General features: G+C 29.3%; 3 protein-coding genes and 1 pseudogene across 3 annotated transcripts; all 4 read right to left on the reverse strand.

Moving 5' to 3' along the window:
* Positions 1-2,463: 2,463 nt before the first annotated feature.
* LOC112639942 (probable G-protein coupled receptor Mth-like 1) lies at positions 2,464-6,004 on the reverse strand. Its single transcript, XM_025415451.1, has 5 exons — positions 5,946-6,004; positions 5,062-5,140; positions 3,236-3,420; positions 2,928-3,093; positions 2,464-2,809 (listed from the first exon to the last, which is right to left on the reverse strand). Exons 2-5 carry the CDS (start codon positions 5,088-5,090, stop codon positions 2,515-2,517), a joined length of 675 nt encoding a protein of 224 aa, XP_025271236.1. The 5' UTR covers positions 5,091-5,140; positions 5,946-6,004; the 3' UTR covers positions 2,464-2,514.
* A 4,670-nt stretch (positions 6,005-10,674) lies between these two features.
* LOC105254674 (probable G-protein coupled receptor Mth-like 10) lies at positions 10,675-14,391 on the reverse strand. Its single transcript, XM_025415435.1, has 5 exons — positions 13,466-14,391; positions 12,837-12,915; positions 11,773-11,957; positions 11,466-11,631; positions 10,675-11,044 (listed from the first exon to the last, which is right to left on the reverse strand). Exons 1-5 carry the CDS (start codon positions 14,286-14,288, stop codon positions 10,699-10,701), a joined length of 1,599 nt encoding a protein of 532 aa, XP_025271220.1. The 5' UTR covers positions 14,289-14,391; the 3' UTR covers positions 10,675-10,698.
* A 6,072-nt stretch (positions 14,392-20,463) lies between these two features.
* On the reverse strand, positions 20,464-23,814 carry LOC105254673 (annotated as a pseudogene).
* Positions 23,815-24,194: 380 nt separating this feature from the next.
* On the reverse strand, positions 24,195-24,866 carry LOC112639951 (fatty acid synthase-like). Its single transcript, XM_025415483.1, has 2 exons — positions 24,769-24,866; positions 24,195-24,423 (listed from the first exon to the last, which is right to left on the reverse strand). Exons 1-2 carry the CDS (start codon positions 24,864-24,866, stop codon positions 24,195-24,197), a joined length of 327 nt encoding a protein of 108 aa, XP_025271268.1.
* Between the last annotated feature and the right edge of the window lie 33,334 nt (positions 24,867-58,200).

Raw genomic sequence — 58,200 nt, forward strand, 5'->3', positions numbered from 1 at the left:
TATTATAAAATAAAAGATACATTTGCGCGAATAATAAGATGCAATTATCGACAATAAACTTGTTAATGAAACAACTTATCTATTGTAAAATATACTGTATATACAGGATACTTCGCAGAAAAGAACTTTATTGCTAACCTACAGTTTCAAAAATACTATGATATTTAAGAATTTTATGAAGCCACGGATAAATAATGAAAATTTTTTTATTTATATTAAATATATATCATATGATTGAAAAATTTATCTCGAAAAACAATGAAAAAATCATAGTTACGGATGTAAAAAAAAATTTTCTTCAATTGTTTATCTCACATTATAGATGATATATATCTATTTAAATGGAAAATATGGAATTTTATGCAAAATCCGGTTTGCAGTTATTTATATTTCATGTACAATTGGAGGATTTACATCCGGAACAATTAATTAAAGACATATTGGATTTTTAACATATTGGAAATAGAATGATAGCACAAATAATGCCGAATATTTTTGATTAATATTTTTTATTTTTTTTACGCCCTTAGTTAAGATTTTAACAAATGCATATACATTTACATATGCATATACATTTTTTGCAAGAAAAAAAACGTCATGTATATAAAAAAAATACTTTTAAAAAATCTAACATATATTTTCCGTAGAAATAATGTAAATTTTTTTAAAAGAACGATATCCCCCTAAAAAAATCTTATGAAGGTAAAAAAGTACGCCAAATACATGAAAAAAATCTTTAATAAAATCAAAAATCTAAAAGAGTAATAAAAATAAAATATATAAAAACCGATATGAGATACTATTGTTTCTCTCTCTCTCTCTCTCTCTCTCTCTCTCTCTCTCTCTCTCTCCCCCTCTCTCTCTCCCCCCCCTCTCCCCCTCTCTCTCTCTTCTTTATAACACATCGCTCAATAAGTTCCGGGCCTGACATATAAATGGCGCCACTAATAACAAATCCATATTATTTTGGGGAAGCACCAATATTCAAACGCGGATCAAGGATCCATTCCTTTGCTTGAACAGTATTTTTCCCTATCAGGAAGCAATGTTTTATCAAAACACGAAATTCCAATTTTTCCATTCTTTTGAAAATTGCAAAAGTAGCGTCACTAAAACCACTGTAACTTGTAAACTAATGGTCCGATTGAGTTGAAATTTTAACACGGCGCGTTTGAATATTGGTGCTTCCCCAAAATAATATGGATTTGTTATTAGTGGCGCCATTTATATGTCAGGCTCGGAACTTATTGAGTGATGTGTTACAATAAGTTTACCAAAAATATTAATTTTTTCTATAAATCGATTAAAATATTTTCGAAATTTTTCAAAAAAAGTAAAGCATAAAATTTGTATAATAATGCATAAAATCTGTTGTACGGCGTATTCGATAGATCGTGCATGATCGCGGCTACGTAAGGTCGTAATTAAAGTCGGCATAAGCGACTACATTAAATCGTTGATGATCTCGTCCGTGGACTTTGTTATCTTCAATTCCTTACACTACCGATGAATGGAAAAGCGGCCCAACGGCTCTACGATTCTCAAATGATCAACGGTCAACGACGAAGTCAGTCGCAGCATGACAACCAAATGATTATAAGACAAAAAAAGCAAACATATTTATTTATCTGGATACGTTCCAAGGCATCGTCACGATGTGCTGGATTGAGACGTCCGAGTGCTGGATTGAGACGTCATCACGACTCAGAACGTAACACAAAGTGTTATCACGAAGAATTCGCTGCGTAACATTTCATAAAAATAAAGAAAGTTCGTATCTAACACATGTATAAATTATAATAAAAGAAGTGCATAGCAAACCAGAGAATGAGTGCGAAAGCACTGAACCTGATTTATTCCGTCTGATTTTTTATACAAAATAATCATTTTTAAATTGCTCAAGCTACAAAACAATTTACATCGCATTTAAATATGTACAAATTAAAATTAAAAGATGAAATATAGATATCTACACAGTAAAAAATTTTATGTTAAATTTAACATATTTCACATGTCCCATTTATACACTTTAATTTTCATGTTAATGTAACAGAAGGCAAGTATGTAAATAAATAACACAATATGTTTAGAAATTAATTGTAATATGTTTAAAAATTAACACAAAAGTGTAACACTTAAACTTTATCTGAAAATAAAGTTTATGTTAAAATAACATATTTATAATGTTAAATTTAATTAAAAGAAAATGTTATTTTTACATTTTTGATGATAAATAACAGAATAGATATGTCGATCTAACATATGGAAACTGTTATAGAGAGAAAAATAACACAATTTATCTGTTCATTTTAACATATAACATATCTCATAAAAAATTCGTGCATTTACATATTAATTGTGTTGTTTTAACTCTTAGGAACGGTGAATATTAACTCAACGCAGAAATGTCAAAATGACGCAACGATAATATGTTACATTAATATAAGAGTATGTTAAAAATTTTACACAAAAATTTTTACACCAGAACATTTTAACAGACATACAATATGTTTTTCACAAATGTGTTGACATGGTACAGTTAGTCAAACTTGTAACCGTTTCATTCGAAGTTTTGGAAAAACACTTGCAATTCTGACAGAACCGCTTTAATAGCAGTCGTATGATTGTCTTTTTACACACGAATATAATGAATATACCGATACATTGCATGTTTCTTAACAAAATAATATTAAATAAGACGTACCGCACTGGAATATTAAACAACGAAAATACGTACTCTATTGTCATAATCCAATCTATGGCTATTATAATAAACAGCATGATAAACAGTCTCAGATACAAACTGAACCTGCAAATGAATATATCTTTTATATTTTCTGAATTTGTTTCATAAAAATAAATATTTCTTTCGAAAAAATTATAATAATTTCACATTATTAAATATATAAAAATGTTTGTGTACAAACCATCGCATGTTATCATTATAAAATCTGCTTTCTGAATCTCTTAGACGACGGGCTGTATCCTTTTCATAACGCATAATTTTCAATGCTGTGTAAATAGATAAGCAAACGCTACTAATAACACAGACACTTTTCGGCCCGCCAAAATACAATAGATACGCCGCATTCTCTGCAAAAAATAATAATCTTCTTTACATCACATATTGCAAATGTAACAGAAGAACATATTTTTATTTTTAAAATGAATTCTCAAAGTGTTCATTAATTAGAAGTTTTGTAATAAAGTTATCTTAATAGTGACATACACTCACCATGAAACCAAAAAGTATCGACACAAAATTCCGGTTGGATTAAGTTTTTCGGCACATTGGGAACGAACTCCATAACAATACAAATGATAGTAAAAATAAAGGGACCTCCCAATGCAAAGATAGAATATATTAATTTTTTTCTCTTTTGTTTTCCTCTTTCGTTTCTTTGAAACGAGCGAAAATCTCTACAAATGCAAAGTTTACTTTATAATTAAATAGTAACAAATAAAACCAATTGTGATGCCTTCCTTCAAATATCTCAAATGTCTGCTTTATATAAATTATAAAAAAATGATTTATGCTATATAGTGCCACAAAATAATAAACGTTACTATATATTCAAATATATCGATATTTTACTATCATTAGATTAATTTTGATTTAGCAAAATGTTTAATAAAAAAATTCGGAATCAATTTCCGTTAAAAAGCTTGACTATTTTGTATTATTATAAAAAAAGAGAAAAAATTTTTTAACGATATTGGCTTATATATAAAATTAAAAAAACATAAAATTATGAAAAGGTTAGTAATATTACATTATAAATTTTGAAATTATATTATGAATTTTTTAATAATTTAATATAACTTTATTAATAATTTAAAACATTTTATTTTAATAATCATTAATAGCATTAATATCATTTTGCCTTTAACAATTGAATGCGTGCTTATAAAATCACATCAATTTTTTGTTTTAGAAAAAGCAGATTAGAAATTTCCAATAAAAAAATGTGCATGTTTCTGAAATGCACCTGTGTCATATCTGCATTAAAATGATCGTTTCTCAAACCAAATAATTATTTATATACTACCAAGACACGATATATTCTTTCCGATCAATGCAAATCATTATTCTTCTTTATCTTTATGGAATGTTATAGACATAAACTGAATGTATTATTTATAGATATCGTATACGTATGAATATTTTATGATATCATGCTTTCGTCATATAAGAAATATCACTATCTTATAAAAATAAATTTATATTATAGATAAAGTTTGGCATATATACATACATATATATATATATATATATATATATATATATATATATGTATACAGGATGTCCCACCTAGAAGTGGCCACCCCCTTTTTTCTTTTAAACTAAAAGAGATAGACCATAACAAATATATATGAAATTAAATGGCTTTAACTGAACTTTATTGTGAGTATAGTGATTGATTACAAAATTTATCTGTATTAAAGAACGGAGAGATATGTATAATTTTTTTATAATAATGTAGATATTTTGATATAATAAAAGTTGTAGCGCTGTTTGAAACGAATATAACGATGTATGATTTAATGTAAATATATTTTACATATTATACGAAATTTTCCGGCTTGAAATATCGCGGGCGACGTCCACCATTTCATTTTCGGCCCTGCGATATAGCCAACTTCTGACTGAGTATCATGATTAAATGACAACATGACATATGTCAACCTCTAATGCACGAGTCAGAAGTTGGCTATATCGCAGGGCCGAAAATGAAATGGTGGACGTCGCGATATTTCAAGCCGAAAAATCTCGTATAATATGTAAAATATTTACATTAAATCATACATCGTTATATTCGTTTCAAACAGCGCTACAACTTTTATTATATCAAAATATCTAATTATTATAAAAAAATTATACATATCTCTCCGTTCTTTAATACAGATAAATTTTGTAATCAACCACTATACTCACAATAAAGTTCAGTTAAAGCCATTTAATTTCATATTTGTTATGGTCTATCTCTTTTAGTTTAAAAGATAAAAGGGGGTGGCCATTTCTAGGTGGGATACCCTGTATATATATATTAAACAATTTACCTAAATGTCCACCAAAAGTCGAAACTCATTACACTTAACCAGAAAAAACTTGACAAAAAACAGAAACACTCGAGTAAAACTGCAACAATAAAATAAACAATTTTAAAATGTCACTAATTGACAAGCATTTTGTATATCATTAGGAACTATATTATATTATACAAAGTTTTTCTTCGACTTTAATAGTAAAAAATTATCACAGAAAACAATATAATTAATTAACACACGCTAATATTGAATAAAATAATGTTTGGATTTCAAAAATATATAACTTTATAAGATTTGAATAGTATTATCAAAAAATATTAGGCAAAATAATTTAAATTGTATTTTACGTTAAAGTAAAATAATATATTATTTTAATTCTTTTCACTATTAATTCTTGTTTATTATATTTTAGTATATCGTACATTCAAGTTTTATGGCAAAAAAATTAATAAAAATTAAGTGCCAATGTACTTTTTTTTACTAACGTGAAATAAAAAAAATCAAAATAATATTTTATTTTATTTTAACATACAATAAAATTTAAAGTGCTTCGCCTAAATATTTTTTTGTTACAAAAATTAATAAAAAGTAAACTAATGTACACACTGCATTGACTGCATTATTATATGATTTGGCTGTACTGTACCAATTATGACACAGATGAAATGTGAAATATCTGCTACGTTTATTGGATAGAGTGATTGGAAAAATATAATCTGAATTATGCTTCCAAAAAGTAAAAAACTGCAGTAATTGCGCAGCATGAAACTATGTATGTTACGAAACTGCGGTAGTATAGAATACACCATAAATGTTGTCAGCAAACACAACATAGACACTATATGGCAACTCAAAACTAAAAAGTTTAATTCTTCATTTAAGATGCTTTTGTATACTTTATCGTCTCCTTTATTGTATTCTTCATCGCCCAAGCAGAAAATTGCATCGAATTGATTATGATCCACTACGGCCAAACAATAAGATGTTGATTCGTAAAATTTGTCGTAAAAAGGACGATACAGGAAGCTGTTTACGAAGAACATATACTTAGAGTACTTGAAATAATTATCCATAATACTCGGAAGGAAACGTGTAATTTCCTGGCACGGATTTTGAACGGTTAGTGGAAAAAGCTCATCCACCTTCTTATTTCCGCTCTGTATCGAATTGTTTGAGCTATATATGTTTGGGAAAACATATTCATTTTTACTAGCAATGCAATTATTGCCAACCAAACGATCATCAAGCGGACAACAGAGCTGAATGCAAGTTATATTGGCACATTTTTCATATAGAACGGTGTAATTTTTATTATTATCATTATTCGTTTTGTTTTTAATAAAGTTTGAATGATTATATGTCTCCTTCCATATGTTGTCTTCTTTGTTGTCACTTGTGAAATTTTCCAAAGTCTTTGAAGATGAAGTGATAAATAAAACTACGAAAAACCAAAATGCAAATCTTTCACTGCACATCTTTAACAATTTGAGAACTCAATTTAATTTTTTTCTAATCTACAATTTCTTAATCTGCTATTACGACAGCAAATTTTTTAAAATACGCATGCTATTGTTCGTCTGCGGTGGTTAAGTCACGACAACGTTATTCTCCTTCTAAAGACAAAACTTGTAAAACTAGTTATTATAAAATAATAGACACATTCGCGCGAATAATAAGACGCAATCATCATTGACTTGCTAATGAAACAACTTATCTATTGTAAAATATACTGTATGTACATACAGGATACTTCGCAGATAAAACTTTATTGCTAAGCCATAGTTTCAAAAATACTATGATATTTAAGAATTTTATAAAGCAACGGATAAATAATGAAAATTTTTTATTTATATTAAATATATCATATAATTGAAAAGTTTATCTCGATAAACAATTTTATTCATTTTTTATTCACATTATAGATATAATATCTATTTAAATGGAATTGTGATATAAATCTATCTAATAAAATTGTGTAATTTTATGCAAATCGGTTTGCATTATTTTCATTCACGTACAATCGAATTTACATGGAAACTAATTAAGTATATTTTTGATATTGAATAGAATGTCAATGTAGCTATTTTGATAATATTTTTTATTTTTCTTTAAAAAAAAACTTATCATTTATAGATAATTAATTATACATGTATGTACATACAGATAAAATGATTACTTGCAGATAAATAATGGAAATTGTGAATGATAACATCTATTAAATGAAAATTGTGTAATTTTATTGCTAAGCCATAGTTCAAAAAATACTATGATATTTAAGAATTTATAAAGCAACGGATAAATAATGAAAATTTTTTATTTATATTAAATATATCATATAATTGAAAAGTTTATCTCGATAAACAATTTTATTCACTGTTTTATCTCACATTATAGATGATAATATCTATTTAAATGGAAATTGTGAATGATAACATCTATCTAAATGAAAATTGTGTAATTTTATGCAAAATCCGGTTTGCAATTATTTTCATCTCACGTACAATCGGAGGATTTACATTGGAAACTAATTAAGTATATTTTTAGGATATTGGAGATAGAATGATGGCTCAAATGATACCGACTATTTTGGATTAATATTTTTTAATTTTTCTTTAAAAAAAAAACTTTTTCATTTTCATAGAAATAATCTAATTATACAAGAAATGTAATGTACAAATTGTGTATCGTTCTAGATATAAAAATCCAGAAAAATATAAGTCAATTGCAAGTATCATTTAATATCATTTATTTATATTCGATATTATGCTAGATTAAGTGATTTATGTTTTTAATAACTCATTTATACATTATGATGTATTCATATGTAATATATGATAAATTATAAATTTGATATTTTTATAAATTCGTATAAAAAATGTTTATATCTAAATATACATATAGATATTAATGAGACATGTAGAAGGCCTAAAAAGAAAAATAAAATTAAATGATAACAGTTGAATATGCTCACAATAAAATAATCAATAATGGAATGGAAAAGAAATAATAATAAATTTCGAGATTTTCAAAAAGAATTTGATTCAAAAATCAATTTATGCTTTTCTTCTTAATTAATATATGGAGGATTAATTTTTCATACATATTATATACTTATAAATATTATATTAATTAATGCAAGCTATAAAAATACTTAAATGCAAATCGCCCTCAAGTGCATAATATTATATGACAAAGCATTCATGTCGTCGACACGGCGCACGTAAAATACAATTATATGAAAATAAATTCGAAATTGAACATATAAAGAATTTTAAATAACGGATACGTTTAAAACAGTCCTGTTCAAATATTTTTATAATTGATTTGAATCATGCGACGTGGTAGCGTTGCGACACCAAATATATAGAAAACTGATAAAAAACTGAATCCGAGCATTGAGAGTCACTGTTCTCGACGCAGCGTTACCAAGTAGCTTATCCGGAATTTTACATTAAATAAACTTTCGACTAAAATATTTCAGAAACCAAAGCCGTAATCAAAAGTCTAACGGCACTTTTATTATATAATATGGATACAAGCTTCCGATTGCGAGCAGTTTGAATAAAATTGATGCAGTCAATCCCGAGAAATGATAATTGCATGTCAGAATTATGACATTTTTCATTTTTCTTCAAAATAAGGTACAGAGTCATGAACGAATCTTCGCACACATTCAAAGCGATTTTATCCCTCAATCTGCGTTCACATCGCGCATATATGATTATTCTCTTTAGTGTGCAAAAATGCTTTAACAGACATAACTTTTTTTAAGAGACAAAACCATTTATGTACATATGTGTGCATATATGTGAGAGATTAATTTATTGCATAATAATTTTCAAAAATCTTTTGGCAGTAAAAAATAATATTTCAAAAACGGAATATCACAAAAGTATAAATACTATGCTGTTAGATGAGACTTCTAAAGAGATTAATTTATACTATATTTATTATTACAATAATATTCAAAAACCCCTTGGGAGTGAACTGTAATATCTAGAAAATGAAGCTTCGTAAAAATACGCGATTTACGCCCTTAGATAAGATTTTTTAAAATGCATATACATTTTTTGCAGATATAATATAAATTTTTACAAAAAGTGATGATATCTCTCCAGAAACAACCTTACAAAGGTAAAAACAATACGTCAAATATATAAAAAAATATTTTTAAAAAATCTAACATATTTTCTGTAGAAATGATGTAAATTTTTACAAAAAACGGTGAGATCTTCCGAAAAAAATTTTATAAAGGTAAAAAAATACGCCAAATATATGAAAAAAATCTTTAACAAAATAAAAAAGTCTAAAAGTGTGATAAAAATAATAAATAAATAAATTAATTAATTAATATATAAAAACCGATATGAGACCAATCTTTTGGCCAAAAATATTAATTTTTTCTATAAATCGATTAAGATATTTTCGAAATTTTTTTTCAAAGAAAGTGAAACATAAAATTTGTATAATAATGCATAAAATCTGTTGCAACAGCGTATTTGATAAATCGTATATGATCGCGGCTACGTGAGATCGTAATTAAAGTCGGTATAAGCGACTATATTAAACCATTGATGATCTCGTCCATGGCTTTCATTATCTTCGATTGCTTACACTATCGATCAGTGCAAGACGGCCCAACGATCCTACGGCTCTCGAATGATCAACGGTCAATGGCGAAGTCAGTCGCAGCATGACAAACGATTATAAGACCAAACGATTATAAGACAAAAAAAAGCGAACATATTTTTGTTATGCGGATACGTTCCCTGGTATCGTCACGATCCGAGTGCTGGATTGAGACGTCATCGAGATCAGAACGTAACACGAAGTGTTATCACGAAGAATTCCCTGCGTAACATTTCATAAAAATAAAGAAAGTTCGTATCTAACACATGTATTACAAATTACAATAATTGTATTACAAATTACAATAAAAGAAGTGCATAGGAAACCAGAGAATGAGTGCGAAAGCACTGAATCTGATTTATTCCGTCTGATTTTTTATACAAAATAATCATTTTTAAATTGCTCAAGCTACAAAACAATTTACATCGCATTTAAATATGTACAAATTAAAATTAAAAGATGAAATATAGATATCTACACAGTAAAAAATTTTATGTTAAATTTAACATATTTCACATGTTCCAATTTATATACTTTAATTTTCATGTTAATGTAACAGAAGGCAAGTATGTAAATAAATAACACAATATGTTTAAAAATTAATTGTAATATGTTTAAAAATTAACACAAAAGTGTAACACTTAAACTTTATCTGGAAATAAAGTTTATGTTAAAACAACATATTTATAATGTTAAATTTAATTAAAAGAAAATGTTATTTTTACATTTTTGATGATAAATAACAGAATAGATATGTCGATCTAACATATGGAAACTGTTATAGAGAGAAAAATAACACAATTTATCTGTTCATTTTAACATATAACATATCTCATAAAAAATTCGTGCATTTACATATTAATTGTGTTGTTTTAACTCTTAGGAACGGTGAATATTAACTCAACGCAGAAATGTCAAAATGACGCAACGATAATATGTTACATTAATATAAGAGTATGTTAAAAATTTTACACAAAAATTTTTACACCAAACAATTTTAACAGAAATACAAAATGTTTTTTACAAATGTGTTGACATGGTACAATTAGTCAAACTTGTAACCGTTTCATTCGAAGTTTTGGAAAAACACTTGCCATTCTGACAGAAACGCTTTAATAGCAGTCGTATGATTGGCTTTTTACACAAGAATATGATGAACGTACTGATATATTGTATGGTGTCCATCATCAAAATAATACGATAGACGTACCACAGTTTAACGTTATTAATATCGTCAACATTATTAATTTTATTAACACCGGAATTATTAACATCAATCTGCCAAAAACAGTACACAGTTATTATAATCCAATTTGTGGCCATTATAATAAACAGCATGATAAACAGGCTCAGATGCAGATTGAACCTGCAAATGAATATATCTCTTTTATATTTTCTAAAGTTATGATATATTTGATTCTATAAATATATTATGACCAAACACATTTTAAGTAATTTATTTCAAAAAATAAATATTTCCTTCAAAAAAATTATAATGATTATTAAATATATTTAAATAACTATATAATAAATAGGTACTACTAACTTAAATTAAAATCAAAATCAACGATGTGATTGTACAAGAGAGCTCGTTTTTATGAAAATATATTATCGTCAATAAAGAAGTCTCAGAATGAATATTTCTCTCTTTCTCTTGTATTGGAAATGATCAAAAAAGCTATTGATTTTATTAAAAGCAATACCGTTGACAAGTGAATACAACGACACATGTCTTATTGTTAAACAAGACTGATTATACATTGATATAAATATGTTTGTGTACAAACCATCGCTTGTTGTCATTATAAAATCTGCTCTCTGTATTTCTCAGATGACGGACTGTGTCTTTTTCATAACGTACAATTTTTAATGCAGTGTAAATAGATAAGCAAAAGCTACAAACAACACAGACACTATGCGGCCCGTAAAAATACAATAGATACGCCATATTTTCTAAAATAAATAATAAACTTCTTTACATCACATGTTGCAAATAAAACAGAAGAACATACATTTATTTTTAAAATGAATTCTCAAAGGTTCATTAATTAGATGTTTTGCAATAGAGTTATGTTAATAGTGACATACACTCACCATGAAACTCAAATGTATCGACACAAAATTTCGGTCGGATTAAGTTTTTCGGCATATTGGGAACGAACTCCATAACAATACAAATGATAGTAAAAATAAAGGGACCTCCCAAAGCAAAGATAGAATATATTAATTTTTTTCTCTTTTGTTTTCCTCTCTCGTTTCTTTGAAACGAGCGAAAATCTCTACAAATGCAAAGTTTACTTTATAATTAAATAGTAACAAATAAAACCAATTGTGATGCCTTCCTTCAAATATCTCAAATGTCTGCTTTATATAAATTATAAAAAAATGATTTATGCTATATAGTGCCTCAAAATAATAACTGTTGTTATATATTCAAATATATCGATATTTTACTATCATTAGATTAATTTTGATTTAGCAAAATGTTTAATAAAAAAATTAGGAATCAATTTCCGTTAAAAAGCTTGAGTATTTTGTATTATTATAAAAAAAAAGAAAAAAAATTTTTAACAATATTTGCTTAGGATATATAAAATTAAAAAAACATAAAATTACGAAAAGGTTAGTATTACGATAAGATTAATATTATATTATAAATTTTGAAATTATATTATGAATTTTTTTATAATTTAATATTACTTTATTAATAATTTAAAATATTTTATTTTAATAATCATTAATAACATTAATATCATTTTTTCTTTAACAATTGAATGCGTGCTTACAAAATTCACATCAATTTTTTGTTTTAGAAAAGCAGATTAGAAATTTCCAATAAAAAATGTGCATGTTTCTGAAATGCAACCTGTGTCATATCTGCATTAAAATGATCGTTTCTCAAACCAAATAATTATTTATATACTACCAAGACACGATATATTCTTTCCGATCAATACAAATCATTATTCGTTTTTATTTTTATGGAATGTTATTAGACATAAACTGAATGTATTATTTATACATATCACATAAGAATATTTTATGGTATCATGCTTTCGTCATATAAGAAATATCACTATCTTATAAAAATAAATTTATATTATAGATAAAGTTTGGCATATATATATAAATATATAAATATATATTAAACAATTTACCTAAATGTCCACCAAAAGTCGAAACTCATTACACTTAACCAGAAAGAGCTTGACAAAAAACAGAAATACTCGAGTAAACCTGCAACAATAAAATAAACAATTTTTAAATGTCACTAATTGACAAGTATCTTGTATATCATTAAGAACGTTATTATATTATAAAAAATTTTTTTTCAACTTTAATAGTAGAATTTATCACAGAAAACAATATAATTAATTAATACATGCTAATATTAAATTAAATAGTGTTTTGATTTCAGAAATATATAACTCTAAAAAATTTGAATATTATGAAAAATATATTATTCAAAGTAATTTAAATTGTATTTTACGTTAAAGTTTGATAAAATATTAAGTTATTTTTTTTCACTATTAATTCTTGTTTTTTAAATTTTAGTATTATCGTACATTCAAGTTTTATCGTAAAAATATTAATAAAAATTAAATGCCAATATACTTATTTTTACTAATGTAAAGTGAAAAAAATTAAAATAATATTTTATTTTATTTTAACGTATAATAAAATTTAAATTGCTTCGTCCAAATATTATTTTGGTATAAAAATTAGTAAAAAAACTAATGTACACACTGCATTGACTGCATTATTATATGATTTGGCTGTACTGTACCAATTATGACACAGATGAAATATGGAATATCTGCTATGTTTATTGGATAGAAGGATTGGAAACTTATACTCTGAACTATGCATCCGAAAAATAACAAACTGCAGTATTTGCGCAGCATAAAACTATGTATGTTACGAAGCTCCGGTAGTATAGAATACACCACAAATGTTGTCAGCAAACACAACATAGACACTATATGGCAATTCGAAAATAAAAAGTTTAATTCTTCATTTAAGATGCTTCCGTATTTTTTGTATTCTTTATAGACCAAGCAGAAAATTGCATCGAATTGATTACGATCCACGACGGCCAAACAATAAGATGTTGATTCGAGAAATATGTCGTAATTAGGAAGATACAGGGAGCTGTTTGCGAAGATCATATACTCATAGTACTTAGAATAATTATCCTTAATAATCGGAATAAAACGTATAGTTTCCTGGCACGGATTTTGAACGGTTAGTGGAAAAAGGTCGTTCACGTTCTTATTTCCGCTCTGTATCGAATTGTTTGAGCTATATATGTTTGGGAAAACATATTCATTTTCACTAGCAATGCAATTCTTGCCATCCAAGCGATCACCAAGCGGACAACAGAGCTGAATGCAAGTTATATTGGCGCATTTTTCGTATGGAAGGATGTCAGTTTTATTATTGTTATTCCTTTTGCTTCTAATAAATTTCGTATAATTATATGTCTTCCATATGTTGCCCTCCCATATGTTGTCTTCTTTGTTGTCACTTGTGAAATTTCCCGAAGTCTTTGAAGATGAAGTGATAAATAAAACTACGCAATACCAAAATGCAAAACTTTCACCGCACATCGTCAACAATTTGTGAAATCAATTTTTTTTAATCAACAATTTCTTAAGCTGCTATGTTACGACCACAGCAAATTTTTCAAAATGCGCATGATACTATTCGTCTGCGATGGTTAAGTCACGATAACAACACTCTATTTAAAGACTCTCTATTTAAAGACTCCCTCTTAAACACTCTCTATTTAAAGACAAAACTTGTAAAACAACTTATTATAAAATAATAGACACATTCGCGCGAATAATAAGACGCAATCATCATCGACTTGTTGACGAAACAAACTTATCTATTGTAAAATATACTGTATGTACAGAATACATCGCAGATAAAACTTTATTGCCCAAGCTATAGTTTCAAAAATACTATGATATTTAAGAATTTTATGAAACAACAGATAAATAATAAAAACTTTTTTATTTATATTAAAAATATCATATGATTGAAAAATTTATCTCAAAAAACAATTAAAAAATCACAAGACGAATGTAAAAAAATTTTATTCATTTTTTTATTCCACATTATAGATGATAATATATATGTTCAATTGAAAATTGTGGAATTTTATTAAAATCCGGTTTGCAGTTATTTATATTTCACGTACAATCGGAGGATTTACATCTGAAAACATTTAGTTAAGCATATTTTTAGGATATTGGAGATAGAATAATGACTCAAATAATGCCGATTTTTTGATTGAAATTTTTTAATTTTTTTTTTAAGAAATAGACTTTTTCATTCATAGAATTCTTCAAAATAATACAATTCTACAGGAAATGTAATGTACAAATTGTGTACAAATTGTACATTATTATTGTACAAATTGTACATTATTAATGTACAAATTGTGTATCGTTCTTGATATAAAAATCGTGCAGCTAGAAAAATATAAGTGAATTGCAAATAGCATTTATATTCGATATTATGGTAAATTAAATGATTTATGTACGAGGGTAGTTCGAAAAGTTCTCGGCCTGGCAAAAAAAACATGATTCACAAAATCTTTTTTTTTTTCAACATAGTTTTCAACTCAATCATTTACCACGATTTTAATTTTTTTTACCCTATATACGATCGTTTCCCGATCATGATTGCGTTTTATCGACCGTTAACACGCGCACCCATCCGCTGAGCTTTTTCATATGCAAATGTTCATGTAAGATATTGTGAACACGATCTATTGAGATGTTTGCAATGTTAGAAAGCTCACGCACTTTTACTCGTCGATCATTTAACACGCTATCGTGGATTTTTTGAATGATTTCCTCATTCGTGGCGGTTTTCGGGCGACCGAACGTTCATCTCAAGATGGATGAACGCCAGTTTAAATTCAGCAGCCATTTCTTCACTGTTGAAAATGATGGAGAAGAGTCTCCCAAAGTGGAATCCAGCTCGTTTTTTATTTCTGTTAATCCTTTTAAAACGAAATATTTTATGACTGCGCGATATTCAATTTTATCCATTTTTGGAGAAGTATCAAATCTTGTCTGTTTTACTCGAGCACAGTAAACAAACTAGCGAACGAATCTGTCTGAAACTGTCGGTACGCCCTCTGAGGATTAAACTTGAGAAAAATCATAGCCATTTGATATTCTTAGCAACATCTCTATATTAGGCCGAAAACTTTTCGAACTACCCTCGTATTTAACAATTCATTTATATATCATGATGTATTTATGTGGGATATATGATAAATATAATTAATATTTAAAAATATAATTTATAAATATAATCATATAAAAAAATTATATGTAAATATACATATAGATATTAATAAGACATATGAAAGGCTTAAAAAGAAGAATAAAATTAAATTATGACAATTGTGTGTGCTTACAATAAAATAGTCAATAGACGTATGGAAAAGAAATATAATAATAATTATAATAAATATAATAATAATAAATTTCGAGATTTTCGAGAAGAATTTGATTCAAATATCATTTTAACATGCTTTCTTTAATAATTAATTTTTGGAGAATTAATTTTTTATACATATCATACACTTATAAATATATTATACTTATAAATATATTATATTATTTAATGCAATTTATAAAAATATTTAAACGCAAATTGCCATGAAGTGTATAATATATGATAAAACATTCATGTCGTCGACGCGGCGCACGTAAAATACAATTATATGAAAATAAATTCGAAATCGAACATATAAAGAATTTTAAATAACGGATACGTTTAAAACAGTCCTGTTCAAATATTTTTATAATTGATTTGAATCATGCGACGCGGTAGCGTTGCGACACCAAATATATAGAAAACTCATAAAAAACTGAATCCGAGCATTGAGAGTCACTGTTCTCGACGCAGCGTTACCAAGTAGCTTATCAGGAATTTTACATTAAATAAACTTTCGACTAAAATATTCCAGAAACCAAAGCCGTAATCAAAAATCTAACGGCACTTTTATTATATAATATGGATACAAGCTTTCGATTACGATACAATCTTCTACAAAAAACATAACAAAAACTCCCTTGCAATTGCCGCCGTCCTAACATATTACAATTATTTATCCTATCCACAAACGCATCGCATATACAGGGTCTACCAAAAGTGTGGAAACCCCTAAATATCTCGGAAAATATACGTTTTACAGAAAAGTGTTTCCAACAAAAGTTGTAGGGTTTAAGAAGATCTATATACTGATTCTATCAGTTTGACCTTGGATGGCGTCGTCAAGGTCAGGTCAAGGTCACATTGACTTTTTTAAATGACACCCCCTACATTTGATTGCATATTCTTATAGCTTAATTCAAGAGCTTTCCAAAACACTATAATAATGTTCATTTTTATTAAGTACTTTGCGAGTTATGAGGGTTGAAATAATTTCTTAATTTTACATAAACCATAAAATATCTAGTAAACCATTCATTTTTCGATTATCTTACCTTCATACTTTTATGTACAAATTAATGAGAGGAATCAATTGGTGTAAAGAAAACACATAGTTGTTTCTAAGAAAAAATATGTAATTTGCAATTAACAATTCCATATTTTTTCTTAAAAACAACTGTATGTTTTCTTTACACCAATTGATTCCTTTCATTATTTTGTACATAAAAGTATGAAGGTAAGATAATCGAAAAATGAATGGTTTACTAGATATTTTATGGTTTATGTAAAATTAAGAAATTATTTCAATCCTCATAACTCGCAAAGTACTTAATAAAAATGAACATTATTATAGTGTTTTGGAAAGCTCTTGAATTAAGCTATAAGAATATGCAATCAAATGTAGGGGGTGTTATTTAAAAAAGTCAATGTGACCTTGACCTGACCTTGACGACGCCATCCAAGGTCAAACTGATAGAATCAGTATATAGATCTTCTTAAACCCTACAACTTTTGTTGGAAACACTTTTCTGTAAAACGTATATTTTCCGAGATATTTAGGGGTTTCCACACTTTTGGTAGACCCTGTATAACCAATTGCCCATGAGCGCCATGAGTGTAGATTGTTTTCTCCACCCATAGCTGTTCCGTACGCACGCACGCACGCACCGCACGCACGCACGCCGCACGCACGCACGCACGCACGCACGCACGCACGCCACGCACGCACGCACGCACGCACGCACGCACGCACGCACGCACGCACGCACCGCACGCACCACGCACGCACGCACGCACGCACGCACGCACGCACGCACGCACGCACGCACGCACGCACGCCACGCACGCCCACGCACGCACGCACCACGCACGCACGCACCCGCACGCACGCACGCACGCACGCACGCACCACGCACGCACGCACGCACGCACCACGCACGCACGCACGCACGCACGCACGCACGCCACGCACGCACGCACGCACGCACGCACGCACGCACGCACGCACGCACGCACGCACGCACGCACGCACGCACGCACGCACGCACGCACGCACGCACGCACGCACGCACGCACGCACGCACGCACGCACGCACGCCACGCACGCACGCACGCACGCACGCACGCACGCACGCACGCACGCACGCACGCCACGCACGCACGCACGCACGCACGCACGCACGCACGCACGCACGCACGCACGCACGCACGCACGCACGCACGCACGCACGCACGCACGCACGCACGCACGCACGCACGCACGCACGCACGCACCACGCACGCACGCACGCACGCACGCACGCCCACGCACGCACGCACGCACGCACGCACGCACGCACGCACGCACGCACGCACGCCACGCACGCACGCACGCACGCACGCACGCACGCACGCACGCACGCACGCCACGCACGCACGCACGCACGCACGCACGCACGCACGCACGCACGCACGCACGCACGCACGCACGCACGCACGCACGCACGCACGCACGCACGCACGCACCACGCACGCACGCACGCACGCACGCACGCACGCCACGCACGCACGCACGCACGCACGCACGCACGCACGCACGCACGCACGCACGCCACGCACGCACGCACGCCACGCACGCACGCACGCACGCACGGCACGCACGCACGCACGCACGCACCGCCTTTGGACTTCTGTTTCCTCTTGCTCTTTTCTCATTCTCTATTTTCATTCTCTATCCCCGCTAACCCCCCTTATCACTCATTCACTCTCTTCTTCTCTCTCTCTACTCCTCCTTCCTCCCCCTCTCCTACTCTTTCTCTCTCTACTCTCCTCATCCATCCCTCTCCCTCCCCCTCATCCTCCAGCACCCACATTTTCCTGCCAGCTACCTTCCATTTCCTCTTGTCTCCCACACCCTTCCCACACATGTTTCCATGTCTCCTCTTCCCCCCACATATCCTACAGACCTTCTTTTCTTCCTTCTCTCAATACTTACTCTCTCTTACCTCACTTTCTAACCTAAACCTCGTCACCCTTCTCCACCTACTCTCTCCCCAACCCTTCTTCAGTTATCCTGGAATTCCCTCTCCCTTAACCTCCTTATATCATCTATTATATTTCGAGTTTTTTATTTTTTCCCATCTTTCTCTTCTTTGTCTATCTTTTTCCCTACTCTCTATTTCCTCAACCCAAGTTTCTTCTTCTTCTCTTTCTCTCTCTATTTCCTCTATCATTATTACTCTCTACTCCCGAAGAATTCCTTCCTTTCTTCCTCCCATTCCTTTCTTCCTATCCCACAATTTATCCCTTTGCAATTCCTCCCTTACTAAATACCCCGGTGTTTTTCCCTCCACCCTCCCCCCATACCTCTTTCACCTCTCTTTCCTCTCTTCCACAGCCATTTTCTTCTCCCCACTTTTCCAACTCCCTTCCTAAATCTCATTATTTTTGTCTTTCCGGTATTCAATTCCAACCCCTTCCTATCTAAATATCCTTCTAGCCTATTCATCATACTCCTTATCTCGTCTTCCTCCTCCGCCAATAACATTATATCGTCCACGTACGCTAGAATATAGACCCTCTCCTCCCCTAGTTTCACCTCTCCCCATTTTACTTTCCATATTATATATAATAAACATAAATTAGAAAAATAATAATAAAAAGTACATAATATACCATAATATACCATAACAATATACCATAACAATAAAATATACTATGACAAAATAAAAATAAAATGTACAGATTATAAAGTTCGTTATATAGAACGTATATCGTATTTTATTCTTTTAGTTAAGATCGAAGCACTTTCGATTTTAACTAAAAGAATAAAAAAATAAATCTGAACCAGTAAAACAATGAAATTGCTATCTCAATTCCATATGTTGAAAGATTCAGCTAATTTTACTGTTTAAAAATTAAAAGGTATAAAGAAAGTATCCTTATTTTTGTTTTACGTGATCTATAAACGGAGATATCATGGTGCAAAATCAAAATATGGAAATTTTCATTTTTTAAAGAAACATCTTTATCATCACCGTCATCAACGCATATTAACACAACACAAAAAGAAAAAGCGTGCAGTTTCTCTCTCGACAGAAGATTAGCGACGCTCTAAGATATTAATGACAAATGATATTATAGTGACATGTGTAATTTAACTGCATTTTGAGTAGTGACAGGTTAAATAATAAAATGCAAATTAAATAATAAAAGCTGAATCTTAACATATGGAATGGAGGCATTCAAATAGCATATTATTGTTTGTTACTGGTTCAGATTTATCTTTATTTCCTTTTATTGTTGGAATAGAATCATTGTAGAGAAAACGCAGTTCGCTCTTCTTATTCATATTTTTATAATTTCCAATGCTTCGTTAATAAGTGATACTACTTCGTCATTGTTCATTATTGTGATATGAGTACCTTCCACGTAATGTATTTGTACTGTACGTTCGGTAATCTAAAAATATTTTTGTTTATAATCTTAAAAATGACAAAAAATATTACTCTCTAATCAAATTTACCTTATGTAGACCAAAATCTTCTTCAATAACAGTGATAGGCGCAAGTCTGGATTTTAATAAGGTTATAGATGATTTAAGACGGGGCAATGATGTTATATTATAATCTTGCACAGCGATTATATGATCGTAAATTGTCGAACATAAAAGTTTCTGATTTTCAACAGTTAATTCATTGGTATCCTTGGAAAAGCGAGCAGAAACTAATTCTAATTTCTCTCCCCACGTATTGCACTTATTTAGTTCTAATGTAAGCTGTAAATAATAATATTGGATCAGTACAACAAAATGACAATCTGCATTTTAAACTGAGATAAAATAATATACTTATATTATATTATGTTATTTCATATAATTTAAATTACGTTAAAGAAACTTTACAGAACCTTTGTAATTTAGATTATATAAAATAATATAATAAAATAATATAATAAAAAATTTAGCTTACTCTTATAACTTTAAAGCATACATTCTATAAAATTATTTTTTTCATAATTCTTCCTCCCATTCTATTAACTATATATATATACATATATTTTTTTTTATAATTAACTACATATATATTTTTAATAATTGACTAACTATAATTTCATTGTTAGGGTCAAGGTACATGTTTATTACATTAAGGAAAATGCAATTTTGTAGCTCTTGTTTTATATAATAAAAAAATTTCTTAAGCAAGAACTTCATTTGATCAGGAGCTCCATCTGTAAGTATTAAACGTACGGAGAAATTCTTAGCTTCTAATAATCTCGCTAATTCAATGGCAATTAAAGATCCAAATGAATAACCGATAATTAGAAATTCTTTTCGACTTTGTATTTTCTCCAATAGATGCTGGAAAAATAAGCAAACATGTAGAAAACTATACGTAAAAATGGCGCGCATGTATGTATGCGCGCGCGCGCGCGCGTGTGTGTGTATATAATCAAATTAAATGTATAACAATTTATACTATTTAAATAATGATTTCAAACAGATTATAGTATAATTTCGTACCGGCAGAAGATATGCTGCTGATTTCATTACTGAACGAGTAACACCCGGCATATTAAGTATGCCGTGTTGCAAACATATTGCCGAAGATTTAATTTTCGATCCTATCAGTTTACATACACTTGCACACTCGTCGATTCCTGGTATAAGGAATATTTCACTCTCAGCAACTTTCCTCTCTGTAGCAAGTTTTACATAAATGTCTGGACTCAGTCTGAATCGTTAAGCTTTCGAGTCAACCTTTTTAAACCGTCCAAATCATTTACATCAACTTCGGTGTCATCTTTTTCGTAAATCTTTCCTTGTTCAGATGTATTTGTCAATTTTTTAAGTTTCGCAAAAGTGAGATTTCGAATATCTTTTGCTATCAATAAAATATCGAATTCCCTCTTCAATGTCTGTTTAATCTCCACTGCCATTATTGAATCCATGCCTAGCTCAGCCAGTGACATGTTTGGCATCGCCATATTTGGATTCTTTAATTCTATTTTAAAAATTAGAGAAAGAATTAAATATTTACACATGATTTTAATCGGATCTTATCTAATCTTGAAACTGCAATATAAGAATTTTTAAAATTTATATTTTTTGCAATAAAAATTTATTTTGTATAAGCAAATCTTTTACATAATATATACTTAATAAATTTACTCATAATGTTTACAACCGCTTCAAATGGATTCGTTGTTTCGCCAGAACTTTTTTTTTCAGCAACAACCATGCTGCTTACGATTGGCCGATCTTGTAGCAAGAACACTTCTAATGTGTCCAAGCAGGAAAATATTTTTTGTTGCGATGTACCACCAATAACAAGTTTTTTGTCATCTTCTTGCATATCTGCGACACTTCCTACGTCATCAATTGCGCTCCACTGTATAGCCAAACCATGTAAGCCTTCTTTCATTCTTCTTTCACAAATTCTTTCCATTACGAAATTTGCCATTCCGTAATTTCTTTGACCTGCGTTACCTCTTCCTTTTTTCTTCCGCATGAACCGGAAGAAAAAACGACAAAATGTCGGAGCTGGGGACAATTTGTTCTCGATAATTCGTCCATCCTTTTCGCCGTCCATGTCTTTGACATAAAGTAATCTTCGAATGTTTGTGGGGACTGATTCATGAATATGTTATCTTTCAGCACAACTGCGAGATTGAATATAGCATCCACGGGACCTAGTTCTTCGGCAAATTGTAATAAAGATTTACAGTCTTCGTATTTCGAAATATCAGTAGATGTAACGATTTGAACATTCACACCGTAAGATTGCCATAACGTTATTCTTGTGCGCTGATAACCGTTTTTTATCCCAGTTCGCGAAGTCAATAAATTTCTTGCGCCACGTAAAATTAACCAATCAGTTAATTCTAAACCGATACCACTCAAACCACCTATAATGATATAGGATTTGTGTTCCAGGCAGTAGTACCGTGGATGTGCAAGTATGGGTACATCCAGTTCATCTTCTTTTTGAACTATTATCATTATCTATAAATAATATTGTTATATATTTTGAAATGTCAGGAGAAGGAAATAAGAAAAACATATAAAAGATGAGAAGCTATTAGAAAAAATGAAGATTACAGATAAAAACCTGAGAATGAGTAAAATGTAATTGTACAATAAAAAAGAATAGAAAAAAATTTAAAAGAATTAATAAAAAAACCTTTAAAAAAAGGAGAGTTTTTCCAAACAAACGTAAAGAGGAAAGAAGCACAATGGATAACTTTTACATATTACAACATAATTAAGAAGATAGAATAGATACACTAAAAAAGCTGTTTAATTTTAAAATCTCTTGATAAGAATATTGAAAGTGAAAATGTTTGCGTCACAACTTACGTTCAATATTAAGTTTTAATTAAGGAAAATAGATAGAGATATTCTTAGCATAGAAATATTTTCATTTCAAAATATAAACAGGAAACAAGAGAGATTTTGATTTATATTAAATAATTATAATATTAAAGATAATACAATGAAAACAAAAACTGTATGCATTTTTTTGAGAATTTAATATTTCAATTCTAATTATACTTTCTCCATTGTACATACACTAAAAATGATCATACCTTTCCAATATGCTTTCTAGCAGTCATATATCTAAAAGCAGTTTCTATTTCATCCTTTTCGAAGACTTTTCTGCATAATGATTTAATGGCGCCATTCTTCAAGCCTTCCATTAACTTGTTCCGCAGTATTGCCTTCCTCTCTGGTTTTGCAGAAAAAAACTTACCCAAGAAAATGCCATGAAAACTAATGCCTTTTGAAAACGCAAATATTTCTAAAGGATTATTGCATATATTTATAAAGGATACTCCATATCAAACTTTCCAATCTCGAAAAAACGACCATCTTTTGCTAAGCAACGGATGGACGTTTGCAGTTTCTCTTCAGCTAAAGAATTCAGTACGATATCCACTCCGCGACCTCTCGTTCTCTGAATAATCATTTGATCGAAGCTCGTATCACGAGAATTTTCGATGTGATCCTCGGGAATAGAGGGAAACGTTTTTCTTATAAAGTCTTGTTTTTCGATACTTCCAACCGTCGTAAAAACTTCTTAACCCTCGTAAAGAGCAAGATGAATAGCAGCTTGACCAACACCTCCCGTACCACAGTAAATCAACACTTTATCATCTTTTTTGATTTTACCCCTCAAATACAAAGCGTAATAACACGTGTTATATACAATACACAAGGAACCGTCGCAACGTTCCATCGTCCACATGTCGGGTATGATCCAACTACTTGTAAGATATTTGTCAGTTGTGAGAATATTTGTCATTCCTCTGAAAATAATAGAATTTAGAAAATCATATAAAAATATATTATGTTAAAATTAAGTCGAAGGAATATTTTTTAAATATTTTTTAAATATTTTTTGTGAATAATATGTTAAGAATGAAAAGAATCATGTAAAATATAGCAACTTTTTCATTTCTTATTTCATCAAAAATGTTTCTAATTTAAATATAAGAAATATATATCATTTATTTTTACTAAAAATATATTCACATACATATATTAAGATTCTATGCACATACATATTAAGAGTCTATGAAGTTTTTATCTGATATTCACTTACCCTGAACATAATTACACTTACCCTTGAACATAATCTCATTATTCTTTGCCCAGTTTTATTAAAACCAGCAAATTCCATTCCAATTAAAGAATTATTATTTCGTTCGGTTGTAATAGATTCGGTGGTGAGTCTACCGCTAGCTATCATGACATCTTTAAAATTGATAGATGCATAGACTACTCTAGACTACTCTAGATTTTCCTCATTATTGTTGACGAAAGACCTACTTTGCATCCAACAGAGAGTACTCAGATCACTTCGCACCAAAAATTAATAAATACAAGTTATTTTAAGCCTCTTATAGTTACATTAAGAAAAACTATTACTTAATTTATGAAGGAAAGTATCACAAATTATCACTATTCCAATTTCCTGGATTCCGAATGTTTTTGAAATCGTACCATTTGAGAAACATAAGCACTCTCTACGAATTTCGGTTCTAATAATGATAATGGAAAGTGTCTGTAGGATCCCCAAATGCCAGAACGTATAACATTAATGGGTAAATCCAGTTGTAGCTGCCTCATGTATAATGATTCTTGCAATGAAAAAGCAGGCGCATCTTCATCTTGAATAAATACACTTCGAATCATTTCACCACTCGGTTCTTTTCGCAAACAATTGACAAGGCCAAGTAGACCGCATTCAAAATCTCCTTCTGCGACGATTATAATCCTCGTATTTGTGTCGTCATTTTCCACGTTCATGAATGATTTAATCTTATTTATCCATGAGAATTCGTAATTGTTTACATGCACAATCTGCTGATTTGTCTTAAAATCTTGTATTTTTTAAAATAATATAATTGTATTATCGTTAATGCGTTTTTCCAAAATTACTTTTAATCCATATTTGTTCAGACATGAATAATAGTAAATGGCATCTAACTCTTCCAATGTTAGAAGAAATCCCATTGGCATTATGGCAGACAATAATTGTTCGTATAAATCGTTTCTATTTTTTGTTAAAATTCCGTAACCTATGATCATCAAACAATTTTCATTTTTTGTTAGTTTTTCAAATTCCATCGTAGAAATATCGTAGGGCAAAGAATATATCTTTGAATCGTTCGTTGATCGTTACTATTTTGATATTGAAACAAATATGCGGTCGTCTAAAATTTTATAAACATGTAAAGAATTTAAATTCTCCGGCTTCGCTTGATCGCTATTTTCGATAAATTTAAAAATTTTCACGTTTATCATGTTGTAGCACTCAGGCTTGCGACCTGAAACGAGATCCATAATTGTTTCATTTTACATAGATTATCGACTTTCACACGAAGCAAGATTCGTTTCTATTTCAAAGTATAGTCCTAGATCCAAAATATTTTTGAATTCTAATATTTCTTTCTAAATGGAAATTTTAAATATTATTCATTTAAGAAGAGATAATTAAAATTAAAATATAAAAAATAAAAGTTTCTATACATTCGATCTTATAGCATTCGACTTTATTTAGTACTATATGCTTTTAAAAGTTCATCGAATTGTGAAAGTGAGTCGCATATGGAAATCCTATCAAAAGATTTTAAGATGGGATTCTGTGAGCAATCCAGTATCAGTCTGCTCTTAATTGTGGATGTGTATGTGCGCAATAATGTCATGGGTGCAATCGTACTTTCGTTTCTTTATTCTTTTCGTGTATGCAATAATGCATGTATGCATGTAGGCAATCGGAAATGTAGGTAACTGAAGCTCTCACTATTTAATTTACAAACGGAAATTCTATTTCATGTTTTATAATGAGATTCTATGTTATGTTTCATAACGAGAGGATGTTTTTAACGAAGAATAAATTCCAGCCGGCCTTCAACCGTGGAAATGAAGTAGAGTAGAAACTAAATACCAATCATTGTATACAATTTACAAGTTAAATGAATAAATATAAATTAATTTTAATGAAAATGTCCGTATAGCATTATTAATGGTCAAATACACGACAGATCTGATATGTATTTATGTCAGAAACTTAAATATTTTAAGTAACCAATAGATTTAATAAATTACAGAAAATTAACTTAGCTATGATATCTCTAAATTGCAATCTTTCGAGCATATATTTTAGCAATACATTAATTAAAATAGCAAAAATAAAAATAATAATGAGATGAAAATCAAACAAATCAACAAATTTAGAATACATTTTTTATTGTTTGACAGTAGAAATTATGATTTCTTAATTATATTATGTTTATTAACTTTCTCAGCAAAATACAAGCTTAATGCAGTATCAATATACTGCAATTTTTGCTCAAATTTGCTGCTACTTTATTGTTAAACTGTTAATAATTTATTTATTAGATACAAATCTTTTCGTAATTTATTTTTTTCAAATGAATCTTTTCACTTATTCATATTTTGTTTTAAAAAACTTTTATCTTTTTATATATCTAGACTATAAAATTATTTTAATTGTACAAGTTACCTTTTTGGATCATAAAAATTAAATCGACTGGATTTTGCTTCGACAGAATTGTAGAACGTATAAAATTGACATTTTCAAATACAATTGGAACATCGAGATAATTTTGCTTTTTTAACCAGCCGATTACTACTGCCACATCAGGAAAAGATATCCTGCAGCCGGAAAGAAATTTCTTCCATTAACGACATGCCCGGTCATATATGTAAAATCTTCCTTGAGTAAATTAATGGTAACAATTGCTTCCCCAATGTCAAGTTTTCTTTGTCCGAAATAATAGTATACATACCAATCTTCGGAATGATCCCATCTATAAAACGTGTTATTAATTTGAAAATATATAAAACATTAGCCTTATTAGCGTTTAACATCATTAAAAATAATGCAAATTTAATTTTCCGTTTATTTTTAATTCTGCTATTTTTTTGTAATAAACATAACGTTGAAGAATCTTATGTTAAATTAAGCAAAATTTATCTTATAAGATGAGAAATCATAGGTGTATTACAACTCACAGGAAACTTAACTTTCGGATATAAATTTCCGGCTGTAATCCTGCATTATAAAGTTTTCCAATTCCGTGTAAGAATATCTCAACGTTTGGATTGGGAGAGAATTTGTATAACGCGACATTTGTCACAGTTGTATTTAACGAATCATTAAGAATGTATTGTAGAATGTCCTGCGGCGTTATCTCAATCGTCACCGCGTCGTTTGGAATATAACGCATAGCTTCCGAAAACACTAATAGTCTATTTGTATAATATTTTGCTAGATACGAGATATTTGGAAATGTGCTGAACCATTCATAGGATTTGTTCAACATGTTCAATCACTTTGAGCTCGGAGAGGCTTTCTGTGGCAATATCTGATTCAGGTATTCCAAAAGTTTAATTCTCACAGGCTCAATGTAACGACTATGAAAAGGTATATGCCCAGAGGAAATTTCTTTTACAGAGATGTTGTCATTCTAAACAGAAATAAATTTTTTTAAATAAATTTATTTATTTCAACGTAATTATAAGCATAGATATGTTATTTGAACTTTTTATGTGTTTCCAAACCTGTAGCTTAGCGAGGAATGCTCTCACAGAGCTTGTTGGTCCACTGACAATATAATATATGCGAACTATTGTAACAAGCCACATCGATATCCAATGGACACATATTCTTGACAGTTTTATAATCTAAATTAATTTCAGCCATTAAGCCGTCTATTATTTTTGACTCAAGAAATGTTAAACCGACATAATAAGCCAACATGATTCTTCAGCCGTCAAGCATCCATCAACCATATCCACAAACCAATTCGCCAATAGAATGACCCATTATAACATCAGGAATGATATCAATACTTATTAGGAGATCAATTATTCCGATCTGTAATATACGTAATTTTTTTTATATATTTTAACACTTTCTATTTTTCTTTCAAATAAAATAATATTTTAAAATATTACTATAAATTTAACTTTCTGCATACAATTATGTAACATATAAAAGGCTCTTTTCAATTTCCATTCTTTTACAAGAATTTTGAGTTTTTTATGAAATGCTGATTTTTTTAAAGATATGGCGTTTTATATATAGATATATAAATATATAGATGATATATTTTTGTTCATACCTGTAATCCAATAAGGCTTACAAATAAGTTGAGCACATTATCGAGAATATATTTGTTTTTATCTATTAGAATATCTGTGACAGATATACCAAAAGGTTTCTGTTGGAGATAAGATCATCGAGCGCATTGTTATATGTTATTGTCTTAATAATATAGCTTATATCCGAATGATGGCGCGGAAGATATGCACGTTTATCTTTTCTAATGTCCATCTAGTATCTTTTATGTTACTGTTCTTCTCTGTGCTTTTCCCTCGCTATTCCGCGCGACATGTGTATGTTCAAATCTTTCTCTTAATAAAGTTATTATATTAAACGTGATCATTAATGGGCTTCAATTAAACTTGTGTTCTCGAATTTCCACGTCAAACCTCGCAATTCCCATCAGGTTATGGACCCAGGATACGTATCGGATCTGTGTATCGTGTGAAAGAAAAGTTATCGTCTCAAAAATCAAGATGTCCGCAGCACATGGGATCCAGACCATTGAAAAATTAACCGAAGAAAATTACGAATCATGGAAGATTCAAATGAGAAGTGTGCTGGTATGTAATGACATGTGGGACTACGTAAATGGTACTGTACCGAGAACCGCTGAAAATACAGCGATGTGGACAGTAAAAGATCAGAAAGCCCTGGCATTAATAGTATTAAGCGTGTCGCGTGGGCAATTAAATCATGTAAAAAGAGCCGAAACATCGGAAGCTGCGTGGAACGAACTCAAGCGTGTTCACGAATCGAAAGGACCGGTAAGAAAAGCCACGCTTTATAAACAATTATATCGTATGAGAAAAGAATCAGAAATCTCTATGAACGCGTACATAAATGATTTTACTAATAAAGCCGAACAATTAACCGAAGCAGGAATCAAGATACCGGACGATCTCCTGTCGATAATGTTGCTATCTTCACTACCTGATGATTTCGAAAATTTTAGTATAGCCATAGAATCTCGCGACGAAATTCCAAATATCGACAGTCTAAAAGTAAAATTACTAGAAGAAGAGGCGCGCCAAAACGACCGTGCGGGAAGGAACGATCCGGAAAAAGGACAGAATAGTGACGCGTTAATTTCTCGTGCACATGGTCGCGACAAACAAAAACGCTCAAATTTAACGGATAAATATGCAAAACAAAATTTAAAGAAATTTACTGGAAAGTGTTTTAACTGCAGCAAGATCGGACATAAAAGTGCTGACTGTCGAATAAAAATAAAACGAGGCGAAACAAACAATAAAAATGATGTGATGACCGCCATAGTTTGTAATACCAAAGTGGAAAAATCAAGTGACTGGTTTCTAGATAGCGGAGCGACGCGACATATGTGTAATGACGACCAAAGATTTACGGTGTTAAATGATACAGATCGCTCTAAAGTGTTTACGGCCGCAGAACATTGCGTTGACTCGTCGAGTGCCGGTGAAATTAGTCTGGTGGTAAAAAATCGCGGTTCGAAAAATACGATAAAATTAAAAGACACAATGTATGTTCCAGCGCTACGAAATAATCTGGTGTCAGTCTCAACAATCACAGATAATGGATATACGGTGGTGTTTGATAAATATCGTGCAAGGATAAAACGCATGGATGGATTTACAGCTTTAACAGCAACGAAGAAAAATCAACTCTACGTGGTAGACGAAACAAACAACAGTGCGATGGCTACTCATGATGTGAATGATGATAAAATGACTCGATGGCATCAGAGGTATGGACATTTGAACATTTCAGATCTGAAAAATCTAAAAATGAAAGAGTTAGTTAAAGGTATTGATTTTACAACAAAAACGGATAAATTTCAATGTGAGATTTGCGATCAAAGTAAAATACATATTCAACCATTTAAACCATCAAAGAACAGAGAAAACGGAATACTAGATTTGATACACTCTGATATTTGCGGTCCAATGAATGTTGAATCATTGGGAGGATCAAGGTATTTCGTTACATTTATAGATGACTTCTCAAGATACACTGAAATTATTATGCTTCGCAAGCGATCTGATGTTCTGCAAGCTTTCAGAAATTATAAAAGAAGAATGGAAAATCAAACAGGACGACGCATTAAGAAATTACGCACGGACAACGGAAGAGAATATTTGTCCAATGACTTCAAAAAATTTTTAGAAGATGAAGGCATCGCTCGACAACTATCTGTGGAATATACACCACAACAGAATGGTGTTGCAGAACGGGCGAACAGAACGATTGTTGAAATGGCGAGATGCATGTTACAACAATCAGGATTACCACAATCTTTATGGGCTGAAGCGGTGAGTACAGCAACGTTTATAAGAAATAGATGTCCGACAAAATGTCTCAACGACAAAACACCGTTTGAAGCATGGACAGACAATAAACCTTATGTGGGTTTCTTTCGCATTTTTGGAAGCAAGGTAATTGCGTTAAATAAAGGCCCTAAACGTGGAAAGTTTCTTCGAAAGGGAGATGAATATATTTTAGTAGGATATTCAGAAGAAAGCAAAGCGTACAGATTATGGAAACCTGGAACGAGAACGGTAATAAAATCGCGTGACGTTAAATTTTATGAAAAAATTCATTCACACAACGATAAATGGGATGCTTCAATTAAAGCACCAAACAATTCAATTAACTCAAATGAAAAAGGAGCATCAAAAATTAAATTACCATTGTTAAAGGATATTCACTCAGAAGATGAAGAAATAACAAACGATTACAATCAACAACTTGAAGATGGTAACGCACAGGAAGAAATCGACGATTCGCTTGACGACAATGAAGACAACGAAGAAAATGTAAGTAATTTACAACGTGGTCGTGGACGTCCTAAATTATTGAAAACAGGTCAGCCAGGAAGACCTAAGAAAATTTATCAACGCAAGGATACAAATCATGATCCTTTGAATGTAATTGAAGCTATAAATCGAGATGATCGATCAGATTGACTAGCAGCTATGAACAAAGAAATTAAAATTTTACGAGAAAACAATACTTGGACGTTGGTACCAAGACCTGAAGGAAAGAAAATACTTACAACCAGATGGGTTTTTAAAATAAAACGACATCAAAATGGAGAAATTGAAAAGTACAAAGCGAGATTAGTAGCTCGGGGTCACACGCAACAAAAAGGGATAGACTATGAAGAAGTCTTTGCACCAGTAGCACGTTATGAATCGATTAGAGCATTATTGGCTGCCTCAGTAAATGAAGAAATGTATGTTGACCAAATGGATGTAATCTCTGCTTATGTACAAGGAGAACTCTCGGATGAAATCTACATGGAACAGCCAGAAATGTTTATCGAAGAAAGTCAAGAAGATATGGTATGTAAGCTGAAGAAACCTCTCTATGGATTGAAACAATCGGGACGAGAATGGTATCGAAAACTAGACAACTTTCTCTTAAGCCACGGAGGCAGAAGAACTGAAGCGGATCCATGTATTTACACATTTAATGAAAACAAATCTCGAGTGATCCTTATAGTATACGTTGACGACCTAATTCTAGCCTCTAAAGAATACAACGAACTCATAAAAATCAAGAAAAATTTACAATCCACTTTCAAGATGGTCGATCTTGGACCAATTAATCATATCCTAGGTATGGATATCAAACGAGAAGGTTTAACCGGTAAACTTCGTTTATCTCAAGAAAAATATGCAAAAAGTTTAATAGAGAAATTCTACTTAAACGACGCAAAAAGTGTAACGACTCCACTGGAAGCAAACATAAAAATCTCAAGAGATCCTCAAGAGGTCCTCATAATGATGAAGAACGTTTAGAGATGCAAAAGAAACCATATCGTGAACTCATCGGTGGATTAATCTATCTAGCAAATGCAACACGTCCAGATATTGCGTATGCTGCTAACGCATTAAGTCGATTTTGTACAGATCCCGGTACATCACATTGGTCCCTCGCAAAAAGAGTATTAAGATACAATACTTGAAAGATACGTCACATTATGGAATTACTTACATGAAGAGTGAGGACAAACTTCAAGCATTTACTGATTCCGATTGGGCAGGAGATATCGATGACAGAAAATCGTGTACAGGAAACGTGATTATGCTAGCAGGTGGACCTATAAGTTGGCGATCCAAAAAGCAAGCGTCAGTAGCGTTATCTACCATGGAAGCCGAGTACGCAGCATTGGCCGAAGTTTCCAAAGAAGTAGTATATTTAAAAAGACTATTGAACTATATCGGTTTTGAAAAGTATGTAGAATCTCCTATACACATATATTGCGATAATCAAAGTGCGATTGAATTATCGAAGAACGCGGTTTTACACAAAAGAAGTAAACATATAGACATAAGCTTTCACTTCACTAGAGAATTAGTAGAAAAGAAAGAAGTTAAAGTAACGTATTTAAGAACAGATCAAATGTTAGCTGATATCTTAACAAAACCTTTACCAAAAATTAAACACCAAAGATGTGTAACAATGTTGAACTTAGGATAATGTAGAAACTAAAAATTTCACATTTGTGTTTAATGCATGATTTATTTTTTTACTTAAATGCACTCCATGATAGGAGGGGTGTTGGAGATAAGATCATCGAGCGCATTGTTATATGTTATTGTCTTAATAATATAGCTTATATCCGAATGATGGCGCGGAAGATATGCACGTTTATCTTTTCTAATGTCCATCTAGTATCTTTTATGTTACTGTTCTTCTCTGTGCTTTTCCCTCGCTATTCCGCGCGACATGTGTATGTTCAAATCTTTCTCTTAATAAAGTTATTATATTAAACGTGATCATTAATGGGCTTCAATTAAACTTGTGTTCTCGAATTTCCACGTCAAACCTCGCAATTCCCATCAGTTTCAATACAGTATCGCATTTTTGGATTGCTTTAGCGAATACTGGAAATTCCATTAAAGCTCGACCTACGAGCTCGTATATATATGTATCAATATTTAAAAGGATATAATTATATTATACACAACGTTGTCAATAAATTATTTTAAATAAAGTAATATTTTTATATATAATTAATCTAAACATGCATAAATAAAATCGCTAGAAATCGCTTATCTTTATTTTGCACATGTTTTCTATAATATTATTATTATATTTTAGTTTATAATTTGTATTAAAGGATAGAGTTTTTACATTTATGTAATTTAAATAATTATTTAATAAAAATTTACAAACTAAAAATATTATAATTGTTAATTTTATTATATATGAGAATGTATATGTATAATTTAAAAATAGTTAAACGTTAATTGCCAATAATTATTATATTAATAATAATTATATAACAACAATTATTATTAATATAATAATTATTGGCAATGAACGTTTAATTATTAATAATAATTATTATTATATTAATAATAATTATTATATTGTTACGTTTCCGAGTCATTATGGCCCTGCCATCGTCCGAATCCCGTAGTCAAAAAGTTTAAATCAATGATGGTCAGCGGAGTCGGAAGATAGATGTCAAGCTATCCGGACGAGTCATTATTAAGCCGTTGTGTTATTAATCTGTTGTTTGTGTGTGTTCTATGTTTCACATTAAAGTTCTTATGTTCTTTAAAAGTGTCTTGTTATTATTCGCAGTCCGCGAATACCGGACTATATATATATGTTAAAACACTGATTGTGAGATCCAATTCCGGAAAATATGAAGCAAATAAGTCTTTTCATATATTGCATTTCCTTTCAATTATTGCATTATCAGTTATTTTGGATCCTGCAATTATGTATTCTCTGTAGGGATGATCTTTTATATTGTCGCTATGAATACGATGCAGGAGAGATATGTATTCTACATCTATTGATCGATTCTGTATCTATAAAGATATATTTGTTATTATAATTGTAAAAGTATAATTGTTTTATAACATTTTAATATAGATTATTTTTCTTTCAAGTTATTATCACTATAGTAACTTAGTTAAGTAAATGTTTTATAAATTTGATTTTGAAAACTCTGAGTACCTTTAAAATATTTTATAATTTATTTCATTGCTATGTTGAATATTGTGTAGTTACTTTATCCAAATAGATATATTAAAAGAGGAGGGCTTCAATAGGGGACTCCCCCTATTAAAAGACGCGTTTCGAGAACAATCGATTTTAATATGTCTTAGACCTGTTCATAGAATATTCTACTCTTTTTCTTCGTTTTTATTAATTAAAATCAATTTTAATCTATCTCTATAACTTTTATATTTAAATATCAATATTAAAATTAGTGTATTTTAATACGTGATTAATATACTTTAATTAAATATAATTTACTTATTATATTAACAATGATTTTTTTTTAATTCTTTATATAACCAATTTTGTAAATCATTTTTACCTTTTATTTCGTATTAATATATTTTTTATTTTTTGCGTTATATTTAATAGTAATACATACTTACGTCATCTAATATGATTTTAACTGCTTCTTTGGTACGCCCAGATGTAACTACACGCTTAGGTAAATTATTATTTGTTTCATTGACTTTAATTTTCGAATTTGATTTCAATAACAAATGGTTATTAGCACCACCAAATCCGAAGGAATTAATATCGACGTAGCCACCCTTCCATTCTGTCGACTCAGTGATTATTCTTACTCTTCTTTCAATAATAGCAGTCATAGTCTTTCGTGGATGTTTTAAATGTATAGTAGGAGGGATTACACCAGTTTCCATCGCTATTAAAACCTTTACAAGAGACATATATATGTTATAATGCAAATAGATAATAATCTTAAAGAAATTATTTAATTAAAAGTGGTTTCCAAAGATAAGAATCAACGAAACAATAGTGACAAGGCAAATAACCATAAGCATTGATGGTCGACGCAAATCTCAAAATATATGTAGGAAAAGAATTTTTATAATTAATGGAGATAATTCTAGGAGAACTTAGGAAAGCAGGCTCAGGAGCCAGAAACGATCAGAGACACGTCAAATTCTAATAAAAACAGCAAATTTATTATACTCTATATCTCGAACTGCAAACTGTATTCCGTCTAATGTCTGATTCTGATTCTGATTCTTCCGGTCCTTCTCGAGGCGTCATATATATACCGCAATTTTGCCGAGTCATAGAGACATCTCGAAGCTTCGATCGCTGGCAAATGTCCTTGTATCAAGCTGCTATCAAAATAAGCTCTTGTTACACGTCAAGCTAACGGTCTTATTAAATAAACACTGATTGTCGACACAACTTTCACCGATTCCACATGTATATAAAAAAATACCTTTAAAAAATCTAACATATATTTTTTGTAGAAATAATGTAAATTTTTACAAAAGAACGGTGATATCACCCTAAAAAAATCTTATAAAGGTAAAAAAGTATGCCAAATACATGAAAAAAATCTTTAATAAAAAATCTAAAAGATAAAAAATAAAAAATCTAAAAGAGTGATAAAAATAAAATATATAAAAACCGATATGAGATACTATTGTTTCTCTCTCTCTCTCTCTTTCTCTCTCTCTCTCTCTCTCTCTCTCTCCCCTCTCTCTCTCTCTCTCTCTTTCTCTCGCTCTTCTTTATACAATAAGTTTACTAAAAATATTAATTTTTTCTATAAATCGATTAGAATATTTTCAAAATTATTTTTCAAAAAATGTGAAGCATAAAATTTGTATAATAATGCATAAAATCTGTTGTAACGGCGTATTCGATAGATCGTGCATGATCGCAGCTATGTAAGGTCATAACTAAAGTCAACATAAGCAACTACATTAAAGCGTTGATGATCTCGTCCGTGGACTTTGTTATCTTCAATTGCTTACACTACTGATGAGTGGAAAAGCGGCCCAACGGCCCTACGACTCTCAAATGATCATATTTAGTTATCTGGATACGTTCCCAGGCATCGTCACGATCCGAGTGCTGGATTGAGACGTCATCGCGACTCAGAACATAACAGGAGGCGTTATCACGAAGAATTCGCTGCGTAACATTTCATAAAAATAAAAAAAGTTCGTATCTAATACATGTATAAATTACAAGAAAAGAAGTGCATAGAAAACCAGAGAATGAGTGCGAAAGCACAAAACCTGATTTAGTCCGTCTGATTTTTAATACAAAATAATAATTTTTAAATTGCTCAAGCTACAAAACAATTTACATCGCATTTAAATATGTACAAATTAAAATTAAAAGATGAAATATAGATATCTACACAGTAAAAAATTTTGTGTTAAATTTAACATATTTCACATGTCCCAATTTATACACTTTAATTTTCATGTTAATGTAATAGAAGGCAAGTATGTAAATAAATAACACAATATGTTTAGAAATTAATTGTAATATGTTTAAAAATTAACACAAAAGTGTAACACTTAAACTTTATCTGGAAATAAAGTTTATGTTAAAATAACATATTTATATTGTTAAATTTAATTAAAAGAAAATCTTATTTTTACATTTTTATGATAAATAACAGAATAGATATGTCGATTTAACATATGCAAATTGTTACAGAGAAAAAAATAACACAACTTATCTGTTCATTTTAACATATAACATATTTCATCAAAAATTTGTGCATTTACATATTAATTGTGTTGTTTTAGCTCTTAGAAACGATGAATATTAACTCAACGCAGAAATGTCAAAATAACGCAACGATAATATGTTACATTAACATAAGAGTATGTTAAAAATTTAACACAAAAATTTTTACACCAGAAAATTTTAACAGAAATACAAAATGTTTTTTACAAATGTGTTGACATGGTAGAGTTATCCAAACTTGTAACCGTTTCATTCGAAGTTTTGAAAAAACACTTGCAATTCTGACAGAACCGCTTTAATAGCAGTCGTAAGATTGTCGTTTTACACACAAATATAATGAATATACCGACATCTTGCATGGTATCCATTACAAAAATACTACGTAAGATGTACAACATTGTAATATCATCAAACAGCCAAAATGTGTACACTGTTGATATAATCCAATCTATGACTGTTATAATAAACAGCATGATAAACAGTCTCAGATACAGACTAAACCTGCAAATGAATATATTTTTTATATTTTCTGAATTTGTTTCATAAAAATAAATATTTCTTTCGAAAAAATTATAATAATTTCACATTATTAATTACATTTAAATAACTATATAATAAATAGGTACTACTAACTGAAATTAAAATTGAAATCAACGATGTGTTTGTACAAGAGAGCTCGTATTTATGAAAATGTATTGTCGCAAATAAAGAAGTCTCAAAATGATTATTTCTCTCTTTCTCTTATATTGGAAATGATCAAAAAAGCAACAGATTTTATTAAAAGCAATACCGTTGACAAGTGAATACAGTGACATATGCCTTAACGTTAAACAAGACTGATTATACATTGATATAAAAATGTTTGTGTACAAACCATCGTTTGTTATCATTATAAAATCTGCTTTCTGAATCTCTCAGATGACGGGCTGTGTCCTTTTCATAACGTACAATTTTCAATGCAGTGTAAATAGATAAGCAAAAGCTACTAATAACGGATACACTATAAGACCCGTAAAAATACAATAGATACGCCACATTCTCTCAAATAAATAATAAACTTCTTTACATCACATGTTGCAAATAAAACAGAAGAACATACGTTTATTTTTAAAATAAATTCTCAACGGTTCATTAATTAGATGTTTTGTAATAGAGTTATGTTAATAGTGACATACACTCACCATGAAACCCAAATGTATCGACACAAAATTCCGGTCGGATTAAGTTTTTCGGCACATTGGGAACGAACTCCATAACAATACAAATGATAATAAAAATAAAAGGACCTCCCAAAGCAAGGATAGAATATATTAATTTTTTTCTCTTTTGTTTTCCTCTCTCGTTTCTTTGTAACGAGCGAAAATCTCTACAAATGCAGAGTTTACTTTATAATTAAATAGTAACAAATAAAACCAATTGTGATGCCTTCCTTCAAATATCTCGAATGTCTGCTTTATATAAATTATAAAAAAATGATTTATGCTATATAGTGCTTCAAAATAATAAATGTTACTATATATTCAAGTATATCGATATTTTATTATCATAAAATTAATTTTGATTTAGCAAAATGTTGAATAAAAAAATTAGGAATCAATTTCTGTTAAAAAGCTTCATTATTTTGTATTATTATAAAAAAAGAGAAAAAATTTTTAATGATATTGGCTTAGGATATATAAAATTAAAAAAACATAAAATTACGAAAAGGTTAGAAATATTATATTATCAATTTTGAAATTATATTATGAATTTTTTTATAATTTAATATAACTTTATTAATAATTTAAAATATTTTATTTTAATAATTATTAATAGCATTAATATAATTTTTCCTTTAACAATTGAATGCGTGCTTATCAAGAGACACGGTAGTGTCTCGCGCCAAGTTCATGCGAAGCATTGCGCGGCACTTCGTGTATCTATACGCGAGTCGGACAGTTGAGAGTAACTATGGACGTAAGAAATACAGGACAGAGTGTATTGCTGCGGGGGTGAAGCTCAAAGAGTGAGGGGAAAGAAATGTCTACTGCAACAGAATATGAGGCATATAAGATGGCGACAAATATTAATTTCACGGAGTGTGATATTTTTGAATTCCTTATTATTCAGAAATGATTCGGAATAACACAGCGATTTCAGATGATAAATGATTTCACGGAATCTCTCATATTTTAGTTGATTTACGTCTGTGCGATGTAAAAATAGACGCTACATTTGAGACATCTAAGATAGCCGCGACAATAAATCCCTTACCCCTTAGGCTTCACTCCCCTCATCTAAAAGAATACTTTATGCTCTGTCCTGTATTTCTTACGTCCATGAAAGTAACTTAGATTATCAGATTTGAATAACGGCTGAACGAATTGAATTCTTACTAGCCTTAATCGATAGAGCGAGTTTGAATTGTATAAAGAAAGTATCTTTATTTTTGCGCTGCGTGATCTATTAACGGAGATATCTTAATGCAAAGTCGAAATATGAAAATTTTCAATTAAGAAACGTCTTTATCATCATGGTCATCAACGCATATGTATACAACACATAGAAAGAAAAAACGTTCTTTTTCTACTCTCGATAGAAGATTGCGCTAGCGACGCTTTTCGATATTAATGACATGTGTCATATGTATCATTAGTGACATGTATCATTAACCGCATTTTAAGTAGTGATACAGTGCAAGTTATAAATAATAAATAATAATAAATAATTAAATTATTAATTAAAAATTGACAAAAGTCAGTACGGTATGATAATTGAAGCAAGGTAAATAAATATATATATCTATTTTACAAGCTAAATATAAATATATATAATATATTAATTATATATATATATATATATATATATATATATATATAAAATGTATATTATACAAACTTATTCTATATATATTTTTATATAATTTGCTTATATATTAAAAGAATATACATACATATATATATATATATATATATATATATTATATATGTATATATAAGAATATATATAAGAGATATTATATTAAAAATAGTATGTATGTATATATATATATATATATATATATATATATACACTGTATATGTATATATATATGTATATATATACATATATACTACTTTTAATATAATATCTCTTAGCAAATTAGACTAAAAGAATTAGAAAAAAGAATTAGAAAAAAGAAGTGATATAATCCCCAAAAACTTACCTTTTTAAAAAAAGGTAAAAAAATGGTGTCAAGTTCATGCACTAATTGTATCCAACTGTCATATTGTCTACAAAAATAGTGATATAAAAAAATTGCGCCAACTAAGAATAAAAATTTGTACAAGATAAATAGAAGTACAAGGAAGAAAACTTGTACAAGTTAAATAGAAATATTTTAATTGAAAACATTGTTATATAAAATAGTTGCTTTAATTTTCAAAAATAATAATATTAAAAAATTAAAAATTTATTTAAAAATTGGAAACTAAAAATTAATATAAAACAAGAAAGTAAAAAAAATTGTAATTAAAAAAACTTGGCGCTGCCAATAAAATTGGCATATATTCCAATTAAATATATATTTAACAGCAAATATAATTGCTGGACATTTATTATTAATTCTCTTAAGATCTTCTGGATCTTCAATTAATAATTTAATTATTATAATTCTTATATTATTTTCACAAATTATACTTTTTATTTTAGAAATTTCTATGAGATTTATTCAAGCTTATATTTTTTCAATTTTATCAACTTTATATAATATGGAAATTTTAAAAAATTGGAACATATTCCAATTATTAATCTAACATTTAAATTTAATGATCTAATTTATTTAATTAATTTATATTGATTTACATTTGAAAATTTAGGCTTTTAAGCTGAACAATATATTAATAAAATTGACAGCGCCAAGTTTTTTTAATTAAATTTTTTTTTTACTTTCTTGTTTTATATTAATTTTTAGTTTCCAATTTTTAAATAAATTTTTAATTTTTTAATATTATTATTTTTGAAATTTAAAGCAACTGTTTTGTATAACAATGTTTTCAATAAAAATATTTCTATTTAACTTGTACAAGTTTTCTTCCTTGTCCTTCTATTTATCTTTTACAAATTTTTATTCTTAGTTGGCGCAATTTTTTTATAACACTATTTTTATAGACAATATGACAGTTGGATACAATTAGTGCATGAACTTGGCACTCTTTTTTTTCCTTTTTTTTAAAAAGATAAGTTTTTGAGGTAAAATTCACATCAATTTTTTGTTATAGAAAAAGCAGATTAGAAATTTCCAATAAAAAAATGTGCATGTTTCTGAAATGCAAACCTGTGTCATATCTGCATTAAAATGATTGTTTCTCAAACCAAATAATTATTTATATACTACCACGACACGACATATTCTTTCCAATGCAAATCATTATTCTTCTTTATATTTATGGAATGTTATAGACATAAACTGAATGTATTATTTATACATATCATATATGAATATTTTATGATATCATGCTTTCGTCATATAAGAAATATCACTATCTTATAAAAATAAGTTTATAGATAAAGTTTGGCATATACAGTGACCGGCAAAAATAAAAAGCCATTTTCCTAGTTATACTGTTTTGCTTAATGAAAGAGTAAAAATATTAAAACAATGAGATTTTCATTGATGAAAGAAGAAGCATTTATTATTTATTTTAAAATTTTATGTTACAATCACATAAATTATTTTTTACTTTTCAGTTTTATTTATATTTCTTAAATATTGCTGTTTATTATATTGACAAAATAAAAAAGCCATTCAGATTTGTTCGATTTAATATATACAATATTTTGTTTGGTTGTCATGTCAACATGTTCATGTTATTGCGCTCACTTCTCGTTGTTGTTAATCATTTTTGCAACATTGGCTTATCTCGATTATTACAAAAAATTCGCGGTCAAAAATGGGAGGAAGATCAATTTCCACACAAGTTCGAAATTTAATTGTGCGAGATATTCAAAAAGGTCTTTCCCAACGGAATATAGCCAAAAATTATGAAGTAAGTAGAGGAGCAGTAGAACAGATCAGAAGAAAATTTCAATCAACTGGATCGGTGGCAGATAGAATCGGAAGAGGTCGAAAACGAGCAACATCCAAGCGGGAGGATATGAAAATAATCCGTGAAGTTAAGAAAAATCCAAAGATTACTGTTAGAGAAATTCAGGAAAACATTTATCTTACTGTTTCTGACCGCACTGTACGTCGAAGACTCAATGAAGCAAATTTACACAGCCGGTTTGCACGTAAACGACCTTTCTTTAGTGTCACCAATAAGAAAAAACGTTTGCAATTTGCTCGGAAGTATGCAAATATGTCATTGGACTTCTGGAACAATATTTTATGGACAGATGAAAGCAAATTCGAGTTATTTGGACAAAAGAAGCGGATTAGAGTCTGGAGAAAACACGGCGAAGAGCTTCAAGATCGTCATATTCAGAAAACTGTAAAGTATGGCGGAGGAAATATTTTAGTCTGGGGATGTTTCTCATGGGCAGGAGTGGGAAATCTTGTCAAAATTAACGGAATTATGACAGCAGATGTCTACATTGATATAATAAATGAAAATTTGGAGGAGTGTTTGTTGAAACTCGGACTAGAAGATAATTTTATTTTCCAACAAGATAATGACCCGAAACACACAGCAAAGAAAAGTCAAGCTTTTTTTCGTTCCTGCCGAATTAAACAACTTGAATGGCCTCCGCAATCTCCAGATTTGAACCCTATCGAAAATCTGTGGGCAATTTTGGATAATAGGATTAATAAAAGCGGAGTAACTAACAAGAATTCTTATTTTGAAGCATTACAACTAGCCTGGGAGAATTTGGATCCACAACATTTAAAAAATTTAATTGAAAGTATACCAAAAAGACTGCAAAAAGTAATTGAGGCTAAAGGAAATCATATTAATTATTAATTAAAATAATATTGTTGTTTTTTTAAATCGTAATACTATGTTACCTTAACTGGCTTTTTTATTTTGTCACTCTTAAATAAATGATTATATAGAAATAAATACAGTATTAAATAAAAAATGATTTCTTTTTAATTAAAAACATTAAATTACTTAATAAATTTTCAGTTTTAGTTATAAAAAACTTTATAATGAATTTTTTTTACCTTTTAGCATCAAATCAGTTTTATAGTTAAGGTGGCTTTTTATTTTTGCCGGTCACTGTATATATAAATATATATATATATATATAGGGTGTCCCATTTAACTTGACACATCGAAATATCTCATAAAGTCTAAAAGATACGAAAAAATGTTTCAGACAAAAGTTATATGGATTCAAAGGGGACATAAGGTAGTGTTATTAGTTTGACCTTGAAGAGCCTCTTGAAGGTCACATGAAGGAAAAGAAAAAACATAATTGTTTTAAAAAAAAATATGTAATTTGCAATTAATAATTCCATATTTTTTCTTAAAAACAACTGTATGTTTTCTTTACATCAATTGATTCCTCTCATTATTTTGTGCACAAAAGTATTAAGGTAAGATAATCGAAAAATGAATATTTTACAAGATATTTTATGGTTTATGTAAAATTAAGAAATGATTGCAAGTCTCATAACTCGGAAAGTACTTAATGAAAACTAACTTAATTATAGTGTTTTGGAAAGCTCTCTAGATGAGCTACAAGAATATGCAAAAACATATAGGGTGTCTCATTTAAAAAGTTGGAGCTGACCTTTAGGTGGCTCTTCAAGATCAAACTAATGACACCATTTTATGTAACCCTTGAAACCATACAACTTTTGTCTGAAAAATTTGTCGTATCTTTTAGACTTTACGAGATATTTCGATGTGTCAAGTTAAATGGGACACCCTGTATATACAGGGTGGGGCATTTATCTTGAGACAAGATAATATCTCGATTGTCGATTATTTTGAAAAAAGTTTTAGACAAAAGTTGTATGGTTTCAAGGGGGACATAAAATGGTGTCATTAGTTTGATCTTGAAGAGCCACCTGAAGGACACGCGAAGGTCAGCTCCAACTTTTTAAATGGGACACCCTATATGCTTTTGCATATTCTTGTAGCTCATCTCAAGAGCTTTCCAAAACACTATAATTAAGTTAGTTTTCATTAAGTACTTTCCAAGTTATGAGGCTTGAAATCATTTTTTAATTTTACATAAACCGTAAAATATCTTGTAAAATATTCATTTTTCGATTATTTTACCTTAATACTTTTATGTACAAAATAATGAGAGGAATCAATTGGTATAAAGAAAAGACATAGTTATTTTTAAGAAAAAATATGTAATTGTTAATTGCAAATTACATTTTTTTTTTCGAAACAATTATGAGTTTTCTTTACACCAATTGATTTTTCTCATTATTTTGTACATAAAAGTATTAAGGTAAAATAATCAAAAAATGAATATTTCACAAGATATTTTACGGTTTATGTAAAATTAAAAAATGATTTCAAGCCTCATAACTTGGAAAGTACTTAATGAAAACTAACTTAATTATAGTGTTTTGGAAAGCTCTTGAGATGAGCTACAAGAATATGCAAAAGCATATAGGGTGTCCCATTTAAAAAGTTGGAGCTGACCTTCGCGTGTCCTTCAGGTGGCTCTTCAAGATCAAACTAATGACACCATTTTATGTCCCCCTTGAAACCATACAACTTTTGTCTAAAACTTTTTTCAAAATAATCGACTCCAATCGAGATATTATCTTGTCTCAAGATAAATGCCCCACCCTGTATATTAAACAATTTACCTAAATGTCCACCAAAAGTCGAAACTCATTACACTTAACCAGAAAGAACTTGACAAAATACAGAAATACTCAAATAAAGCTGCAACAATAAAATAAACAATTTTAAAATGTCACTAATTGACAAGCATTTTGTATATCATTAGGAACTATATTATATTATACAAAGTTTTTCTTCGACTTTAATAGTAAGAAGTTATCACAGAAAACAATATAATTAATTAATACACGCTAATATTGAATAAAATAATGTTTGGATTTCAAAAATATATAACTTTATAAGATTTAAATAGTATTATCAAAAAATATTAGGCAAAGTAATTTAAATTGTATTCTAAGTTATAGTAAAATAAAAAATATATTATTTTAATTCCTTTCACTATTAATTCTTGTTTATTATATTTTAGCATATCGTACATTCAAGTTTTATGGTAAAAAAAATTAATAAAAATTAAGTGCCAATGTACTTTTTTTTATTAATGTGAAGTAAAAAAAGTTAAAATAATATTTTATTTTATTTTAACATACAATAAAATTTAAAGAACTTCGCCTAAATATTTTTTTGTTACAAAAATTAATAAAAAATAAACTAATGTACACACTGCATTGACTGCAATATTATATGATTTGGCTGTACTGTACCAATTATGACACACAAGAAATATGAAATATCTGCTATGTTCATCGGATAGAATGATTGAAAACTTATAATCTCAACTATGCATCCGAAAAGTAACAAACTGCAGTATTTGCGCAGCATGAAACTATGTATGTTACGAAGCTCCGGTAGTACAGAATACACCACAAATGTTGTCAGCAAACACAATATAGACACTATATGGCAAGTCAAAAATAAAAAGTTTAATTCTTCATTTAAGATGTTTTCGTATACTTCATCGTATTCTTTATACACGTCCAAGCAGAAAATTGCTTCGAATTGATTATGATCCACGACGGCCAAACAATAAGATGTTGATTCGTAAAATTTGTCGTAAAAAGGACGATACAGGAAGCTGTTTGCGAAGAACATATACTTAGAATACTTGGAATAATCATCCATAATACTCGGAAAGAAACGTGTAATTTCCTGGCACGGATTTTGAACGGTTAGTGGAAAAAGCTCGTCCACCTTCTTATTTCCGCTCTGAATCGAATTGTTTGAGCTATATATGTTTGGGAAAACATATTCATTTTCACTAGCAATACAATTCTTGCCAACCAAACGATCACCAAACGGACAACAGAGCTGAATGCAAGTTATATTGGCACATTTTTCATATGGAATGGTGTAATTTTTATTATTATCATTATTCATTTTGTTTTTAATAAAGTTTGAATGATTATATGTCTCCTTCCATATGTTGTCCTCTTTGTTGTCACTTGTGAAATTTTCCAAAGTCTTTGAAGATGAAGTGATAAATAAAACTACGCAAAACCAAAATGCAAAACTTTCACCGCACATCGTCAACAATTTGAGAACTCAATATTTTTAATCTACAATTTCTTAATCTGCTGTGTTACGACCACAGCACATTTTTCAAAATGCGCATGATACTGTTCGTCTGCGATGGATAAGTCACGGCAACAACACTCTCTATTTAAAGACAAAACTTGTAAAACAACTTATTATAAAATAATAGACACATTTGCGCGAATAATAAGACGCAATCATCATCGACTTGTTAATGAAACATCTTATCTATTGTAAAATATACTGTATGTACAGAATACTTCGCACTAAAACTTTATTGCTAAGCTACAGTTTCAAAAATACTATGATATTTAAGAATTTTATGAAACAACAGATAAATAATGAAAATTTTTTTATTTATATTAAATATATCATATCATTGAAAAATTTATTTCAAAAAACAATTTAAAAAATCACAATTACGGATGTAAAGAAATTTTATTCATTTTTTTATTCCTTATTATAGATGGTAATATACAGTGACCGGCAAAAATAAAAAGCCACCTTAACTATAAAACTGATTTGATGCTAAAAGGTAAAAAAAATTTATTATAAAGTTTTTTATAACTAAAACTGAAAATTTATTAAGTAATTTAATGTTTTTAATTAAAAAGAAATCATTTTTTATTTAATACTGTATTTATTTCTATATAATCATTTATTTAAGAGTGACAAAATAAAAAAGCCAGTTAAGGTAACATAGTATTACGATTTAAAAAAACAACAATATTATTTTAATTAATAATTAATATGATTTCCTTTAGCCTCAATTACTTTTTGCAGTCTTTTTGGTATACTTTCAATTAAATTTTTTAAATGTTGTGGATCCAAATTCTCCCAGGCTAGTTGTAATGCTTCAAAATAAGAATTCTTGTTACTTACTCCGCTTTTATTAATCCTATTATCCAAAATTGCCCACAGATTTTCGATAGGGTTCAAATCTGGAGATTGCGGAGGCCATTCAAGTTGTTTAATTCGGCAGGAACGAAAAAAAGCTTGACTTTTCTTTGCTGTGTGTTTCGGGTCATTATCTTGTTGGAAAATAAAATTATCTTCTAGTCCGAGTTTCAACAAACACTCCTCCAAATTTTCATTTATTATATCAATGTAGACATCTGCTGTCATAATTCCGTTAATTTTGACAAGATTTCCCACTCCTGCATGAGAAACATCCCCAGACTAAAATATTTCCTCCGCCATACTTTACAGTTTTCTGAATATGACGATCTTGAAGCTCTTCGCCGTGTTTTCTCCAGACTCTAATCCGCTTCTTTTGTCCAAATAACTCGAATTTGCTTTCATCTGTCCATAAAATATTGTTCCAGAAGTCCAATGACATATTTGCATACTTCCGAGCAAATTGCAAACGTTTTTTCTTATTGGTGACGCTAAAGAAAGGTCGTTTACGTGCAAACCGGCTGTGTAAATTTGCTTCATTGAGTCTTCGACGTACAGTGCGGTCAGAAACAGTAAGATAAATGTTTTCCTGAATTTCTCTAACAGTAATCTTTGGATTTTTCTTAACTTCACGGATTATTTTCATATCCTCCCGCTTGGATGTTGCTCGTTTTCGACCTCTTCCGATTCTATCTGCCACCGATCCAGTTGATTGAAATTTTCTTCTGATCTGTTCTACTGCTCCTCTACTTACTTCATAATTTTTGGCTATATTCCGTTGGGAAAGACCTTTTTGAATATCTCGCACAATTAAATTTCGAACTTGTGTGGAAATTGATCTTCCTCCCATTTTTGACCGCGAATTTTTTGTAATAATCGAGATAAGCCAATGTTGCAAAAATGATTAACAACAACGAGAAGTGAGCGCAATAACATGAACATGTTGACATGACAACCAAACAAAATATTGTATATATTAAATCGAACAAATCTGAATGGCTTTTTTATTTTGTCAATATAATAAACAGCAATATTTAAGAAATATAAATAAAACTGAAAAATAAAAAATAATTTATGTGATTGTAACATAAAATTTTAAAATAAATAATAAATACTTCTTCTTTCATCAATGAAAATCTCATCGTTTTAATATTTTTACTCTTTCATTAAGCAAAACAGTATAACTAGGAAAGTGGCTTTTTATTTTTGCCGGTCACTGTATATATTCAATTGGAAATTGTGGAATTTTATGTAAAATCCGGTTTGCAGTTATTTATATTTCACGTACAATCGAAGGATTTACATTTAAAAACATTTAGTTAAACAAATTTTTAGAATATTGGAAATAGAATGATGGCTTAAATAATGCCGACTTTTTGATTGATATTTTTTAATTTTTTTTTAAGAAATAGACCTTTTCATTCATAGAATTCTTCAAAATAATACAATTCTGCAGGAAATGTAATGTACAAATTGTACATTATTATTGTACAAATTGTACATTATTAATGTACAAATTGTGTATCGTTTTAGATATAAAAATCGTGCATCCAGAAAAATATAAGTGAATTGCAAATACAATTTATATTCGATATTAAGGTAAATTAAATGATTTATGTATTTAATAATTCATTTATATATCATGATGTATTTATGTGGGATATATGATAAATTATAAATTTAATATTTTTATAAATTCATATAATTTATATAATATAATTTATATAAAAAATATTTATATGTGGATATACATATAGATATGAATAAGACATGTGAAAGGCCTAATAAGCCTAAGCAGAATAAAATTAAATTATGACAATTGTGTGTGCTTACAATAAAATAGTCAATAGACGTGTGGAAAAAAAATATAATAATAATTATAATAAATATAATAATAATAAATTTCGAGATTTTCGAGAAGAATTTGATTCAAATATCAATTTAACATGTTTTCTTTAATAATTAATTTTTGGAGAATTAATTTTTCATACATATCATACACTTATATATTATAAATATAAATATATTATATTATACTTATAAATATATTATATTATTTAATGCAATTTACGAAAATATTTAAACGCAAATCCCTCATGTACATAATATTATATGATAAAACATTCATGGCATCGACGCACGTAAAATACAATTATATGAAAATAAATTGAAATCGAACATATAAAGAATTTTAAATAAGGGATAAATTTAACAGTCGTGTTCAAATATTTTTATAATTAATGTGAATCAAGCGACGCGGTAGCATCGCGACGCCAAATACATAAAAAACTGATAAAAAACTGAATCCGAGCATTGAGAGTCACTGTTCTCGATGCGGCGTTACCAAGTAGCTTATCCGGAATTTTACATTAAATAACCTTTCGACTAAAATATTTCAGAAACTAAAGCCATAATCAAAAATCTAACGGCACTTTTATTATATAATATGGATATAAGCTTTCGATTGCGAGCAGTTTGAATAAAATTGGTGCAATCAATCCCAAGAAATGATAATCGCATGTCAGAATTATGACATTTTTCATTTCGCGTTTGATTATTTTATTCTTAAGTGTTACGTTATAATCCTCCTAGACGGTAATAATATTGTTCAATATTGTGTAGAAACTGCAATAATAATTTAATACACTTCAAAGGATCAAATATTGTGCAATAAAATTGTCTGTCTAGGGCTCTAGGGAAACGGGAGAACATTTGTCTCGTGACGCATCTCTGCCTGCCCGTTGTGTCGGATTCGTGAGTAGCCAACTATTTTCTATTATAACTCAAGAATTAAGCTATGGACAAATTTTTTCAAGAGAAAAAATAGTCTTAGAGAATTCGTTCAAGAATATCATATTTCAAAGACATTAGGTTATTTTGAATCATCCTGTATGTACACAATATATATATATATATACATATATATATATATATATATATATATATATCCAAGGGTAACAATAAAGCACTTACTATTATTATATACAATATGTATTTTTTACGGATATATATATGTATATTATATATGGATATATGTATATTATATATGGATATATATATGTATATAAACGATTACCCACGATGACAGCCGATTTATACTTTGAATATATATTCATAATGAGAGAGAATCGAGACAACCAATCAGCATCGCGGAAAAGCAGCAACAATACATGCGAGAATCGATTTAACATGCCTTTTTTAATAGTGGATTTTCGAAAAAAAAATTAAAAATCTATTATGTTAAAAAGTTATTGTGTAATTTGGTGAAATGCAAAATACTTTCTTCATTTTGTTTCAATTTGCACTTATCAATAATCAGGAATAAAAGAAAATAAAATAGAAAGGAAATTCCAGGAAAATTTGTTATATTATATCGCAAAATATTAGTTATTTTTCCTTCCAAAAATTATTAACAAAATAGAAATTAACCGTTTGAAAATTTTCATGCAATAATTTTAAATTTCCAAAAAACTATTTAATTCAAATCGTAATAAAATTTCTATATTTCAAACTTATAATTGTTATAGAAGAACTTATCGCTCTAAATGACGTCAGGGACTGACCTAACTCTAATTCCGCTTATTTTACTATTATTACAAAATTTATAATTGCAAGTGCCTGTTTACACTGTCACACAATAACACATGAGAAAAAATTTTTTTACAGTTTGGTTAATTTAAAATATTGTGAAATATAAATGTTCTATCCTTATCTTTACCAATATATATATATATATATATATATATATATATATATATATATATATATATATGATATAAAATATGTTTGTATATTACAGAAAATTTTATCTCGTTATGTTATATGATATAAATCAATTCTATAAAAATAATAAGACGGACGAAATGAGACGACGAGTCATCAAGGAAACTTTCTGACTTGAAGGAGTGGTTTGGAATCTATGTAATCTCTATGGAATCTATGAATCATCGGTAATTATATACATTAGCGATTTCTCACCGATTTCAATGTCCTTGAAATATGTTGTCGGGAGCGTAATTCTGAACAACTTTTCCTTATACATGTTACCACCGCTCGGCTTTAGTGTCCGAGATATTTATAAAAATACTTTTTAATAAATATAAATGAGTGATGCCTAAAACTTTTTAATACTTATTCAGAACAGTGACAACATATGTAAAAATCATTGAAATTGGTGAGGGAGTCCGTAAAGTGCATAATAACCTTTTTTTTTTAGAATAGATATTGGTAACAAAAAAAACCTCTTCTCCTGCTGCCTAAAAATTGCCATTTACATTACTCTCTAAGTATAGTAAAAAGTCAGTAAAAAAAATTACGTCAGTAAAAAAACATAGCGTCACGTGATACCTCAATCATAATACTTACACCATTATTACCTTGTCAAAAAATGAATATATGGTGCAAAAAAGTTATTTCATAATGGTGACAATATTGAAAAAAAGAAAATGTAATTTGCAATTAACAATTACATTTTTTTTCGAAACAATTATGTGTTTTCTTTACATCAATTGATTTCTCTCTGATTATTTTATATATAAAGGTATTAAGGTAAGATAATCAAAAAATGAATATTTCACAAGATATTTTACGGTTTATATAAAATTAAGAAATGATTTCAAGCCTCATAACTCGGAAAATACTTAAAGAAAACTAACTTAATTATAGTGTTTTGGAAAGCTCTCGATATGGGCTACAAGAATATGTAAAAGCATATAGGGTATCCCATTTAAAAAATTGGAAGTGACTTTCATGTGACCTTCAGGTGACTCTTTAAGATCAAACTAATGACACCATCTTATGGCCCCCTTTAAGCCATACAACTTTTGTTTGAAACATTTCTTTCTAAAGTGCATAGTTTATGAAATATTCGACTGGTCCGGGACTTTTGGGATACCCTGTATGTATTGTTATGCGCGCGCCCGAGTCGTTGTTTCGGATCCCGTTGACAAGAAGAATGTTTATCAACAATGATAGTCAGCTGAGTCTAGAGCCAGCTGTCAAGCTGAGCGGACGCATTTTTACATTCGAGCCGATCCGTTGTTATTACTTTATGAATTAACGTTCTGTGTTATCGCTTGTGTTTCTGTGTTGCTATTAAAGTTCCGTAGTTCTCCTAAAAAGTGCTTATTTATTTCCCGCGTCTCGCGAGTGCCCGATTTCTTTAGCGCGCGTCTTCGATATTAATCGAAGTCTTCGCCCCGGCCGCAACAATATATTATCTGTAACATCATTCTCTCTCTCTCCTCTCTCTCTCTCTCTCTCTCTCTCTCTCTCTCTCTCTCTCTCTCTCTCTCTCTCTCTCTCTCTCTCTCTCTCTCTCTCTCTCTCTCTCTCTCTCTCTCTCTCTCTCTCTCTCTCTCTCTCTCTCTCTCTCTCTCTCTCTCTCTCTCCTCTCTCTCCTCTCTCTCTCTCTCTCATCCTCTCTCTCTCTTCTTTTTTTTTTTTTTTTTTTTTTTCTCTCTCCTCTCTCCTCCTCTCTCTCTCTCTCTCTCTCTCTCTCTCCTCTCCTCTCTCTCTCTTCTCCTCTCTCTCTCCTCTCTCTCTCTCTCTCTCCTCTCCTTCTCTCTCTCTCTCTCTCTCTCTCTCTCTCCTCTCTCTCTCCTCTCTCTCTCTCTCTTCTCTCTCCTCTTCTCTCTCCTCTCTTCTCTCTCTCTCTCTCTTTCTCTCTCTCTCTATCTCGTTCTGTCGCTTCTTTTATACATTAAGTTGCCAAATTTGTTAAATTTCATAATCGATTGAGGTATTTTTGAAATTTTTTTTTCCAAAAATGTATGCGTTAAAAAATATATTTAATAATTGCATTAATTAAGTTTTTTATAAACAATAATAATTTTTAAATTTTGCTGCAAAACAATGACATCAGATTTAATATGTACAAATTAAGTAAAAAATATGAGATACACACATTTAAATAAAATGAGAGATATATGAGAGATAATAAATGTTATACACTTATACATCACATATTAATTAGATATTATAATCCTGATAAGGATAAATATAAGATTATATATTTTCATCAGACAAACTTTTGTGTGATGGTTCATTTTTTCATAATTAATGTTTTTTCCATAAAAAAAATTGTCTTGACATGGTACAGTTATTTCAAACCTGTAATCGTTTTATGTCGAAAGTTTTGGAAAAACATTTGCAATTCTGACAGAAACGCTTCAATAGCTGTTCCATGATTGTCCTTTTACACACGAATATGATGAACATAATGACATCTTGTATAATATCCAACAACAAACATTACTACGTATGTACAACATTGTAATATTATCAAACGGCCAAATTCGATACGCTATTGTCTATAATCAATTTATGGGATATTATAAATAACAGCATGATAAACAGTCTCAGATACAGATTTAACCTGCAAATGAATATTATCTCTTTATATATTTTTTAAAGTTTATATATATTTAATTCTAAAAGTATCTTATAAGCGGATGTATTTTAAAATAATTTGTTTCATAAAGATAAATATTTCTTTCGAAAAATCAGAAATATTTCACATTATTAAATATTTTTAAATAACTATATAATAAACTACTAACTTAAATTAATTGAAAACAAACGTGCTTTTGTACAAGAGAACTCGATTTTATACTCGTTATTTATTGTCGCCAATAAAGAAGTCTCAAATGATTATCTTCTCTCTTTTTCTTATATCGGAAATGATAAAAAAGAATTGATTTTTTAAAAGCGAATACCATTGACAAGTGAATACGCGGCATATATCTTATTGTTAAACAAGACTGGATATATATTGATATAAAAAATGTTTGTGTACAAACCATCGCTTGTTGTCATTATAAAATCTGCTTTCTGAATCTCTCAGATGACGGGTTGTGTCCTTTTCATAACGCATAATTTTCAATGCTGGTGGTAAATAGATAAGCAAATGCTACTAATAATAAGACACTATGGCGGTCCGTAAAAATACAATTGAAACGCCGCACTCTCTGAATAAATAATAAACTTCTGTACATTCATGTGTTACAAATAAAAACATACTTTTATTTTTAAAATGAAATTTCAAAGGGTTCATTAATTAGATGTTTTGTAATAGTTATGTTAATAAGTATACACTCACCATAAAACCAAAGACTATGGACACAAATTCCGGTTGAATTACGTTTTTCGGCTCGTTGGGAACGATATCCATGATATACAAATGATAGTAAAAAATGAAGGTACTCTCCAAGCAAAGATAGAATATATTAATTTTTTTTTCTCTCTTGTTTCATCTCTTGTTTCTTTGTAACAAGCGAAAATCTTCTACGAAAATGAGTTTACAATTAATTAGTAACAAAAAAATATGCAATGCAATATTAAATAAATATGCCTTCCTTCAAATATCTTGAATTTCGTTTATATAAACTATAAAAAAATGATTTATGCCATATAATGTCTCAAAATAATAAATATTACACATATTCAAATATATCGATATTTTACTAACATTAGATAATTTTGATTTAGCAAAATGTTTAATAAAAAAAATTAAAAATCAATTTCCGTTAAAAAGCTTGAGTATTTTTGTATTATTATATAAAAAAGAGAACAAAAATTTTAAACGATATTGGCTTACGATATATAGTATAAAATTTTAACATATGAGAAATTACCGAAAAGGTTAGTAATATTGTATTTATAAATTTTGAAATTATACTATGAATTTTTTAATAATTTATTATAACTTAATAATAATTTAAAACATGTTATTTTATATATTATTTTTTCTTTAACAATCGAATGCGTGCTTATAAAATACGCATCAATTCATTGTTTTAAAAAAAGAAAGTTTTAAATTTCCAACAAAAAAAATGTACATGATTCTGAAATGCACACCTGTGTTACATCAGCATTAAAATTATTGTCTCTCAAGCAAATAATAATTTTTATAATGTCAATTAACAAGATCTGATATGTTCTTTCCCATTAAAGCAAATCATTATTCTTTTTTATCTTTATGGATTGTTATAAACATAATCTCAATGTATTATATATACACATATATATATGAATATTTTATCATATCATGTTCTTGTCGTATAAGAAATATCACAATCTTATAAAAATAAAATATATTGTATGTATTATATAAATATACATATATTAATAATTTACCTAAATGTCACCAAATGTCGAAACTCATTACACTTAACCAGAAAGTACTTGAGAAAAACAGAAATAGTTGATTAAAGCTGCAAAAATAAAATAAACAATTTTAAAATGTCACTAATTTGCAAGTATTTTGCATATCATTAAGAACTTTATTATATTTATTAAAAAGTTTTCCTTCAACTTTAACAGTAGAATTTATCACAGAAAATAATATAATTAATTAATACATGCTAATATTAAATTAATAGTGTTTTGAATCAGAAATATATAACTCAAATTTGAATATTTGAATATTATGAAAACAATATTATTCAAAGTAATTTAAATTGTGTTTTACGTTAAAGTCTGATAAAATATTAAGTTAATTTTTTCTTATTAATTTCTTATTTATAATATTTAATGTATCATACATTCAAGTTTATCGCAAAAAAAACTAATAAATAAAATATCAATGTATTTTTTATTAATGTACGAATATACTAAATATTATAAACACAAGAGATTAATAGTGAAAAAAATTAAAATAATATTTTATTTTATTGACGTACAATAAAATTGAAATTACTCTGTCTAAATATTTTTTTTGGTATAATTATAAAAAAAACTAATGTATACAGCATTGCATTGACGCATTATTACATTTGGCTGTACTGTACCAATTATAACACAGATGAAATATGAATAATCTATTATGTTGATTGGATTGAATTGGAAACTTATAGTGTCAACTATGTATCCGAAAATAACAAACTGCAGTATTTGCGCAGCATGAAACTATGTATGTTTTATGAAATTCCGGCAGTATAGAATACACCACAAATATTGTCAGCAAACACAACATAGAACACTATGCGACAACTCAAAAATAAAAAAATCTTAATTCGTTTGAGATTTCATTTATCAGATCGTTTATCATGTTATCCTTTTTTTTATCGATGTTTCATTCACAGCTTCCAAGCAGATAATTGCATCGAACTGATTATGATCCACGATGGCCAAACAATAAGTGTTGATTCAACAAATATGTCGAAATAAGGAAGATACAAGAGAGCTGTTTGCGAAAAACATATACTTCAAGTACTTGAAATATAGTCCGGATAAAGAAGAAACGTAGTTTCCTGACACGGATTTTGAATGATTAGTGGAAAAAGCTCGTCCACTTCTTATTTTCGCTCTGTATCGAATTGTATTCGAGTAGCTATATATGTTTGGCAAATATATATTCATTTTCACTAGCAATGCATTTTCACCAAGCGATCACCAAGCGGACAACAGAGTTGAATGCAAGTAATATTGTCACATTTTTCGTATGAAACAATGTGATTTTTTAATATATTATTATTCGTTTCGTTTTTTAATAAAATTCGTATGATTATAATGTCTCCTCCCATAATGTTGTTCTCTTTGTTGTCACTTGTAAAGTTTCGCAGAGTCGTTGAAGATGAAGTGAAGTAAAATTATAAAAAGCCAAAATGCAAAAAACTTTCACCGCAATCGTTAACAATTTGAGAACTCAATTTAATTTTTTTTTTTTAACAGCAATTTTTTAATTTTGATATGTTAGGACTACAGCGAATTTTTCAAAATGCGGATGATATTGTTCGTGCTGCGATGATTTAAGTCACGACACACACTGTCTATTTAAAGAGAAACTTGTATAACCAGTTATTTTAAAATAGAAGAGAGATTCGCGCGAATATAAGATGCGATCATCATCGACCTTGCTAATGAACAATTTATTTATTTTTTAAAATATACTGCATATATACGATACTTTGTAGAAAAAAACTTTATTGCTAAGCTACAGATTCAAAAATACTATGATATTTAATAATTGTATTGAGTTACAGATAGATAATGAAAACTTTTTTTACTTATATTAAATATACCATATGATTGAAAATTTATCTTGTACATAACAATTAAAATCACCAATTACAGAAAAATTTTATTCATTTTTTTTTATCTCCACATTATGCATGATGATATATCTATTTTAAATGGAAAATTTGGAATTTCTATGCAAAATCCGGTTTGTAGTTATTTACATATTCACGTATAATCGGAGGATTTACACACCGAGAAACATTAATTAATATATTTTTAGAATTAGGGATAGAATGATGGTCCAAATAATGCCGAACTATTTTTGATTGATATTTTTTAATTTTTTCGAGAAAAAACATTTTTATTCGCATAGATTCTTCAAAATAATACAATTATACAGGAAATTGTAATGTACAAAATTGTGTATCGTTTTAGATAAAAATCGTACATCTAGAAGAATATAAGTCAAATATCATTTAATACCATTTATTTAAATTCGATAAATTAATTGATTTATGTATTTAACGAACTCATACATTATGATGTATTCATATGTGATATATTATAATTATTTATAAACTATTACATTATTTTTAATAAACTTATATAAAAATATTTATATGTAATTATAATATAGATATTAATGAACATATAAAAGTTATAAAAGAAGAATAAAATTAAATGATGACAGTTGTGTGTACTCACAATAAATAGGCAATAGACTCATAGAAAAAAAGTAATAATAAATTTCGAGAAGAATTTGATTCAAATAGCAATTTAACATACTTTCTTTAATAATTAATTTTTGGAGAATTAATTTTCATACATATATACACTTATAATATTATATTATTTAATGCAATTTACAAAAATATTCAAATGCAAATCGTCCTCAA

This window comes from Camponotus floridanus, unplaced genomic scaffold, assembly GCF_003227725.1.
Source record: "Camponotus floridanus strain SB8 unplaced genomic scaffold, Cflo_v7.5 scaffold120, whole genome shotgun sequence".
Lineage (NCBI taxonomy): Eukaryota > Metazoa > Arthropoda > Insecta > Hymenoptera > Formicidae > Camponotus > Camponotus floridanus.

What these genes read in the sequence shown, in the direction of transcription:
- LOC112639951 (XM_025415483.1), bottom strand. Translation starts at nt 24,866, where the DNA reads ATGATAGCTAGCGGTAGACTCACCACCGAATCTATTACAACCGAACGA. An exon ending in GCTGGTTTTAATAAAACTGG is followed by an intron (nt 24,424 to 24,768) that starts GCAAAGAATAAT and finishes TATTATTTTCAG; the next exon opens with AGGAATGACAAATATTCTCA.
- LOC105254674 (XM_025415435.1), bottom strand. Translation starts at nt 14,288, where the DNA reads ATGTGCGGTGAAAGTTTTGCATTTTGGTATTGCGTAGTTTTATTTATC. An exon ending in GACTTTTGGTGGACATTTAG is followed by an intron (nt 11,958 to 12,836) that starts GTAAATTGTTTA and finishes TTGCATTTGTAG; the next exon opens with AGATTTTCGCTCGTTTCAAA. An exon ending in CGATACATTTGAGTTTCATG is followed by an intron (nt 11,632 to 11,772) that starts GTGAGTGTATGT and finishes TATTTATTTTAG; the next exon opens with AAAATATGGCGTATCTATTG.
- LOC112639942 (XM_025415451.1), bottom strand. Translation starts at nt 5,090, where the DNA reads ATGAGTTTCGACTTTTGGTGGACATTTAG. An exon ending in GACTTTTGGTGGACATTTAG is followed by an intron (nt 3,421 to 5,061) that starts GTAAATTGTTTA and finishes TTGCATTTGTAG; the next exon opens with AGATTTTCGCTCGTTTCAAA. An exon ending in CGATACTTTTTGGTTTCATG is followed by an intron (nt 3,094 to 3,235) that starts GTGAGTGTATGT and finishes TATTTTTTGCAG; the next exon opens with AGAATGCGGCGTATCTATTG.